At 43.8% G+C, this 72,089-nt stretch overlaps 1 protein-coding gene across 1 annotated transcript; it reads right to left on the bottom strand.

Annotated features, from left to right (window-relative positions):
- Positions 1-37,032: 37,032 nt before the first annotated feature.
- Positions 37,033-69,071, bottom strand: LOC308302733 (AMSH-like protease; the record flags this gene model as incomplete). The annotated part of the gene is made up of 11 exons (XM_080747019.1): positions 37,033-37,089; positions 37,414-37,513; positions 38,559-38,671; positions 44,846-44,983; positions 45,679-45,803; positions 47,575-47,728; positions 48,071-48,278; positions 50,270-50,367; positions 52,207-52,282; positions 58,879-59,096; positions 69,042-69,071. The coding sequence occupies 11 exons, from the start codon at positions 69,069-69,071 to the stop codon at positions 37,033-37,035; spliced, it is 1,317 nt and encodes a 438-aa protein (XP_080603145.1).
- Between the last annotated feature and the right edge of the window lie 3,018 nt (positions 69,072-72,089).

Here is a 72,089-nt window from a genome sequence, read left to right as displayed (position 1 = left end):
ATTGTGAAAATAGCCTATCGACGTACTCACAACGCCTCGCATTGCGAGGCGTTGTGAGCATGTAGATCTGCTATTTTCACAATAGAACGATGTTATACAAAATGTGATGCCTCAACTCTTAGTGCTCGTCAGGGTGGGGGGTCCCCAGTTAAAATATGATTATTTTGGGGGTCGTGGCCTAAAAAGGTTGAGAACCACTGGTAAAAGTCATCCTAACCTAAACAGTATATGATATTAAATGTACTCACCTTTCTCTTTATCTTTATGTGGATGCTCCTAAACAAACAACACACACAGAGAAAACAATATAAGATCTGAACAGAGGTGTATGAATCTTAATAGCCATGTTCACTGAAAAAGCCATGTTCAACGGTAAAACTGTTCAAAGATAGTGAAAATAGACGATCTATAACATAAGCTAACAATGTGTCTCGATAGTGTGTAGATCAACTATCTTCACTATTAGTATTATACATGACACTGTTGTGTGACAAAGTATAAAATATGGGTTAAGTGGTTAATCGACTAATTGATTATTCGATGAATGGGAAAAGTTAACAATAGAATAATCACTCAGGTATGTGGTATGTGTGTTTGTGTATACTGTGTTTATTTTGTATGTTTATGGCATGAGTACCTTCTTCGTGAATTGAGCCTTCTTTTTTGTCTCCAGCAGATTCTCCATTGCTTCTACAGACAGACAGGCAGAGGGAGGAGTTGTTACAGTTTTGTATGTTTTATTTGTTTTTGTAAATTTTGTATACCCGTTTAGTGTCATTTCATTTCGAGTGGGCGTTAGCTCGTTTTAGTGTTGTTTTTATCGTTTAAAAATAAATTATGTATACAGTATATCATTTCAAATATAGGGGTTATTATTCAGGATCAAGATTTAACATTTAACTTTCAATTTTTTGGGAGGTTAAGTTATATGTTAGTTGCATGTTTTTGATGACATCACAACTAATAGTAATACTGATAGTAATACAAGCGTGTGTGTGTGTGTGTGTGTGTGTGTGTGTGTGTGTGTGTGTGTGTGTGTGTGTGTGTGTGTGTGTGTGTGTGTGTGTGTGTGTGTGTGTGTGAGAGAGAGAGAGTGTGTTGGGGTGTGTGTGTGTGGGGGGGGGGGAGTACCTTGCAGTTCGCTGTCTGATTCTGACTCGTCAGATATTTCCTGTCCCACCTGTCTTCTCTTCTGGGGGTTTCTTTGGTTCCTGGCACAAAACATATGTTGTAGTCTTTATCGTTTACCAGCAGAGGTGCTGTAGTGTTATCATTTACCAATAGAGCTATGTAGTGTATGAAGGGTTGTTTACCTGGTAGAACCCCTCTGCTTGGCCCAGACGGGAGAACCTGGCACCATGACAACGTGATCTCCACTTTCATCACACTCCTCTTTAGAAACCACACAACTACTGTGTACTAAATCGAGATACACAGAGAGAAAGACTAATAACTATTACATAATGGATAGATATAATCTTCAATGACACAATTCAAATTGTCAATCGACAGTGAAATATATTAAAAACGTGTTATTCATAAAATGTTTTACTTACCGTCTTCTGGGGTGCCAAACAAGTCCACAGAGACCTGGCTGGAAAGCACATAGTCTGGGCTGGGGACATTGTGTGGATGACCCTCTTGTTCCTTTGCGCTGGCTGCTGCAACACTTGTGCCATTCTTTCCATGTTCATTTTGCTCCTCGGAATCTCCCTGACCCTGAACTTGGCCTGAAGATTCTTGCTCCGCGGCAGATAGGCGAGCAGCAGAGGTCAGAGCAAAAGTATGCAGGTTCTCTTTCCCTACACTAGAGTCCGATTCTGATGATGACTGCAGCCTATGAGCCCTTTTCTTTCTTGTACTGGTCTTGATGGGGGAATCACCGCTATGATTGCTATTTGCCTGGCTGATCTCTACTGCTTGGGGCGTCTTTTGAACAACTGGTGGCATCAGGTCATCAGGAGTCAAGGAGGTTTCTGTATTGGCCATGTGTTCGACTATGTCCTCTGTGCATGGTTTTATGGGGACGGAAACCGAGTCCGGCAAAATGCTGCATCTTACGTCCAACTGCTTGATTTCCCCCGTTCCCTGTAGAACACTGTCCAGTTGCTTTGAACACGCAGGGGTCTTGTTCATCGTAACTTTGTCAGACACACAAAGGGCTGGGAAGAGCAGTCCGGAATTGGCCGCTTGGTGGAGGACAGAAATATCTGGACTTTCTGTTGGATTTTTTGCCATGATATGAGGTGTGAGGGCGCTACCAATTGGATTTTGCACAGCCGTTTTGGCGGGACTCCTAGAATCTGGGACCATCGCCACAGAACAGGCGTCGCTGGCTTCGCGAGGACCTCCGCTATTTGGGACTTCGGCCACAGACTCTTTGACTGGGGTCACAGCTACTTCTGTTCTCAGATGGATAGACATGCTCTCGCTAGACTCCATTTTCTCTATCCCTCCAATGTCACTGTCTACAACACAACCGTTTCTTTGAGCCAACCACGCCACATTTCTACTTTGACAAGTTGTGTCATCAGATGTTGTACTCACACGTGCGTCCTCATATTGTTTCTCCATGTCCGTGCTGCTGGGCACATTGACTTTCGTGTTTTGGGGAGGACATGCTTTCTTGTGACTGCCTTGGACTTCTTCAATGAGGCCCTTTAATCTTTTACTTCTCCTGGTAGTCCTCATGAGTGGAGTTCCAGCAGGTTCCTCGCTGCTGGGGTAATTCGCAATCTCAACGTGTGTTTCTTCCGTTGCCGACGCCACCTTGGGTTTGTCTGTGGAGTTGCTTTCGCCCTTGCTGGCGCTGACCTTTACCAGGGGCTTTGGTACTTTGACCGGCTTGCCCTTATCTAGCTTAGTGTTTTTACCTCTCTTCCTCCCAGGAATCTTTTTCTCTGTGTTGCTGTCTGACGGCGCCTTGGTTTGTTCTTGTAGATCGCCGTCCACAGCTTGCCAGGTATTCATCTTCCTCTTCTTTGATGTTCTCTCTGGCTGACGCAACACGACTTCAAACGCATCACTGTCCTCTCCACCGTGGACGCCTTCATTATTGTTATTCTCTGGCAACTTACTCGGTTCTTCCTCCTCTTCAAGTCCCTTCCTGTCCGTGCCTTTAGAATCAGTCAAAGTATTTTCTTTTAAAATGGCATCTGCTGACAGGTCTGATATTCCCAGTTGGTCCTCCAAGATGCTTCTCTTCACAAAATCAGCAGGGGTGAGAATATTGCTCTTTCTCTTCTTGGGGACTTTTATCGGACTCTGTGTTCCTTCGGGTGCTGCGGGCGGGGGGGCGGGTGGGTCTACAAACACACTCGGTTGTGGATAGATGCTCCTGCTCCTTCTTCGCCCTCGACCATAGACCACCCCGAAGACCTGTTCCTCGAGGCGTTTGGCATGGTCCTCCCTCTGTGCGCTCACATCTGGCATGATTTGTGCTGCCAAGATGGCGGAAGAGTTTCCTCCTGGAGAACCAGGGCTCTCCGCGTGAACAGTGTCTTCTTCTTCAACCGTTTTCTCAACCTGGGAATTTGCTTCAGCGGGTGGCATTTTCAGGAGCCACTCCAGAGTTTGCTTCCTTTTCTGATCCACAATAACCTCAGGTTCCGGGTCTGTACCTAGGGGTGGGTCCGTACCTAGGGGTGGGTCTGCACCTAGGGGTGGGTCTGCACCTAGGGGTGGGCGATAAAAAAAATACAATATCACAATATTTTTCCAAGCAGTATCACAATACACAATCTTATCAAGATTCTTTTTCATGTTGTTTTTTATGTTTTTTTTAAGTTACTTAACAGTACAACCACCTACAAGGTAACAAAAACTAAAAGAAAAAGAAGTAACAGACCATTTACACTAGTGGTCCTCAAAGTGGGGTCCAGGAACTCTGGGTTCCTTTTGGGAGGTCTAAATGAACCCTTACAAGTATGTAACTCTGAGAGTATACCAAATGAAACCAAATAGACCAGGGGTGCCCACACCTTTTTGACATGAGAGCTACTTTTAAAATGACCAGCTCAACATGATCTACTCACTCAAAAAGTGTACCCGAGGGGGCTTTGGAATAGCAGCACTGGCGCTACATACTGTATAAGACAAACTCAATTGAAATGGGAAATAGTGGGGGAAAATGTCTTCATCCCATTCTGTAGGGATGTTTTAGGTTTTCAGGTTCTTTGTAATGCTATTGACTCTTGAAAACAAAGCATTGTTTTGCCTACTTTAGAAGCCATGAAGGGATCTGACACTTTGATTCTATAATTCAAGTTCATACATGTTCTTCTTTATATTTTAATTCTATATTTTTAGGGGCATGTCATGTGATCCACCTGCACAGCCTTTGTGATCTACTGGTAGATCACGATCTACATTTTGGGCACCCATGAAATAGACCCTTACGGGTCCATTTGGAACAAAATATAGACCCTTACTGGAACCAAATATAGACCCTTACAGGTCCATGTGGAACCAAATATAGACCCCGTCAGAGTTACAGGGAAAGCTTGACATTTTAAAGTTTGAGCACTACTGATTTAGACCAAAATGCAGTTTTAAATGAATTATGTAATGAATCTCTGTATTAACAATTCAACAGGATCAATTCAACCCCCCCCCCCTCGCCCCCCATCCGTACCTTTGCAGTTCCTTAGAGACCGCCTAACAGGCAGCTGCTGCTTCTCTTCTGGAATCAACACCAGATCAGACGAGGGATTCCCCAAGTGAGAGAGTCTCTTCTTTCCTCTGCTTCTGGGTCTCGCCGTGGTCTTCTCCACAATCTCCAACGTTTCCGTTTCCACCGCCGGCTCCAAGGCCTCTCTAGCAGGGCTGTTAGTTTGCATGACAATCTCTTTCTCCTGGTCTGAGGTTGGGTTAAACGGATTTGAGTCCCCAAGACCCTTGAGCCTTGCAAAATCATCCATTGCTGAGGAGGAAAAGAATAATAAAACAAGCGGTTAAGCGGTTAGAAACTGTTGCTTGTTTTCAGAACAAATACAGAGTATAGGGATGGGACGATAAGCGATATTATCATTTAACGAGATAAAAACAGGATAATCGTATTGTGGAGATTTCATTTATCGTGATATTGTTCTCCGTAATGCACAGGGATCAATTCACCTTTTATTTGAAGTTGGGTAATCACTAACAAATAATTGATAGTTTCAGCACTACTTCTATTTGTATTTATGTATTGTTTAATCAACTATTAATATTTTGGATTGGAGCTGTGAGGAGTTCTCACTTTGTGAGCTTGTAGATCTGCAATTTTCTTTTTAAGAATCTTGACAGATTAAATATTTCAAAAATATTCTAAATTCTTCAGGGAGCACCAAATGATCATTGTGTTTAAGAACATCAATCTTGTATGGGGGTCCCTGGCACCAGAATATGTTCAGATGGGAATCCGTGACCAAAAACATTTCAAATTTCAATTTGGTTTTGAGAGCCTCTGCCAACATCTGACTTACTTGATTGTTGTAGACACTATCATACAACGAACATACTTAAGTAGTTTAGATAAAACTTGAGTACAGAGCAGATCATTAGACTGCATACCTGCTACAGTGGAGATGGAGGTCGAAGGGACAATGTCTTCCTTGCCACCATCAGGGCCAGTGGCAGGACATGTTGGCATTCAAGTTAAATCTGCAGATTACAAAAGCAACATTATATAAACAGACATTATTATGCAAGACAATTCCAAAAATACAAATACTAGGGATGGTCCCATCAGGTTTTTTGGAACCGATTACCGATCACAAAAGTTTGATCACCCGATACCCATCAATCACCGATCCGATCAAGTTATTATTTATATATTATTTATATTTTCTAAATGTTAATGTTTTAACTTTAATTAATTAATTCACTCATGAATTCATTTATATATTTGCCTTATAGTTATTTACCAGCATTACTATGTATTTATTATCAGCAGTAACTAATTATTCCTTCAGCACTGTGGAAATCAATACCCCAAAATGAGCATACTGAACGGCTGGTTGATCGGATGCACCGATCGGATCGGATCGGTGAATTTACCTTTTGATCTAAACCACCGATTATCGCCGATCACACTTTGATCGGCCCGATCCGATCCATTGCCGATTGATCGGTAACATCTCTAACAAATACATTGCTAGTAATGACTGCCAGAATTTCTTTTGATGCTTTTGTGTGACACTATAGTATTAGCCTTACATTAATCCTCTCCTGTAGTAGCTTCTGCTTTGATGACGTCTATTGCTACAGGAGAGTCTTAACGCTTTGACAGACAGGTCGGGAGTATGGTCTGCAAAACTGCTACTGCGGCTCTACACATGCATACATGCGAGACATATCTTCCGTACAAGTTCTGCAAGGTGTATGCGACTTGTAAGGTAGCCTTGTTTAATGTATAAGTCCGTATTGTTAAATAAAATGAGTTTTTACCAAGTGTACAACTTTTCCAAATCGAGCAGCTCTGGTTTGGTTAAAGATGGCTGCACTTATCACGTGACTTTCATCCATTCCCCCATTCGCTCATACAAGGACATGACGTAAGTGTATACGGAAGAATGCACAATTATGCTTCCAGCCACCAACGGGCGCTGTTGCAGCTAACATTGTAGCAAACGAGGAAAAGTTGTACACTTGGTAAAAACTCATTTTATTTAACAATACGGACTTATACATTAAACAAGGCTACCTTACAAGTCGCATACACCTTGCAGAACTTGTACGGAAGATATGGCTCGCATGTATGCATGTGTAGAGCCGCAGTAGCAGTTTTGCAGACCATACTCCCGACCTGTCTGTCAAAGCGTTAAGACTCTCCTGTAGCAATAGACGTCATCAAAGCAGAAGCTACTACAGGAGAGAATTAATGTAAGGCTACTATAGTATGATCAAGTAGGGCAGGGGTCTTCAAGGTTTTCAGGCCAAGGACACCTAATAGTAAGGGAAAGTTAGCCGAGTGCTGGACCAATCTGGGAACTAAATAATTACCAATAGCTTTCTATAAAAATGTGTTCATAAAGGTGTCTAATAACACCTCTAAACTTTTTCAATCACAGCTCCTTGGGAAACTTTGTGGGAGCCAATCAAAGTTGGGGTATCGCGAGGGCCTGGCATTAAAGGGGGGAAAATACAAAAAATTGCCAATATGAGCCGTATGAGGTGTAATTAGGGTATTTTTGGGCTGCTGAGTCCATTCCAACCATTAGTTATCAGTAAAAATGACTCCTTGGCCATAAGATAGGCCTAATTGGCTAAGGCCTAGCCAATCATGTCATTTGAGTTCACCTCTGACCTGTTACCCATGTTTTAAACCCTGTGTTTGAGTCAGATTGTGACTCAGTGGCTCAGTAGCTTGATAAAACACAGTGGACCAACTCTACCAATACAATGCAATGCTGGTTTTGCCCGCACTGCGTTTTATCAAGTTCAGAGTCAACACAGCCATCTATCTGAAAGTTTTGGAGCACTTTGTGCTTCCGTAAGTTGACAAGCTTTATGGAGACGATGATTTCCTTTAGCCAGAAGAACGTGGCACCTGCCCACAGAGCCAAAACTACTAGTAACTGGTGTACTGACCATGGTATTACTGGACTTAACTGACCAGCAAACTGGCCTGACCTGATCCCCACAGAGAACCTGTGTTGTATTGTCAAGAGGAAGATGAGACACCAGACTCGACCACACAGATGAGCTGCATGCACAAAATCTCTAAAATATATGAAAGTTTAAAACAATGTAATATATTACAGAAGAAATGTTACCTTTACACAATATTCTAATTGTGTAAAGGTAGAAGGATCTGTATATGCTTTTGTGATGGTTCTTCTCCTATGTTACAGGCAACAATAAGAATTAATCAAAATTAAGGGAATTAATTTAATGTATTAATTAAAACGTTTCTGCGCCAGAGCCCCCCCCCCCCTGCCTACCACCTGGCCAAGCCTTTGTCCGGGCAGGAAACCCTGTACTGGTCTAGGTGCATACCACATAGGCATTGATGCCCAACGGCGTTGCCGGTCCGATGCCCATCTCTCCCCCCATTTCAGTCTACTGTCCTATCCAATAAAGGCATAAAAGACCCACAAAACGAATCTTTAAAACATGACATGTACTTGCCCAACAGGCAAGTGCCTCGGAGACCAAATGTCAACCGTCCCCTGTGCGACTGTTTATTCATTTGGCAGACAATATCTATACAATTAAATACAATAGCTCTTAACAGTCCAAGAGCGAGACCCCTCGTTTTTGGATATCGGTACCATTAGAGGAATAGTTCTACAAGCAGTTACTTTTTTTGATGCATAACATAAGTGGCTCTCAACCAGTGGACCGGGGAACACCAGAGGTCCTTAGGGGTTCCAGCCTCCAGGTGGTCCCCAGTCAAATGATGACGTTGGTAACCAAATGGACCCTTTGACTAGTTAAATTGTTTAACATCTGCATTAGGCCAACTCAATTTACAAGTCACTGAATGGAGAATAAGTTTGCAGAGTGCATCTTTCCATTACGACATGGCATCTCTCATACCATGGTACTAGCTCTATATCAAGACATCATGGAGTTGTGGACAAACAGTGTCCAACGATAAGAAAATATGATCAGTTCTCGGTTTGAGAGTGGAACACCCGAATAAACAATGGGCCTTCATATGAAAAGGGTTGAAAACCACTGTTATAGGGACGGTAACGGTAGCTTCTTTCGGAACTAAACAAACCTAGCGTGTTGGGGCGACCAACAATCGTGTCCCCCATTTGGTCGGTGAAATGAAATCCCGCTTTTTGTTTTGAGTTTGAGTTTAGGTAAGGTTTAGGCATAATTAACAATGTAAACCATTATGCCTAAACCTTATGCCTAGACCTGGTGAATTCACCAGCGTCAAAAGATACAGAGTCGCCCTAGTAGTCACTGGTCAGTGTTTCTCAAACCTTTACATTTCAAGGTCTGGTCTCTAACAGTGCACAAATGGAACAAAATGGACCCGTTACACTTGGTATTTCGACACAAAGGCATACTTATTTGCTATAAATCAATGAATAATAGTATTGTCGTCGTTGTTTTGTTTTGTTTTACCGAACTTACCCTTTCAAAAAATCCAAAATGTCGTGTCACGACGAGTCGCCGCCAGCAGGGTTAAGCAGCAGGTTACTCTGCACGTAACTGCGTAGGAAGTGTGGGCCGAATGATTGACAGGCGGATTAGCCTGTTAACAGGTAGAGGAGCGCAGTTAGATACGCCCCTGACGGCTGCAGCCGGTTGGTCGCAACTTGATTGGTTAGTCCGTCGCCTGGCAACCGGTCGTTTTAATTTAAATTTGTTTTATTTTGTTCAGATATCAGCAGAGGTATTAATATCCAGTGGTGGAAAAAGCACTCAAAATGTTTACTGATTAAGTAAAAGTATCTTGTATCTGCAATATAGGCCTAAAAGACTACTCTGTTACAGGTACAAGTCTTTATTAAAATGTATTTGAGTACAAGTACAATAGTATTGGCATCAAAATGCCCTTAAAGTAGGCCTACCAAGAGTAAAGTATGCAGAATGTCCCATTTCAAGTTTTTCATATGACATATTTGAAAACAGCAGATCTACTACAACATGTTGCTTTGCATTGTGAGCTTGTAGACCTGCTATTTTCAAATGGCAGAAATGTAGGCCTACAGATTTAGGGCTGAAGTGATTATTGTATTCTACAAAGCAATTAGTAGAGTAAAAATCAAATCTAGGTTCGAAGTGGAGCAGTGAATCTGAGCAGCTATACTGTGTGTGTGTGTGTGTGTGTGTGTGTGTGTGTGTGTGTGTGTGTGTGTGTGTGTGTGTGTGTGTGTGTGTGTGTGTGTGTGTGTGTGTGTGTGTGTGTGTTTCTGTGTTCTAGATCTATGTTTTTGGTTCTATGTGTTGTAGATCTATGTGTTCTAGATCTATGTTTTTGATTATATGTGTTCTAGATCTATGTTTTTGATTCTATGTGCTCCAGATCTAAGTTTTTGATTCTATATGTTCTAGATCTACTTTTTTGATTATGTGTTCTAGGTCTATGTTTTTGAAGCGGTGAAAACCGCTTCCAATGAGTGGCATTGTGTGTCCCACGCCCATATATGGTCATTTCAGTCCAGAATGAACAGGTTTTTTCAAAAACAGAATGTGTTTAACATGTCCATATATGGTCATTTCAGTCCAGAATGAACAGGCTTTTTCAAAAACAAAATGTCTGTCACCTCATGTGCGTGCGTGCGTGCGTGCGTACACACACACACACACACACACACACACGATATTGATACATACATGTTATTTATGTATGTAGGCCTATTTATAGTTGTGAACCTGTAGGTCTTATCCACCAGGTGGCGCTAATGCACCCTCCCTCAGCAGGCCAGTGTTTTGAATGATTGATTGAAGACTTTATTTAGAAGTTTGCATAGGAAAAGGTACAGTTTCATGATGGTACAGTTCACTGGTACAAGGTGAACTAAAAGGAGATCCTAAGCACTTGGCTTATTTGCACAGGAAACCATTAAAGTATCTCACATGTATGTGTGCGTGTGTGTGTGTGTGTGTGTGTGTGTGTGTGTGTGTGTGTGTGTGTGTGTGTGTGTGTGTGTGTGTGTGTGTGTGTATATATATATATTAATTACAAAGAAGGATCAGGGGGGAGCGTAAGACTGGGCTAGGTTTCCGAATGCAAGTGGTTTTTCAGGGTGATTTTAAAGGATGTTAGGAATCTACACTCCAAGGCCTTCGGTAAGGCGTTCCACATTTTGGTGGTATAGCAGGAGAATGAGTTTGACCCTTTGTTTGAACCGACTCTGGGTTGAACATGATCTGTGGCGTTGCCTCTGGTGTTGTAATTGTGGACATCCTTAAGGTTTTTAAAGTATTTTGTCAGGTACATGGGTATCTCAGTGGTGTAGTGTATCTTGTACACCAGGCCCATTGCAAGATGTTGTACTCTGTCATCTGAGCGGTGAGGTGATTCTGATGGCAAAGGTTAAGCAGGACCCCAATTAGATTAATTAAAAACACCCATTAGTTTCTTTCTGGTGACTCATACTCTGTGTTTTTTCAATCACTTTTTATTAAATTACGAACTGACTACGCCAACCTAAACAACTAATTAGACACAGCAAACAAAATAATCAAATCTTATAAATAAAGTAATAGAGTATTTAAATCAAATCATATTAAAGAATGGCCCAGTATGCACTTTGACAACACTACAATATGGCACATAGCACGACACATAATTTCATTAAAAACTAACATCATATGTGGCACGTGGGAAAAATGTGAAAAGTTGTTGTTCTCCTACAATATATACAGTAAATCTGGTCACCCCTCAATAGAGAAATTCATTAAATTATAGAAAATACACAGTATATGAAATACAAATTCCAAAACATACCTTGTCAATCTATCTACATACAGCTCTCACTGGATAAGCACAGCCACAGAAGTGGCTGTGGATCTGGTTAAACCAGGACCTGAAGGCTGTGTGAAGTACAGAGAATAATTAGGACAATAGTTGACCAACCTTTTCCCGATTTCAAAAACTCTTTGTTGACTCTGGCAATGTTCAGCTCCCCCTTAAAAAATATATATATATCCCCATATAATGAATTATCAAAGCCTCAACATTAACTGCAAGAGGTCTTACCAAATGCTAGGCTGCACTACTTGTGCCTCCAGGTCCTCGGGTCCTCACCAAACACTCTGGCTCAGGCTTCTGGCCAAACAGAAGGCCTCGAACCCTGGCCAGCCCTTATGCACGCTGCCCTTAAAGGGCCAGTGCTACAATTATAAGCGATTAATTAGCCCTATTCACGGCACACATACAGAAATAGCTGGATTTAAAGCCAACAAATCATTATTTCGAACGGTAAATTATAATGCTTTGTGCCTTTTACCATCTTGTATTCTTGATCATGCAAGCCGTATTTTATACTTTACTATTCGGAAATTGCATTACATTTTCTGTGTTAACTCTATGGGCTTTTAGTTGAGTTTTACCCTTCAAAACGTGACTTCAGCACCAGGGGTATGCTGAGTGGGCGGGCCGTGGATAGGGCTAATTGTCAAGGGTCATCACCATGCTGGCTTGTTGTAGACATGTTTTGCCACGGACATAGGGTCTACAAAATGAGTAGACAAACACACTTGGGTCTACAAAATGAGTAGACAAACACACTAGTAAGACACCTCATGCGACCTGAGGTCGCACCAATTCTTGGCCATCTGGCCAGTGATGTATATGGGACCAGTTACTCATTTATGGAGACCCCTGCACGATAGTCAACAAGGGCCTTGGAAAGTTAGGGCCTGGGTTTGATGCCTGGAGATCTACATATATGGGCATAAGGGGGTACCCTATGGACACAGGCAAACATGGTCAAAACGGGTCTTATGACAACAGGTATAATGGGGTTTGCATTAAAGGGTAGGGCATTCACAGAGATCTCCATATACTGTATGGGCATAAAATGGATGCCCATATGTGGAGCTGATCTCTGACATCAGCTCCACATCTGAGTTTTCCGGAACCGGCACTGTGTCTGCAGAGATCTCCATATATGGCATAAGTGGACACAGGCAAACAGACAGATAACTCCATATATGGGCATGAATAGACACAGGCAAACAGATAGTCAAAACGGATCCTATGACAACAGGTATAATGGGTTTGCATTAAAGGGCGGGACATTCATTCCCTATTTACATCGTTCCAGAGTTGGCCAGGTCACCGACTAGACACTCGGCCGCATATCTCCATATATGAGCATAAATGGACACAGGCAAACAGATGGTCAATACGGGTCATACAGAGATCTCCATATATGGGCATAAAATGGACGTAGACAGACAGATATCTCCATACATGGGCATACATGGACACACGCAAACAGATGGTCAAAACAGATCCTATGACAACAGGTATAATGCGGTTTGCATTAAAGGGCGGGGCATTCATTCCCTATTTACATTGTTCCCGAGTTGGCCAGGGCGCCAACTAGACTAGTTAATAATAATAATAATATGTATCCATATACATACAATATATTTTATGCCCATACATGGAGATCCCTATCTGAACCAGCCCCATGTGTGAAGTCCATTACAGACAGGGATGAGGTGAAGGCTAGAGAATCCTTTTCTTGTTGTACGTTAGATTTTGTTTTAATTATTAACTGCAAACTGCTTATTTTGATGTATTGATGTATTACCATTATAAATTGCTCGGGATTAAGAGCATCTGCCAAATGCCTAAATTATAAATTGTTTTTTCAGATGATTCATACAGATTCAGAAAAAGCAAGACCCGTCAACCACTACTCTGGACTGCATGTAAGGCTTGTCTTCTTTTTTTATTTTTAACCATCTTTCGATCTGTGTTAAAGTTCTTTCTGTTTCTTGTATAATTTTATGGTTGCATGTTGTTAGATAATGTCCTGGAAGGCAAAGCTTCCTCTACAGGCCATAAAGCGGCTGTTTCAAGTTCTGGTTCCTCAGGTGGAGAAAAAGATAATATAATTTTTAGATTATACTTAGATCAGGAGGAACAGATGATATTTTAGCTGTATGAAAAATGCAAGTGTCGATCGGGAGGCTTTTTGATTAGAGCATGGTATGTTTTCATTCTCAGGGACAGATGAGTCACAAATCCTGAAATCCTTCAGCACAACACAGTCATACTAGTGGGTCTCCTGCCAGCCAACCCATTCCATTTTCATCAGGACTTACCAGTCGAATGATGGCACAGCCAGTCAGCCATGTGGTTCTGTACCTACATGAGGGGAGTATCTAATACTGGTAAAGAAACAGTTGCAGTGAGATTAGGTGCGAAAATAAAAATGTAAAACAGCTTTTGGGTTTTTGGCGAAATACCTCTTTTAATGACAATCATAGGGCTTTCCATGTTTAAACTATGGCAATGCAAAAAATCACGTGTGGACCTGGATGTTGTCAACCTGGACACAACACTGTGAGCAGCATACCGCTGATGTCAGGAGGGAAACCTTGTAAGTCCACAACCTTGTTTTTTACTATTTAAAATAGTGAAAATAGCTGATCAGCTATTTTCACTACTTTTGTGTCACAGCATATGGTGATTGATGAAGTAGGACTATGGAGATACAAGTTTTCTGCCAGACGCCAATGATAAATACTGTACATAATTGTACCTGGGTGTGAGCTGACCAGTACAACCACCAGTCTTCTACTGTTGGTCACTGGGAGCCGACCAGTACAACCACAGTATTCTACTGTTGTACTGGGAGCAGACCAGTAGAACCACAAGACTTATACTGTTGGTCAATGGGAGTTGACCAGTACAACCAGTCTTATACTGTTGGTCAATGGGAGCTGACCAGTAAAACCAGTCTTCTACTGTTGGTCACTGGGAGCTGACCAGTACAACCAGTCTTAAGGCCCATTCCCACTGGGACAGATAACAGATACAAAAAATCTCTTTCTCCAGATATTTTTCCATTCAAAGTGGATGGTAGATACAGATTAAAAAAAATATCTGCCACAGATATTTATTTTATCTGTGGCAGATTTATCTGTATCTACCATCCACTTTGAATGGAAAAATATCTGGAGAAAGAGATTTTTTTTATCTGTTATCTGTCCCAGTGGGAATGGGCCTTTATACTATTGGTCAATGGGTGCTGACCAGTACAATCAGTCTTCTACTGTTGGTCACTGGGAGCTGACCAGTACAACCACCAGTCTATACTTTTGGTCACTGGGAGCAGTTGATGGTCAATGATTAGCTCTGTTGGAGCAGGTGGGGGGTTTAAGTCACTTAACATACTGCAATATTGTCTGGGGCAGTACATATGACTCATATCTTCATAGTATTTATTTACTTCAGAAAGGATTTGTCAGAACCGCTACTCATTCTAACCGACTTGACCACTCTAATCCACTTTTTAAAAAGCTAAAACTTTTCACTATCTTTCAGATCAACACCTATCAAATATGCACTTTTATTTATAAAATTAAGTATATCCCCAACTCCATTCCAATGCTTTTTAGTAATTACTTTCAAACAAATTCTCAGATACACGACTATAACACCAGACAGGCTACAGACCTTCACCCCCCTTTTTACCACACTACTCAAGGTCAATTTTCCATAAAATTCAGAGGTACTACCTTTTGGGACAAGTACTCTACGGGTATTCAACTCTCATCTTTGAATCTTTACAAGAACAAACTTAAGGATGTTCTGTTTAACCAGTAACCTTATGGATGTTCAGGTATTCTTTTCTATCAGGTTTTTAATTTTTTGGACTGCAAAGAGAAAAAAATACATTTGGTTTAATATACTGTATATACCGTATGCGTGTATGCATGTACGGTGTGTATGTATGTATTATGTATTAATGTATGATTGTTATTTCATTTGTTTTTTCGTACATAGGTAGAGGCCTCGTATAAGCCCTTTGGGCTTCTTGCCTCTTCCTGGCACTTTAATTGTTTTTTATTTTTGTGTATTATTGTATTGTATTGTTTTAAAGAAATGTGCTAAATAAAATAAAATCAAATAAAAAATCAAGTGCTAATTGGTCAAAGGCACCTCATCATCATCATTGCTGCGTTACTGCACAAGCTCACGTAGTCGCCTAGTCGGAGCTTGTAAAAGATCGGCTATTTTCACCCTTTGTCCTAGGAAGGGGGGGGGGGGGGGTCCCAGCCTTTGTCAGATTTAGTGGGGGGCTTTAGTAGGGGGCTCCAAGGAAAAGAGGATTGGGAACCACTACTGCTCTAACCCAGTGGTTCTCAGCCTTTTCTGGATCAGGGCAAATCTCTTAAAAAAAGTGTTTATCGGCTCTTAAAAGTGATTTATCGGTATCAAAATGAAAACCTTTTTTTATATTAATGTTATATTAATATATTGGGTGATTTGGCAATTATTTGGGGACCCCACTTGGCCATATGCTGTCGGGGAGAAACCTCTCATCTCCATCAGTGTGTTCTAGGGAGAGTGGCGTCACGCTTTGAACTCGCCGCAGACCGGAAGTGGCTTTGCATGGCGTCCTAGCGAGCCTCTGCCCCGTCCGCCCCCATTCTAGCCAAGTCATTAATTTGCTGGTAAGTAGACCAAATCACGTCTTTTTCACCATTTTAACGCATTCACAGGCCTCTCTAAGGTAGATAACATTATTAAGTGAGTGAAAAAGACGTGATTTAGTCTACTTACCAGCGAGTGAAAAATGAATGGGGGCGGACGGGGCAGAGGCTCGCTAAGAATGCGAACAGGCTCCAGTAAGCTAGGCTAAGTTAGCTTCCCACCATAGAGTAAATAGGCTTTCCACGCTTACTATGGGAGTCGACGCAAGTGACGTAACCCTCTCTATCAATGGGTCTGATCTCCATATTCTACCTTTTTTTTTATTTTTTTTATGCTCTACTTGATCATAACAGTGTCACACATAGGTGCATTTTGAGCTTGAATACTGAAAAGTAAACAGTTTTGGACGTACGAGGTTTCCATCCATCAATTCAAAACAAAAAGTTAGGAAACCAAAAAAAAAAAGGACTATTTACTCGCGGCCCACGAAAATGGGTCCACAACCCACAGTTTGAGAACCACTGCTCTATCCCATTAAAACCGGGAAAGCATCAGTGTCATCTTATATTATATATTTCTTGCGTTGGCTTTTCAAAAATAGCAGATGTACAAGCTCACAGCGCGTCACTTCATGCCGCGAGCTTGTACATCTGCTATTTTTGAACAGTTAAAAAAATAAAAATGGTTTAGAAGGCATTTGCAGAATCTGCCTCAGGTCTTAATAGGCAAGGCGGGGATGCAGCAGCGATCTCAGGCCCCACTTCCCTAGCTGCTGCAAGGAACTTTTAGAAGGAAGAGACACCAAGGTAATTCTCGCTATCTCACAATTCCTAGCGACAGATTTGTCGCACCGTGGGTGCGAAACTGCAGCCGGAAGTTCGGTAGAATGCACTGGAGTCAGTGGAAGCCTGTGGAGCAGCCTGGGAGCAGCTCATGAATAACCTTTATAACGATGTGCGCACTGTGTCATTTTATAGCAGTATCTAAAGAGCACAAAGTATGTTTCTAAACGTGCAAAGTATCGCAAGACTATCCACCGTTTCCTATCTGTGAACCAAATCTTGCGATACTTCCGAGACAGAAACGATTGTTAATTACTGTTATTATCATTTCATTATGTACTGTGGACATCGAAAAGCAAGGGATTGTAAACATTCCTGTGATATGTTTTCTTTTATGTTCCTGAACAGCTTAAATGACAAAGGTCTCAGTCGTTTATAAATGGTGTTTGTTCATGAGCTGGTCTAGCTCAGCTCCATTCACTGTCCTGTATTGTCACCCATGGTGAGCATGACGCATGCCCGGTGGTCACGTGTTCCCCATCCTCCTATCCTTGAGCTGCTGCAGGGGCTTAAATCAGAGGAGTCTCACTGCAGTCCAGACCACCGTCTCAGTACCTCACTAGGACATGTTTACATACCTGAGAGAGAGAGACAGAGACACAAACAGAGTCAGACAGAGAGACAGACAGACAGACAGACAGAGAGACGGAGACTAAATTAGAGGTGTGCCAGTACAATAAATAATTTAAATAAATATTTAACATCGTGAATATACAGTATAATGACATCCCCAAAATAGGGATGCCAAGTTTGAAGGTTGTTAACATTTTTAATAATTAAGAACGAACAATACTCACTCAAAAACAACACATATACGTGTTTATTTTGACCATACATTGACCCACCCAAAGCTCCTGCTGACCCACCCACACACACGTGTTAATACTCACAGAGAACAGGGGAGGTTCTTTAAAGTGTGGGTGAAACTCCTTCAGTCTGCAGCCAGACACCTCACACATACCTGCAGTGGTGAGTCTGAATACACCAGTACGGAGAGAGAGAGAGAGAGAGAGAATTTAACGTAGCAGAGTAATAAACTCCCCTTCGCGTTGTTTATTGTCTCCACCAGCCGAAGGCTGAGGGAGAGTATGTTTTCCCCTCCGTCCGTGTGTCCGTCCGTGCGTGCGTCCGTCCGTGCGTCCGTCCGTGCGTCCGTCCGTGCGTCCTCGCAGTTTGTGAGCGCCAAATCTCAGTCGCCGTTGGCCAGGTCGCTGCCAAAGTGAGCACACACATTCCCTGGATGCCAATCTAGAACCTCTGCCCTAAATTTTTCAAATGGGCCTTTTCTAGCGCCAACTAGTGGCCGATGTTTGCTAAACACATTTCTGTGCACTACTCTTACAGATTTTGTCCAAAAATCCTACAAATCGGTAGGCAATATCTCGACAGGATCGACACGGATCTGTCCGATTTTGCATATTCCATCCTGATTGGCTAAGATTGGCTTCCAAAGTTTGTGGGATTGAGCCGTTTTGAACAAAATGCCTCAAATCACAAACGCAAAGTGCAATTATCATGAAATCGCGCACACACGTTCCCACTAGGCCGAGGAAGAAATGCCACTTAATTTTTTTTTAAACAGCCTCATGGTGGCGCTATAACAGCCCGAACCACGCGTCCAAGATGCCCGTCAACCTGGGGCCCAGATGAGACCATGCACAACCTCAGGCGCACACACGCGATCACACACACACACACACACACACGCGCGCACACACGCACACACACACAAATGAGGGGAAAGAACATTACTGTAGCATAATACATAACTTTCCAATTATATTCCTAAATGTATCTTTTGTCTGACCTCATCGGTGTGTGTGGGGATGAATATCAACTGTAACTAGAAAAATATTGTTCCTTCGAAACAATTGTGGGCTCGCTTCAAGCCAGAAAACAATGGCTATAAAAGTACAAAATGTCAAGATCGCAGGCAGTGCTCTCTTTGACGTTACTGACGTCAAAGATTGGTCCATTTTGTTCCAAAAATGTGTTGTGCAAAAGTTGACCCGCTGGTGGCGCTATAACAGGCCAATGTAAGAAGGGTGGTATCTGCTCCTTGACCTATTGGGAATGTGCTTGCAAGATTTCACGCACATTGCAGGCTGTGTTCATGATTTGAGGTGTTTTTGGCTTTGGCCACTTTATCGCTGCTTGCAGCTATATTCATTATTATTATTTTTTTTGTGTGTGTGCACTTCATAGGCATATTAGATAAAGGTCCTTAGATTGTGTGTAGAATGTTTCATGCAAATTGCAAAAATAAATCCTAACGGGTTTAAGCGTTTCACAAACTGCTCAAAATGATATAGCGCCCCCCTTTGGCCAATTGGGGTAAGATTGGTTTTAGTGATATTTGGACTAACACTCTACATCTTTGCCAAATGCCATGAACATGTTACTTTGCATGTATGATTTAGAGGCAGAAGAATAATTTGCATAAAACTGCAATATTCATTGAATTTATTTTAAAAAGCATGTTTCAATTTTAAAGAAATCCGATCTGACAGATCTTTAGATATCGGTCCAAAGTTCACGTGAAAAAAGTTTTGTGCACGTGGAGTGAAAATTCCAGAATAAAAGCGGGTTTACGCGTTTTACAAACTGCTCAATATGGCGGAAAATCGGGGGGCGGAGCTTACTTAACAACGACACAGATGTCTTCCGCTCGAGTCAAAGCACGCGTGTAACAAGTTGCATGTCTTCAAACGAAACGAGTCATGACTTATGCCCGTTTGAAGTTTGAATTTTCAAACGCTTCGTATAGCGCCCCCCTTTGGCCGATTGGAATAAAATTGGTTTCAGTGATACTTTGACTAACCCTCCACATCTTTGCCAAATGCCATGAACGTGTAACTTTGCATGTATGATTTAGAGGCCGAAGAATAATTTGCATAAAACCGCAACATTGATTGAATTATTAATAAAATATATTTCACTTTAAAAGAAATCCGCCGAGACTAGTTTGACCGTATTGGTCCAAAGTTCATGTGAAAAAAGTTTCATGCGCGTATCGCAAAGATCCCAGGAGGAGATAGATTTTTACTGTTTTTCATATAATTCCAAATTGTGGGAGATCTAAAGGTCAAAGGTCAAAAGTCAGAGCGTAAAAGTTGTTCGGCATGAGGAGACGCATACGTGTATACAGGTTTCATGGCTTTACCTCAAACACAGCATGAGCTATACCTGTTCAAAGTTCGCACTTTCGAAGGCTTCCTACAGCGCCACCATTTGGCCGATTGCTGTAAAAAGTAATAGCACACGTCGCCACAGTAAGCTGAACACATTGATGTTTTTATTTTCATTTTCTCACTAAGTATGTAGGAGTAGAAAGGAACCGAAGTTTTTTGATACTTGCACTGACTGCCTGCCTAGTATAGAAACTAGAATTGACGGAGTCAATTTTGACAAGTGTGCCTGCAGCGCGCTAAATGCGCGACCTTGTGCGGCGGTTCGGACTGTGAGACCGTCTGCCGAGTCGTCCGTGTGTCGTTGTGAGAGGGTCGGTCCCCTCGAAAAACGCGTTCTGGCACGAAACGGTTACGTTTCGCGCGTTTGTGACGCCCCCTAGGGGTCGAAGTGGAAATGCTTTTGGGGATTCGTTGAGTATGCCACCCCCGACCTGTGGTTGAAATTCAGTGTTGACTCGACCTATTGTTTGTGATTTATGGCTGTTGTTTGTGAAACGTGCCCCTCCCGCTAACTTTGGAAGTGCGTTACGAACTAACGGTACGGACTATCGAAATATCCTTTGACTATGTGTCTCGCATGGCTTCAAAGATCATGTGTACCAGTTTTTAAGACATTTGAAGAAAGTATGTAGGAAAAGGAGCAAAAAGTGTGTTTTGGAGAAAATCCAAGATGGCGGAAAATCTACCCATACGCAAATGGGCGGGGCCTATATGGGGAGATGCGTCATGACCCAAGGAATCCAGGGAAAAATAATTTTAATTTTCCGAGCTACGGTTCAACAGTTACAGGCCAAAACGTAAACTGGGCTGTTATAGCGCCACCATGAGGCCAAATGACGCTATTATTTTTTATTTAATCCTTGCAATCATTATGAACCTCCTCTCCAAGTCTTGAAACTGTAGCCCCTATGGTTTGCGAGAGAAAATTATTGAATGCGATTCCCATTCTAAGTCAATGGGGAAAATTAATTCACTAATAAATTCATATCAATTAAACTATAGAACCTTTCTCTTAGCAAGTTAATAGCACACCATTCCCGAGTAAGCCGGTCGATTTGACATATGGCGCGAGTGTGTGGTGCAAAAACTGTGGGAGGAGTAGCGTGCCAAACTTTGGGGAAAAGTATGGACAGAAAGAAAGACCTAAATAAATATGAGCGAGAACAATAAGTGTCCCATGCTATGCATAGGCACACTTAATAATGACAATATCTAAAGTGTGCTCGCCTTATAGGCGAGCCCACAATAAGGACATGTGATGTGACAAAGCCTGATGTATTTGTATATAAGTCTGGATTTGAAAGGAGAACAGCCATTCTGTATTTTGTAAAGGACATTATTTTTTTACATTCTCAAGTATGCTTGATGAAAATAATAAAAATGAAAAGTAATACAATAAAAAACTATAAAATGTATTTTGCTAACTGCCTGCATTCATTTACATTATGGACGGGAACACATTTTTGTGCTTTTACCCCTCAGGCCAGGAACACAAGTCGCAGTTACTATCAAAACCTCCACCGGCTGTCAGTCAGTCAGTCAGTCAGTCAGTCAGTCAGTCAGTCAGTCAGTCCGTCAGACTTTGCACACACACTCCTTGGCTGGCAAACCACAACATACAGTTAATGAAATGTCAGTTATGTGATCTGACTCCTACTGACCTGCTCATTAACATTCATTAAATGCTATGACACACACTAACCTTTTCATCTCTACACCCTGTTTAATGAAGTGAAAACATTATTCTTAACTATATTGTATATATCAGGGGTAGGCAACCTTAGGCACGGATGCCAAGTTGCCAACATTGGCACAGGGGAGGGTGATCACCGGCACACTGGCAGAAGTATGAGAGAGAGGATTTTTATTTAAAAAACAAATCTTTTTTAAACGTGGTCAATTAAATAAAGTTAGCTAATTTATATCAAATTTCATCTGGCACAAAATTCTACATTCATTAAAACACTGACTGGGGAGGGAGTCGGTGAGGTGGATGAGTCTAATGATCGTTATATCAATGTCCTGCCAATTAAAATATGTAAAAATATATTAAAATGTATGTTGACATGGCACACTGACAAAATAAAAACATGGCACTTCATTTCAAAACGGTAGCTGACCCCTGGTATATATTGTTATTATTCAATTATTATTCCGTTTCTCACACGCACGCACCCGCACACACACACACAGTGTGTGATGAAAATGAAAAGTGAAACGTTGAGTGAAACTCCCATATTTCTCTTTCCCAGGATGCAACTGTGAGACAAATTGCGTTTTGTGCCACCTGTGTCACTTTGAAGGTACCAAACTAACCACTGCCAGCTATACTGCCAGTTTTTCCAAGTAGTCACAGAATATTGCCCTATTTTTCGATCGTTCCCCCGATTGATCTCTTCTTCCGTCAAAAAAGAAAACTTGTCTCATTTGAGCACTATGCAATCCATAGTTTTCGGCCATTGAAAAATCTGCTGTTTTGACAGAGAGCTAGAACAAGGAAGCAGAGAAAAAGCATGTTTCAGTGAAAAAAAGAAGAAAAAAAAAAGAATATACTGTATATAAACAGGGAGCAGCGGAGCACACCAGATGTGGCTGATCGCTATCTTGTGAGAAAAAAAAAAAAAAAAAAGACAATCGGACAAATCCGCCAATGGCACTCTCCTCTTCATAAAATTGTTCAAGACAAAAACATTTCGAGATATTTTTGGCCTTTATTGACAGTATATAGTAGAGCGAGAAAGGGAATGGCAGTCAGGATCAGGACTCGAACGTGCGACACGCATTACAGCCTACATGTGGTATGTGCCTGGACCACTAGGCCAGCGTTTCTGTCAATGACTCAGTGTCTCATTGGTGGTTTATGGACAGTTTCCAAATCTGACTACCAGTAACATCATCAATGGGGATTCCATGCTAAACTACAGCATTCCTCTTCATGGAAAGTTATTGCGACCGTTAGGTCGCAGTTACTATCAAAACCTCTACCGGCTGTCAGTCTGTCAGTCACACGTCACACTTTTGCCCTTCTCATATCTCCGGAACCGTTGCCCCGATCCATGCCAGATTTTGCACACACTCCATGCCTGCCAAACCACAAACCCCATCCACTAATTCTCACATGGCCCTCTTCTAGCGCCACCATGAGGCAGATTCTTGCAAAACACATTTTTGGACACATTTTTGCACCCAAATCACGCAAATCGGTACACACTTGGTCTACACTCATGTCTTCAACATGGATCAGTCCCATATAGGAGTGTGGGTCATGACCGAATATATAAGATTGCGTGTACAAACGGCCGAAATGAGTTTTCTCAGATGAGTGGCTGGTATCTCCCTTAGAGATAGGGTGAGAAGTTCAGTCACCCGAGAGAGACTTGGAGTAGAACTGCTTCTCCTACACATGGAAAAGAGTCAGCTTACAGTAGGTGGTTCAGACATCTAGTACGGAGGCCTCCCGAGTGCCTTCCTCGGAAGGTCGTCTGTGTACGTCTCACGAAGACCAGATGGAGGATATCTCCACACTGGCCTGGGAACGCATCGGTATACCCTCGGAGGGAGTAGAGGAAGTTGCTCAGGATAGGGAACTCTGGACGTCTCAGTTGGAACTGTTACCCCCGCGACCTGATTCCAGATACGTTTTTGAGCAATATTTGAGCAGGAGTATCTATATATCTGCAGTGGTGGACAAAGTACTTAAGTGCAGTACAAAGTGGTAGATGCACAGAAATATGCACGTCCAGTGTAGCGTGACTGTGTACATACATGTCTCTCATGTCTCTACATGACACAGCACATATGTCCATCTGTCCGTCTGCCCCTTTGTCTCAGAATAGCTGACATGATAGTGGTGTGTCACAGTGGTGTAGAATCACAGGCCATTAGATCTGTAAACAGCAGAGAGGAGACATACTGTTTTGAGTTGATCCCCCTCCATGTTCTGTGACACTATATGACCTCATATCATCACTGTCGGGTGGAAACCTTTTAGTCCAAAATTGTTCTTTTCAGGAAATGGAAAAAAGAAAAAACTATCCAATATAGTTATTTAGTCACCAGCAGAGGCGTCAATTGGGTATGGCAATTAAGGTATGGCACTTGCCATACCTTGGCTACAGGGGAAAAACATGAAATGTACTTCCTCATAAATAAATTCCTCATGCCTGTTACTAAGGTATGGCAACATGACTGGTGTCTTGCACGCGCTCGAAGATGACATACCTTAGCTTTTGCTGAACTGACGCCACTGGTCACCAGCTCTCTCAAAACTATAGACACTATAGTTAGTTTGCCCACTACTGTCGGTGTTGTGCCTCGGCCAATCCCTGTGTTGAAGTTTGGTTTCACCTGTGTCTAGTTAGTCTTGTGTATTTATACTCCCTGTCTGTTCAGTTCCTTTGTCAGATCGTTGTTGTATGTCACCGGTGTTTGTTCCAGCTCAGTTTGTTCCTGATTCCTGTGAGTTTTCGTAATAAACTCTGTTGCATTTGAGCTTTCCTGCCTCCACCTGTCTGTCTGCATTTGGGTCCTAAACCTCCTGCCTTCGCAATCGTGACACTGTTGCTGTTCTTGGTCATGGCTGCCAGTTCCCATCTGACGTCATGTGGGAGTCCCGACTGCTCCACACTGTACTGAATAACTGCTAGCTTGCATAATGACTTCAGACTAGGAATTAAGTCTAAGACGTGCAGCTCATGGGGTCTGGGGTCTCCTCCAAAGAGGGTGATACGATCTCCCACCATGCAACAGCAACCCCCATACATCCTGTCGGGGCCTTTTCCCTTGGGCTCAGCCTGCTTCCAGGAGAAGGTCTCTGGATTGAATTTCCACAGATCATTGAATCTCTTTCCCCGGCTCTCACCACCAAATATGTACAGCTCTTGATTGTAGGTAAAGGCTGAATGCCTAAAGCGTGGTTCTGGAAAGAGCTGTGCAGAAGGCACGCTCATCCAGCAGTTGGTCTCTGTGTCAAACACTCTGATGTTGTTGTTGAAGTGAAAGCCGCTCCAAACGCCTCCAAATACAAATATCTTTGTCCCGATGATGGTGTTAGAGTGCCAGTATGACACAGGTGGTGTAGTGCCTCTGGTGTTAATTAAAGTCCAGACCATTATTTTGGTGTCCAACTTGTAGATGTCATTAGTGTATTGGCCGGTCACTCCTCCATGGACATACATGAGCTTCCCAAAGCCACAGGCTGAGTGACCCGTCCTCCCCTTTGGAACAGTCCCTGACACCTTGGGCTTCAACCACCTGTGGGTGTCGACAACAAATGCATAAAGAATGTTGCATAAAGAATGTTTGGGGAAGCCCCCCCAGATGTAAATGATATCTTCTAACAGCACAGCTGTGTATCCCGAGCGCTGGAAGGGAACCTCAACAGGATGTTCTCCACTTCCAGTCGTCACTGGAGGCAACTTCCTCCAGCGCAAAGACACTATATTGAAGATATGGACGCCAATCTGATCGCTGTCATTTATACGCTCACTGTACCTTCCAAAGTAGTAAATCTTGGGTTCCATGGCAACAGCAGCATTACGCCAACGTGCTGGTCCTTCCTTCAGACATACGGTCCACCTCAACATTTCACAAAAAGACAATGATGAACAAAAGCAGCCTCTTCAAGTGTTGTTGAATACAGTATATTGTGTGTTCTGCCACTTGTATTGGTACAGTGGCCTCCAATTACTGATGTCATGTTGATGACATCAGTCTTGTCCAATTATGGTGGTGGACTTCCCCACATCCAAGAGAGTACCCCTGGTGCCAATCGTGTTATTAAAAAAGTCCTTGCATGCGGCCCATTGAATTGCTCTCTGCTGACGTTAGCTCCTCTCTCCTCGTTCTAGATCAGACCAGAGGAGGCTGCAGGGTCATCGTTAACATTACTAGCAGTGAAAAGTGAAGATGATGAAAAGAGAGAGACAGAGCCTCTGGCCAGCACCGCAACTGTACACATGAAAACACAAGCTGATGTGAAGGACTGTGGAACATCACAACCAACCAACGAGTGATGAGCAGCTCCTGTCTTCACACTGTTCTGATACTGATGATAGTGATGACTGGGGGAACATGGATGATGAGTCCGTTTTAAACACATTGAAATCACACAAGACGCAACATGTGTAAGGACAAAGATTGTCTTTTAGCAATAAACTGTCCCAGAGCCCGAAATCATTTTGACCAAAAGCCATACATTCATACCGGAGAAAGGCCCTTTGCTGGTGTTTTTAACAAAATCTTTAACTATAATCATAATCTGGAAAAAAAACACATGAGGATTCATACAAGCGAAACCTTTGCTTGTACAGTTTGTAACAAAATCTTTAACAAAAGTTTTAAGCAAATTCAAGGTCTGATGAACCACAAGGATTCATACAGGTGAAATGCCTTTTGTTTGTACAGTCTGTAACAAAGACTTTAAACAAAGTCAATCTCCGGAAAACCATATCGTCGTTGTCGGGTGAAAACCTTGTATGTCCAAAACTGTTCGTTTTGCATTTATCATTTAAAAAAAAATATTTAAAATAGTGAAAACAGCCAATCTACAAGCACACGCCGCCTCGCACCGCGAGGCGTTGTGTGCTTGTAGATCTGCTGTTTTCACTACTTTTGTGCGACGGCCTTGTATGATGAAGCAGGGCTTTACTTTGCGAAAGAACATACACATTTGAAACTCGGAGATACAAGTTTTCCGCCCAACAACGACGATATGAGGATTCGTAAAGACACAAAGCCTTTTGCTTGCACAGTCTGTAACAAAGGCTTTAAACAAAGTCAATCTCTGGAAAACCATATGAGGATTCATATAAGACACAAAGCCCTTTGCTTGTACAGTTTGTAATGAAGGTTTTAACTTTAATCATCAACTTAAAACACACATGAGGATTCATGAAGGCGAAACCTTTGCTTGTACAGTTTGTAACAAAAGCTTTAAACGAAAATGTTCTTTGAAGAGGTCATGAAGTGTGGGTCATAACCGAAAGTATAAGATCGCGGGTAGCCGGGTACAAACGGACGAAATGAGTTTTCTCAGATGGGTGGCTGGTATCTCCCTTAGAGATAGGGCTAGAAGTTCAGTCACCCGAGAGAGACTTGGAGTAGAACTGCTTCTCCTACACATGGAAAGGAGTCAGCTTACAGTAGGTGGTTCGGACATCTAGTACGGAGGCCTCCCGAGTGCCTTCCTAGGAAGGTCCTCTGTGTACGTCCCACTGGGAGGAGACCCTGTGGATGACCGAAGACCAGATGGATATCTCCACACTGGCCTGGGAACACATCGGTATACCCCCGGAGGGAGTGGAGGAAGTTGCTCAGGATAGGGAACTCTGGAGGTCTCAGTTGGAACTGTTACCCCCGTGACCTGATTCCGGATAAGCAGTTGAAGATGGATGGATGGATGAATCTGAGCTATTCTTTATTTTTTTAGCAATATTTGAGCAGGAGTATCTATATATCTGCAGTGGTGGACAAAGTCCTCAAGTGCAATACAAATAAGTGGTAGATGCACAAATATGCACGTCCAGTGTAGCGTGACTGTGTACATACATGTCTCTCATGTCTCTACATGACACAGCACATATGTCCATCTGTCCGTCTGCCCCTTTGTCTCAGAATAGCTGACATGATGGTGGTGTGCCACAGTGGTGTGGAATCACAGGCCATTAGATCTGTACACAGCAGAGAGCAGACACGCTGCTTTGAGTTGATCCCCCTCCATGTTCTGTGACACTATACGACCTCATATCATCACTGTCGGGTGGAAACCTTTTAGTCCAAAATGGTTCTTTTCAGGAAATGGAAAAAAGAAAAAACTATCCAATGTAGTTATTTAGTCACCAGCAGAGGCGTCAATTGGGTATGGCAATTAAGGTATGGCACCTGCCATACCTTGGCTACAGGGGAAAAACATGAAATGTACTTAAAATAAATTCCTCATGCCTGTTACTAAGGTATGGCAACATGACTGGTGTCTTGCACGTGCGCGAAGGTGACATACCTTAGCTTTTGCTGAACTGACGCCACTGGTCACCAGCTCTCTCAAAACTATAGACACTAGTTAGTTTGCCCACTACTGTCGGTGTTGTGCCCCGGCCAATCCCTGTGTTGATTGTAAGTTTGGTTTCACCTGTGTATAGTTAGTCTTGTGTATTTATACTCCCCTGTTTGTTCAGTTCCTTTGTCAGATCGTTGTTGTATGTCACCGGTGTTTGTTCCAGCTCAGTTTGTTCCTGATTCCTGTGATATGAGTTTTCGTAATAAACTCTGTTGCATTTGAGCTTTCCTGCCTCCGCCTGTCTGTCTGCATTTGGGTCCTAAACCTCCTGCCTTCGCAATCGTGACACTGTTGCTGTTCTTGGTCATGGCTGCCAGTTCCCATCTGACGTCATGTGGGAGTCCCGACTGCTCCACACTGTACTGAATAACTGCTAGCTTGCATAATGACTTCAGACTAGGAATTAAGTCTAAGACGTGCAGCTCATGGGGTCTGGGGTCTCCTCCAAAGAGGGTGATACGATCTCCCACCATGCAACAGCAACCCCCATACATCCTGTCGGGGCCTTTTCCCCTGGGCTCAACCTGCTTCCAGGAGAAGGTCTCTGGATTGAATTTCCACAGATCATTGAATCTCTTTCCCCGGCTCTCACCACCAAATATGTACAGCTCTTCATTGTAGGTAAAGGCTGAATGCCTAAAGCGTGGTTCTGGAAAGAGCTGTGCAGAAGGCACGCTCATCCAGCAGTTGGTCTCTGTGTCAAACACTCTGATGTTGTTGTTGAAGAGAAAGCCGGTCCAAACGCCTCCAAATACAAATATCTTTGTCCCGATGATGGTGTTAGAGTGACAGTATGACACAGGTGGTGTAGTGCCTCTGGTGTTAATTAAAGTCCAGGCCATTATTTTGGTGTCCAACTTGTAGATGTCATTAGTGTATTGGTCGGTCGCTCCTCCATGGACATACATGAGCTTCCCAAAGCCACAGGCTGAGTGACCCGTCCTCCCCTCTGGAACAGTCCCTGACACCTTGGGCTTCAACCACCTGTGGGTGTCGACAACAAATGCATAAAGAATGTTGCATGAATAACATTTGGGGAAGCCCCCCCAGATGTAAATGATATCTTCTAACAGCACAGCTGTGTGTCCCGAGCGCTGGAAGGGAACCTCAACAGGACGTTCTCCACTTCCAGTCGTCACTGGAGGCAACTTCCTCCAGCGCAAAGACACTATATTGAAGATATGGACGCCAATCTGATCGCTGTCATTTATACGCTCACTGTACCTTCCAAAGTAGTAAATCTTGGGTTCCACGGCAACAGCAGCATTAAGCCAACGTGCTGGTCCTTCCTTCAGACATACGGTCCACCTCAACATTTCACAAACAGACACGGATGAACAAAAGCAGCCTCTTCAAGTGTTGTTGAATACAGCTATATTGTGTGTTCTGCCACTTGTATTGGTACAGTGGCCTCCAATTACTGATGTCATGTTCATGACATCAGTCTTGTCCAATTATGGTGGTGGACTTCCCCACATCCAAGAGAGTACCCCTGGTGCCAAGCAACATAAATGGAGGGAGCCCACAATAATACACATCTACAAAGTAACTTATAGTAAAACATATTCACCTCTGAGATCAGAATCAGCTTTATTGTCACATCAGATATACAGGTGTAGAAAAGTGGTTGAATTGTATTTTTGTGCAAGCTGAAAATAGCTGATCTGCAAGCTTACAATGCATCATCACAACACTATGCATTGTGAGCTTGTATCTACTATTTTAGCTGTGCGACACTTCAATGACTAAGTGGGGAGCTAATTTAGAGAGATAAAATGTAATAATCTTGTGATCTGAAGGTTTCTGCCTAATAGCAACGGTACAGTATGTAGGTTTGACTGAGGATCTTTTCACAACAGATATAAGTTGGTAGGATTTGTCTGGATACAGAGAGCACAACAGTGTGTAAGCAGACTGTGGCAGTATGGTGTGTGGGTGTGTGTGTGTGTGTGTGTGTGTGTGTGTGTGTGTGTGTGTGTGTGTGTGTGTGTGTGTGTGTGTGTGTGTGTGTGTGTGTGTGTGTGACATACACACACATATACTGTATAAAGCAGATGCCTACAGGTGATGTTCATGTCAGCACCACATCCATTCCTCCGACTTGGCAGCACAGAGTCCTGACCATCCAATGGCTCCTCCCACCCACCTTCGGGAGGACAACCACTGATACAGGCAGTAAGACACAGACACGCACACACACACACACACACAGACAGACACGCGCACACACACACACACACACACACACACACACACACACACACAGAGGCCAAGGAAGAATCTCCACCACAATTACGTATTTTCGAATCGGCGCGTTATAGCACATTCTTTGTTACTACTCCTACAGATTTTCTCCAAACACACCTGTCCTTGGTTCTGATGACTCATACTGCCAATACATGAGGAGGCCATGTTGTTTCAATTCCTTTTTTTCATTCATTTTATAAATATTTTTCTATTATTATTATAATATATATATATCTTTTTATATATTTTTTTAAATACATGAAAAAAGTAAATGAAAAAACACGACCCTTCACGTATTAGGACAGTATGAGTCACCAGAACCAGGGACAAGTGTTTTCGATGAATCTATCATGGTTAAAAGTGAGTGGAGTTTGAAGTTTGAATGGGATTGGATAGGAAGGACTCTGATAACATTTATATCAAATATATAAATGCTGAATCAAGCAACTTAAAAACTGTCTGGGGAGCTCCCAAAAGCCTGAGTAGACGATAAAATGACCCAACTCTTTCCTGAAAGTGAAAAGTCCCTTTAAGGACTGTACTCAAGTAAACATACTTACTGTCTGCCACTGCTGAAGGACACCATTAGAGGGAAGAACTATGATCTTGTTCTGGTTCTGCTGTCGGTCAGCAACGTTTTACATCGCGGTAAATGCAACTCCGCGAGGGTACAGATTTAACCACATGGATCCGGACCCGGAGTAAACAAAACACACGTACACACCCGCTCATATATTGAACATAATTCCCAAGTAATAAACCAGTAAGACTCCCTAATCGGGAGATAAGCGACCGTCAGGTCGCAGCGTGATTTTAGGGCAAAATGTGTAGGAGCAGTGTCCAAAAATGTGGTTCAAAAAATCGGCCTGATGGTGGCGCTATATGGGACATCCATATTGATGAGATGAGTGTAGACATACTGTGTACCGATTTGCGTGATTTTAGGGCAAAATCTGTAGGAGCAGTGTCCAAAAATGTGTTTGAAAAAATCGGCCTGATGGTGGCGCTATATGGGACAGATCCATGTTGATGACATGAGTGTAGACATAGTGTGTACCGATTTGTGTGATTTTAGGGCAAAATCTGTAGGAGCAGTGTCCAAAAATGTGTTTTGCAAGAATCGGCCTCATGGTGGCGCTAGAAGAGGGCCATGTGAGAAATGAGGGGTGGGGTCTCCGCGTTGCCTTGGCGGACGAATAGGTACCGGCCCCGGCTCTCCCGGACGCTCCTAGCCCGAGTTACGGCATTTTATGTGAGCTGCAGTGGAGGGGGTCCTCCACTGGGGGCGCCACCACTTTGGCATCCGTTCTGGAGCACCAGGAGTCGGTGGTCCCCGGGAATTCCCCGTGAGCAGCCCCGTTGGGGTGGTCATTTGGTCATTTTTGCACATTTGGTCATTTTTTACATCTGGGGGTCCCCCAGGGACCTGGGGGTCCCTGGAGCTCCGGGGGTCCTTGGAGGTTGTAGTTTCGCAGGCAAGGAGTGTGTGTGCAAAATTTGGCATGGATCGGGGCAACGGTTGCGGAGATATGAGCAGGGCAATAGTGTGACGTGTGAGATGTGACAGACAGACTGACGGACGGACGGACGGACGGACTGACTGACTGACTGACTCACAGTTTGTGGAGGTTTTGATAGTAAGTGCGACCTGACGGTCGCAATGAGCCGCTGAGCTAAATCAGCTCTTGTGTGCCTCTAGTCTGGGATCACTTCACTTTTCGGGCTTGTAACCGGTCTGGAGCTGAAACCACAAAACGTCATGTACTCAAAGGACTACAATTTGTCCGGAACTATCCACCGGAAACAGTTTCAACCCAAAATATTCCCCTGCGCTCAAGGACATACTTTTAGGGCCTACCTAATAAACTCGTGGATGCAGAGTAGTTTTGCTTTTGAAAAAATTGTTTGGTATATGCATCTTTCAGTCCAACTCGTAGCGACTGGAAAGACTACACTAGGCTACTACTCGAGCATTTTAATAGGGATTGGGGAAACAAACGGAGGGAAACAAATCAAAGCAACGCCGCTTCTTCTAGTGGTTTCCGCGTTGGGCGCAAGGTTGGGCGGAAACCAAACGGCCTGTTGTGAACGAATACCAGGCTTTCCCCCAGAAAGCCTGGTAGGCAAGGTTAGTGTGCCTCTGTCCCTGAGTGCACCTGTCTCGCTGTTGGAGGAGAGGCGGTGTGAGAGTGTGTGCGCGCGCGCGTGTGTGTGAGGAGTCGAGGCGTCCTCTTCATGTGGTTGCAATGACGTTACTTTTTTCCATTTCTTGATAAAATATATTTCTTATTGAGACCCATGGTTTGAGAACCGCTGTCATAGAGCAGAGGAAAAGTGTTTACGATGGTGAAGGATTCTTGCCTCTTACTCCCCAAATCCTGGTCAGAAAATTACTTCCTACCCCTCTACGGATTCGTATCGGTCGCGGTGGGTCCCGCGGTGGTTTGCGGCCCCGCTCCGGTGGTCCGTCGTGACACCGGGCGAAAAAAGCAATACCGCTACTGACCACTAGTTTAGCAACTTACACAGTATAGCTTTAAGTATTCAATCAATCAAACTTCCATAACTGCTGGCAATCTTCTGTTTTGAACAAATAAACCAGGACACGCCTAGTTGTGTGGCAGGTGTGAGATTAGGTGCCGAAAATAAAAATGGAAAACAGCTTTTGGGTTTTTGGTGAAATACCTCTTTTAATGACAATCATAGGGCTTTCCATGTTTAAACTATGGCACTGCAAAAAATCACAACAACTTTAAAAACATGAACATTTTATAACAAGTCTACAAAGCAGCGCAAATACTGAGAGTGGACCTGGATGTTGTCAACCTGGACACAACACTGTGAGCAGCATACCGCTGATGTCAGGAGGGAAACCTTGTAAGTCCACAACCTTGTTTTTTACTTTTTAAAATAGTGAAAATAGCTGATCAACTATTTTCACTACTTTTGTGCCACAGCATATGGTGATTGATGAAGTAGGACTATGGAGATACAAGGTTTCTGCCAGACGCCAATGATAAATACTGTACATAATTCTGGGTGTGAGCTGACCAGTACAACCACCAGTCTTCTACTGTTGGTCACTGGGAGCCGAACAGTACAACCACAGTATTCTACTGTTGTACTGGGAGCAGACCAGTAGAACCATCAGTCCTATACTGTTGGTCAATTGGAGCTGACCAGTAAAACCAGTTTTCTACTGTTGGTCAATGGGAGCTGACCAGCAAAACCTGTCTTCTACTGTTGGTCACTGGGAGCTGTCCAGTACAACCAGTCTTATACTGTTGGTCACTGGGAGCTGTCCAGTACAACCAGTCTTCTACTGTTGGTCACTGGGAGCTGACCAGTACAACCACCAGTCTATACTTTTTGTCACTGGGAGCAGTTGATGGTCAATGATTAGCTCTGTTGGAGCAGGTGGGGGGTTTAAGTGCTAATTGGTCAAAGGCACCTCATCATCATCAGTAATTATTGAGGGAGGTCATATTCTCCTGGCTGGTGTTGGGGGACTCCAACCCAGTGGTTCCCAACCTGCAGTGTGGGGGACGCCAAATCTCAAAACGCCAAAACACAAAAAAGGCCTAGAATTATTGAATGCTTTAGCTATTGAAAAATAGCAGATATACAAGCTCGCAGCGCGGCACTCGGATCTGCTATTTTTGAAAAAGTTGTGAAAATGTGTGCAAATCTTTGAATATATCTATTTTTAAAGCGAACGTTTGTAACTCAAATTTTGCTTCTGGGGGGTCCCTGGAACTAGATATTTTGAGATGGGGGGTCCGTGGCCAAATAAATATCATTTTGGGGGTCCTTGACATGAAAAGGTTTGAGAACCACTGACAGATGGCAGACTAACTGAGCTCCATTTAAGTGAAAAGGACCTTTTCTTTGACGATGGCTGGCCAGATTGCTGACATAAAAACATAGGTTTTTCCAAAAAACCTTAGAAGGATTCAAAAGACACTTATAGAATCGGGTCAAAATTCAAATTTTTCACAATTTTTCAAAAATAGCAGATGTACAAGCTCGCAGCGCGGCACTCGGTGCCGCGTTGTGAGCTTGTATATCTGCTATTTATTTTTCACAATTTTTCAAAAATAGCAGATGTACAAGCTCGCAGCGCGGCACTCGGTGCCGCGTTGTGAGCTTGTATATCTGCTATTTTTCAATAGTTAAAGCATAAAATAATGATACACAATAATGTATCATTTTTATAGGAAAGGGGGGGGGGGCGCAAAATAGCTGATCTACAAGCTCAGTGTGAGCATTGCTGCATTACTGCACAAGCTCACGTAGTCGGAGTTTGTAAAAGATCGGCTATTTTCCATTCGTCCTATGAAAAGGGGGGGGGGGGGGGGTCTCAGTTTTGTCAGATTTAGTGGGGGGCTTTAGTAGGGGGCTCCAAGGAAAAGACGATTGGGAACCACTGCTCTAACCCAGTGGTTCTCAGCCTTTTCTGGATCAGGGCAAATCTCTTAAAAAAAGTGTTTATCGGCTCTTAAAAGTGATTTATCGGTATCAAAATGAAAACCTTTTTTTATATTAATGTTATATTAATATATTGGGTGATTTGGCAATTATTTGGGGACCCCACTTGGCCATATACGTAGTTGCTGTCGGGGCGAAACCTCTCATCTCCATATTTTACCTTTTTTTATTTTTATGCTCTACTTGATCATACCGGTAACAGTGTCACACAAAGGTGCGTTTTGAGCTTGAATACTGAAAAGTAAACAGTTTTGGACGTACGAGGTTTCCATCCGTCAATTCAAAACAAAATGTTAGAAAAAAAAAGAAAAAAAAGGACTACCCACGAAAATGGGTCCACAACCCACAGTTTGAGAACCACTGCTCTATCCCATTAAAACCGGGAAAGCATCAGTGTCATCTTATATATATTTCTTGCGTTGGCTTTTCAAAAATAACAGATGTACAAGCTCACAGTGCGTCACTTCATGCCGCGAGCTTGTACATCTGCTATTTTCGAACAGTTAAAAAAAGAAATCTGGTTTAGAAGGCATTTGCAGAATCTGCCTCAGGTCTTAATAGGAAAGGCGGGGATGCAGCAGCGATCTCAGGCCCCACTTCCCTAGCTGCCGCAAGGAACTTTTAGAAGGAAGAGACACCAACGTAATTTTCGCTATCTCACAATTCCTAGCGACAGATTTGTCGCACCGTGGGTGTGAAACTGCAGCCGGAAGTTCGGTAGAATGCACTGGAGTCAGTGGAAGCCTGTGGAGCAGCCTGGGAGCAGCTCATGAATAAACACTTTTTCTGAACAATAGAGACCTTAACCCATTCCCTGCAAACTTAAAATATGGATGTGCGCTAAAACTGCCGGGAAATAGCTATATTTTATTAACATGATAGGGTATAATTTCATTGTTTTCAAAGCTATGATGATAAACCACCACCAAAAAGACCACTAGAGCGCGCCATCGTAACACTAAAACTTTCAGAATAATCCATGTTTGAAGGATGGGTAATTGACGTCTCTCAATGTATTCACAATGGGAGACACGGCTATAATCAACGGCGCGCCATATGTGCTCATTACTGCTCAATTCGTGCTTGATCGTCTAAACCACCATCGGCCTGGGCAACGGATCGTATACAGACGCCACACACAAAATCTCCGAATCAAAATCCGACCTTGTGAAGCTGCGTAATGGACGATGGTTTGTATTGAGCTAACCGGCTAGCAGACGCTATTGTAAACAGACGAGGCCTGGTTTAGCGCTGACGTCATCATTGTATCCTTTTTTTCACAGTCTCTCGTTATAACCAGCTGAAGGCAAGGGAACCCATTTGCTCTGTCAAAATACCCAAATAAATGCTTAAAAATGCTTTTATATAAAAGTCGATCCAAAGTCGATCGGCAGAGCCACTCCTAATGAGAAAGTCGTTCTCAAAGTCGACTCGCAGGCAAGACGTTTTTAATAACATACTCTGCTGTGTTGATTTTCGATCTGTGCACTGTGTCATTTTATAGCAGTATCTAAAGAGCACAAAGTGTGTTTCTGAACGTGCCAAGTATCGCAAGACTATCCACCGTTTCCTATCTGTGAACCAAATCTCGCAATACTTCCGAGACAGAAACGATTGTTAATTACTGTTATTATTATTTCATTATGTACTGTGGACATCGAAAAGCAAGGGATTGTAAACATTCCAGTGATATGTTTTCTTTTATATTCCTGAACAGATTATATGACAAAGGTCTCAGTCGTTTATAAATGGTGTTTGTTCATGAGCTGGTCTAATGAACAAACAAACTGGTCTAGCTCAGCTCCATTCACTGTCCTGTATTGTATTTCATCGCACTTCCGGTGGGAGTTTTGTCACTCATGGTGAGCATGACACATGCCCGGTCGTCACGTGTCTCCCATCCTCCTATCCTTGAGCTTAAAGAAGAGGAGTCCCACTGCAGTCCAGACCACCGTCTCAGTGCCTCACTGGAGCCCCCTTGCATTACTGAAACCTCCTTTCACAGCTTCTTTTGTTCGGAAAAAAATAAATAAATACAAAAAGAACGTTTTCTATTTTCAGGTAAACAAAGCTTGTATAAATAGTGGTTGCGGTGTGGTGGTGTGTTTTCAGTGGTGAAAGAGTAGTGCCCTCTGCTGGTCACCTGAGGTCGAGCACACTGATTTTTGAGTCCCTCACTAGGACATGTTTACATACCTGAGAGAGAGAGAGAGAGACAGAGAGACAGAGAGACAGACAGACACAGACAGAGTCAGACAGAGTCAGACAGACAGAGAGACGGAGACTAAATTAGAGGTGAGCCACCTGTGTGGAAGTACAATAAATAAATATTTAACATCGTGAATATACAGTATAATGACATGCCCAAAATAGGGATGCCAAGTTTGAAGGTTGTTAAAAATTTTAATAATTAATAACGAACGAGACTCACTCAAAAACAACACATATACGTGTTTATTTTGACCATACAGCGACCCACCCAAAGCCCCTGCTGACCCCCACACACGTGTTAATACTCACAGAGAACAGGGGAGGTTCTTTAGAGTGTGGGTGAAACCCCTTCAGTCTGCAGCCAGAGACCTCACACATACCTGCAGTGGTGAGTCTGAATACACCAGTACTGAGAGAGAGAGAGAGAGAGAGAGAGAGAGAGAGAGAGAGAGAGAGAGAGAGAGAGAGAGAGAGAGAGAGAGAGAATTTAACGTTATTGTTCACTCCCCTTTGCGTTGTTTATTACTTGAGGCAAACATCTGAGAAATAGACGTTGTGAGGAAAATGTTCCTGGTCCTCACAATAGAAATCCTTAACCTGACTACCGCCAGATAGGTGGCAGCAGTGCGTACCGCCCTACTTTACCGGGTGGTACGCACTGCTGCCACCTATCTGGCGGTAGTCAGGTTAAGAAATCCTTGTTTTACGGTTAAAACTGTTCATTTCTTCTTCTTTTTTATCCCATTTAGGCCTAGAATTATTGACTGCTTTAACTGTTGAAAAATAGCAGATATACAAGCTGACAGTGCCGCGCTGCGAGCTTGTAGATCTGCTATTTTTGAAAAAGTTGTGAAAATGTCACATGAAGAGGTTGAGAACCACTGACATAGTAGTCTCTCAAGAACAGACTAACTGAGCTGTTAAGTGAAAAGGATCTTTTCTTTGACGATGGCTGGCCAGATTGCTGACATTATAGAAACACAGGGTTTTAAAAAAAACCTTAGAAGGATTCAAAAGACACTTAGACACGGGTAAAAATTATAATTTTCACGATTGTATATCTGCTATTTTTCAATAGTTAGGATATATTTACAATTAGGAAAGAAAATAGATCGGGGTTTACGTTTACGTTGAGACATTTAGAGATAAGAGTTATGCCTGATTTACACTTAGTTGCACGCTCATGTCGTGCACCGAAAAATAGCCGATCTGAGTTTGTAGATCTGTTATTTCTTGCTTTAGTGCTCACGGTTAAACATGAAAATAAACAAGACATGGCATTCATAAAATCACTTGCCTTAAAATGTTGATTTCCAAATAAGTATAGTATAGTGTGTGTGTGTGTGTGTGTGTGTGTGTGTGTGTGTGTGTGTGTGTGTGTGTGTGTGTGTGTGTGTGTGTGTGTGTGTGTGTGTGTGTGTGTGTGTGTGTGTGTGTGTGTGTGCTACACCTACTCATTGTGTTTGGGGGCACAGACGATAGCGATAGCTTCAGGTAGCATGAGCTGGTAAGAGCAGTGTGTATGGAGGTCTACACTGGACAGGAACGCTGTCTGTGTAGGATGAGTCTGGAGAGAGAGAGAGAGAGAGAGAGAGAGAGAGAGAGAGAGAGAGAGAGAGAGAGAGAGAGAGAAATATATATATGTATCACTTATTAACATAACCCAGGGGCCTTCAATGTTTTCAGTCCAAGGACCCCTTAGAGAGAGATGAAGCAGGGACCCCCGTAACCTTACCGTAGATTCCATATATATAGTTTCATCGTTTGACAGCACAATCATCAAGTGTATTTTGGATTCACGTCAATTAATGTTTTCAGATATTTAACCACTTGAACCGTCAATACTTAATAAAGTTGTAGTACTCTGTAGGCCTACTGCTCTTTTTCCCTTCAACACCAAACCTCTTTGCCAAAAATAGCCGATCTACAAGCTCACATTTTTTGGCTAAAGTTCTCAGAGTATGGATGCTAGGGTTCAAGTGGTTAATATAAAAGAGGAGAACCCATGTAGAAACTCTGAGGACCCCCCTAGAGGTCCCGGACCCCCTGTTGAAGACCCCTGACATAAACTATATGTGTAGGATGGATCTGCAGAGAAAGAGACATGTATCACTCCCTCTGCCAACCTGAGGAGAGCAACAAACTGACCTCATTAATACCTCCAAGTACAAAATGTTTGAAAATGTGTAGATCGGCTATTTTCAAATAGCCAAGGTATAAAATTCCCATCTGAAAACCCTTTGTTCTTCTCTCTCTCTCTCTCTCTCTCTCTCTCTCTCTCTCTCCACCCCCCCCCCCCCCCCCCCCCCTTCTCTCTCTCTCTCTCTCTCTCTGATCAATTAAAATGTGATGAGCTTTATTGGCAGACAACATTGCCAAAGCAATTAGGTATAAGTAGTGGCCATATTGAACAATCTAATAATAAAAACATAATCAAAATGATTCCAGCGAGGTGATGAGACGTGAAGGAGAAAAACAGAAGGACAGATGGTTGACTGTTCTGTTTCCAGGGCGATGGACGCAAGGTTTTATCTCCCAGGAGGTTGGATTCCCTTTTGATTTGGTCTGAGGGTGTTTCACATCCTTCACATTTTAAATCATTTCAATAAAATCATGCAAGTATAGTAGTGACTAATAGGGCATTCGCGAATAGTGATTTCTAGTATTCGAATTATTCAACAGGATTATTCCAATATTCGACAGGACTGGCCAAACTCCCAAATATTAAGTAAGCAAGAGGCAAACATTGTGAAAATAGCCGATCTACATGCTCATAACGCCTCGCAACGCCTCAACTGCTATTTTCACAATATTTATCTGTGGAACCGAGTCACATTAATACCTACAATTCCAAGTGCTTGTCAGGGTGGGGGTCCCCGGTTAAAATATGTTTATTGTGGGGGTCACGGCCTAAAAAGGTTTGAGAAGCCCTGGTATAGAGCTTTAACAAATTCATCCACCAGGGGCATTGACAACTCATTCTTATGACTTCCTATCTAGCCAAGCTTTATAAACTATATATACTAGCCCTTACCCGTTCAAAGATATGAGCTCCGAAATGATGTGCAGTGTGTGGGTTATGGGATGCGTGCACTGTGCACACTGTATATGAGGGATGGAAAGTAACTTTAACTGGTGTTTGCATGATAATATGTAGGAGCATCAATGTAAGAAATACCCGTTTCGTTTAATGGCTACAGAGATACTGTGTGTGTGTCCCCCCCCCCCGCCCGCCCGCCCACCCGCCTGCACACACACCCGCCTGCCTACACACACACACACACACACACACACACACACACACACACACACACACACACACACACACACACACACACACACACACACACACACACACACACACACACACACACACACACACACACACACACACACACACAGCTGGTTAAACATGTTGCCTCATGCTAGATGCAGAATAGATATGCCTCATGCTAGATGCAGAATAGATAGTAGATACACCATAAAAATGCTAATATACAGCATATGATTTGTGAAAGTGACAAACAGGCTTCACAGTTATGTTAGGTGTGTTCATATGCTAATGGTGATGCGATTTCAGATCAATTGCTCCAGCCACTGAGGAGAAACGCTGTTTCAGACAGACAGACACTCAGACATTCGGAAAATTATATGTTTGATATATTTTTTTAAAGAGAAAACAATAAAATAACAAACGTTGAATAGTGACTTTGATATTCGAATATTCAAATATTTGGTGAATGCCCTAGTGACTAATGATTTTTTTCTAGTGAAGTCTGTCCCCTATTTAGCCCAGAGACCGAGGCTAAAGACGCCTGAAAGTTGTAAGTGAAAAACTTCAATTCGTAAATCTTTATTTATATATTTGTATATTCTATATACAGAGGCAATAAAGTATCATTCTCTCGAGACTGTAGCTAGCTCAAAGGAAGAGGGACAAACCGAGTGGGCGTTCCCTTTTCTTTGACGATGGCTAGCCAGATTGATAATGTATCGATGTAACAGGATGTAACAGGGCTAAATGGATTTAAGACAAATAAAAAACTGTGATCAACAAATTGCTTTCATTATAATACCAGTAAGACTCCCTAAGCCAGGGTTCCCCAATAGGCGGGCCATTTGCGGCCCGCGGGGGGCTACTGTCAGGCCCCCACCAACCCCAGTAATAATGGTGGTATAAGAGCAGCAACAACACTAGTATATCGTCGTTGTCAGGTGTAAACCTCGTATCTCCAAATCTTTACGTTCTTTGGCAAAGTAAAGCCCTGCTTCATCATTCAACGCCGTCTCACAAAAGTAGTGAAAACAGCAGATCTACAAGCACACAACGCCTCGCGGTGCGAGGTGTTGTGTGCTTGTAGATCGGCTGTTTTCACTAGTTTAAATCATTTTTAAAATGATAAGCGCAAAACGAACGGTTTTGGACATACAAGATTTTCACCGGACAACGACGATATCTGAACTGCCGCTGGAGTAGCGGGAACGCCACCGTCGTCCCCTGCAATGCTGTGGCCCTCGGCTTGGTACCCTAGACGAGATTCGGCCCTTGGGGAAAACTAATTGGAGAACCCTGCCCTAAGCACATGTTGATAGTGAAAGTGGTGACAGTAAGTGTGTCCGTGGGTTTTATACAGTACATACTGAACCACTGAAAAATACCAGTAAGACTCCCTAATCGAGAGATAACCGACCGCCACGTCGCATACACAAACTTTAGAAGGCAATCGTAGCCAATCAGGAGGGAATATGGGAAATGATCCATGCTGATGACATGACTTTAGGGATACTGTGTACCCAGTAGCGGCTCTTGGTGATTTTGGGTGGTAGGGCTAATGTAACGCCCGGGATTCGAACTCGGGTATCCCGCGTGTGGAAGTCCAATATCTTAACCATTGATCCAAAGGGATATCCCTATGGACTGAGGGAAATACTAGACTTTTGAGGCTATCAGGCTGAGGCAGTGAGCCACTCTGCTACATCAATAAATCCATCACACTATATACTATTACTAGCCATAGTTCACTCTGCAGCAACAGCATCATATTATACTATATGCTAGCCATAGTTCACCCTGCAGCAACATCACATTCCAGATGCCAAGTTACAGCAATGACACTACTGTAGGCTACTTTGTTATAGCAAGAGATGCACATGAACAGAAGTGCCCACAACAAACAGGGGTTCCACTGCTCCAGTGAACATTATGTTTGTATGTGCAGATAACTATCATCATTATTGGTGGAGTTGACAATACTCATCATTTTAAGCATAGGAATAACACAATCCTAAATTAAGGGTCACACAAGAACATCATGTACTTTTTAAACAAAATATAAGACCAGAACCAGACAACTAATGAAAAGGTTTGATTATTACAGCTTGAGGTGGACCTCTCTCTCTCTCTCTCTCTCTCTCTCTCTCTCTCTCTCTCTCTCTCTCTCTCCACCGTGCCACGCCACTGACACAAACCGAAGCACCAAAACACACGCACGAATGCGCGCAATACCGACGCGAACCCACGCGGTACAGACACGAATCAAAACAAACAGACACACACACACTGTGTGACAAACTAACGCGCGTGCGAGCGGTACCAACGCAAACGCACGCGGTACAGACACGAATCAAAACAAGCACACACACACACACACACACACACACACACACACACAGGCACGCAGTCACGTTGACAACAGCATCTAAAGACAGGCAGCTTAATCCACAGCACATTTCCAATGTTATTAAAGCAGCGACCATTCTTAACTTTGTCAGATAAATGAAAACGATACCTTTAGAATGACTGGGTCCACTGTGCACTCTCCTCCAAAAGGCAAGCATTTCACACCAAATGTATGATTTTGTGGTCTTTCCTTTTGTATTTGCACCACCAGTCTCTTGACTTCTATTTTTTCTCCCACGAACATGACAGAAAATCGATTAAAAAGTAAATAATAAGTCCATTTGAATTGTCCCGCGACATTGTATTTCTCTTCCTCAAACACAGACATCAGACATTGGTTAAAAGCCAGTCACATGGTGGAACTGCAGTGGGCACGTCCTACGGGCTGAATGAAATTAGCCCAAACTGGCAAGTGGGTTTGGCTGCAGACCACAGCAGATTAGGGGCGGATTGTGTGAGGGATGCTATTGGATTGTATGTTAGGGGGCGGATTGTGTGAGGGATGCTATTGGATAGTATGAGAATGACTCAATCCGCCCCCTGGAATCTCAATCCACCCCCTATGACCACCTTTTGCATCCCAAACCCGAGTAGAGACACCCATCTGGGCCACTTTCCGCCCAGCACCAGCATACTCGACCACCTCCGGAGCTCCAGGGCCGGGGGGGCAGCGCCGTCGCCGGCCTGCCCCACCGAGAGTGCCCCCCAGGTCGGCCTCGAGCGGCGAGGGGCCGGACCCTGGGCTCTGGAGCTCCGAGCTCCAGGCTCCCTGGCTCTCTCCCCCCCTCCCTCCTTTGAAAAACTCTCCAGAGCAAAGTGGGAACTTCCTCCATCAGGAGGGTGCCCCGTCCGTGCAACGTCATAGGGGGTGGATTGAGATTCCAGGGGGCGGATTGAGTCATTCTCATACTATCCAATAGCATCCCTCACACAATCCGCCCCCCTAACATGTCTCCAAACAGGGACTAAATGAAGCAGGCGTGGCATGCCAGCTGTCAATCACCCAGCTCAACGATAATCACACAGTGATGTCACAGAACTGGGCGTGTTCTTTGGGCTGACAGAAACTAGCCCCACAATGTTAAGAATATGAAGCAGGCGTGGCATGTAAGCTCACTAAGCTGTCAATCATTCTTCAATGATAGTCAATGAAAGCTGGCTTGGGCTAAAAGAACTCAGCCCATTTGGACATATTTGGTGTTTTTTTTGTAACTTTTTGATACTGTTACTGCTTTAGGTTCCACCAGCATATAAAAATAATATTTCTTCTAAAAAAAAAAAAGAAAAAAAAAAAACTTTTTATTTTTGATTTTTTTAAGGGATATTTCCCCCATAAGATAGGAGGGGCTTAGCCCCTCTAGCCCATATAGAGGAGCCGCCCCTGTGTGTACCGCTTTGCGTGATTTTAGGCCAAAATCTGTAGGAGCAGTGGCCAAAAATGTTTTTTTCCCAAAAATCGGCCCGATGGTGGCGCTAGAGGAGGGCCATGTGAGAAATCAGGGGCGGAGGTTGTGAGCTGCCATCCAAGGAGTGTGTGAGCAAAGTTTGGCATCGATAGGGCCAACGGTGGCGGCGATAAGAGTAGGGTAAAAGTGTGACGTGATGTGACAGACGGACAGACAGACAGCCGGTGGAGCTTTTAATAGTTACGCGCACACGCACGCACACACACACACACACACACACACACACACACACACACACACACACACACACACACACACACACACACACACACACACACACACACACACACACACACACACACACACACACACACACACACACACACACACACACACACACACACACACACACACACGCACACACACACACACACACACTCTGTGTGTCTTTCCCTCCTCTACGTTGCACGGGGGAACTAAAACCTGATACTCTGGTTATGTTACCATGGTGATATTGATGAATTATGATTATGCAAAATGAAGAGGGGCAGAAAGCGACAACAGACATCACTCTGTGCGTAGCGTAGCGTGCAGGGGCGTCACAAAGGAGAAGGGGGGGGGGGGAGTGGGACTGTGGCGTGGCGTGCGTTCTTACATGTATCCAGCCCAGTGTTAACAGGTTGTGTTGGTCCTGGAAGCTGAAGAGTTCCTCAACATTCTCCATGTCACAGAAATCAGGACCAGAACTTTGCTTTGGCACCACCACATGACTGAGGATCAACTCATTATGGGTCTGCAGACAGACAGACAGACAGACAGGGACAGAGAGAGACAGAGACAGACAGAAAGTCAGTCAGTCTGTTATTACAGACTGACCACTGCCTGGGGACCCCCAGGCAGTGGTCCTTGAACAGGTTCCCCAGCTACCGGTAGTCACAGTGTTAATCACAATAGGTTTAACCACTTATTTAATACTTTTTGGCTGTTCAAAAGTAGCTCATCTAGAAGCTTGTAGATCATGTTTCTTATTTTAATGTTCCAGCAGCATGTTGTCTTATTGTAATGTGGTCCTGTAGTTCAGTGGTTCTCAACCTTTTCAGGCCACGACCCCCAAAATAATCATATTTTAACTGGGGACCCCCCCACCCTGACGAGCATTAAGAGTTGAGGAATTGCATTTTAGTAAAACACTGTTCTGTTGCGAGGCGTTGTGAGAAAGTAGATCGGCTATTTTCACAATTTCTGCCTCTATTGTCCAATATATAATTTGGACAATGTTCAACTTCATTTTAGGGGTATTAAAAAGTCCTTAAATCGTTACTTTAGAAATGTGCAGATACCTTCTATGCAGTTAAACTTTATGTTGGTCTGTTTACTGTTGAGTGAGAGTGTTGCACATTAAGTGAATCATCTGGGGACCCCACCCAAAATAATTTGCACAGGTTGAGGACCACTGCTGTAGTTGCAGTAATAAGAGGATCATCTCACCAGTCTTCCACAGAGGATTCCACACGTCTCCAGTCCTCTGGTCGTGTTGGAGTCGGCTAGCAGCAGGAAACGATACGTCAAATCTCTGGGGATGATCACCCTCCTGAGACCCTCGGTACGAGGAGCTGCACAGCACACACACACACACACACGCACGCGCACACACAGGACAGCAACAGCAGATTTAAGGCCATGATTAAACGGGAACGTTTCCATTATTGTTTAGGTGTCTTTACCTAGACGTCTATCGCGTTTACACCTCGTATTGGTCATGAATTCACGCAAAAATGCTGTAGTGTCATGTTCCTGGCCTACATATACTGTATATAAATTGTTTTTAATGAGACATGCGTCGTAATTACGCTCCCAAACTCCATATTATCATCTGTTTTTGTACAGTATATTGAATGAGTCCCACTCCCGCAGCGCAGCCAAGTATCTCAAGCCAACCCGAAGCGCTGCACTGCAGAGGCGTCAGTGGCAAGGTATGGCAGCATTGGCAGCTACCTTGTTATTTACACAGCTGCTAATACAATACGGAAACACACTTATCCACTTGCAGAGTTGTTTTAAAAAAATATCTCTGTGTGTCAATATGGTCGTATCAGCAGTCCCCAAATGATCGCCCTACTTGAACATCCTACACTACAGCCAGCGTCACAAAAAAGCATCAAAAGTAGCAAATCCACAAGCTGCGTTTTGAGCTTGTAGGGCTGCTACGTTTGCCGTTTTTTAATTTGAATCCTGAAAAGTATCAGTTTTGGACACGTGGTTTCCACTCAACAGAGACGAAAAAATAATCTCACGACTGAGGTTTTTTGTTAGCCCAGCCTGTGATTTGTCCTTGTCCTGCACACTAGCGCAGTGATTCCTAAACAAATTAGCACAATATTTAGAATGATGTTTCGGCATTATTACAGTATCATTCTTAAAACCTATGATTGCTACACATGCAACCAACCACGAATGAAATGTCAGAGACCATTAGGGTTCAATGTAGGAATGCTTGGGAATCAAAATTACAATTGAAGTAATAGAACATATTTTGCTAGAGAATACTCGTTAATAATCTTGTTAAAATAATTTCTTAAATCAGTCATGGCATGACAGAGAACTTGAAACCATATCCTTTTCATAATAGAAAGATGCCGATGGAGGTGGTTTTGGGGGCATCTGGTGGCCTCCCCAGGGAGGTGTTCCGGGCTGGCACGCCCTGCTGGGAGGAGACCACGGGGAAGACTGGGGACCAGGTGGATGGGTGGATGGATGGATGGGGGGGATTATATCTCCACACTGGCCTGGGGATGCCCTCGGGATTCCCCAGGCAGAGCTGGCTAATGTGTCACAGGGAAAAGGGAAGTATGGGATGGGATTCTCTGCTGTCCAAAACCATTCGTTTTGTGTTCATCATTTTGAAAATGATTTAAAATAATGAAAATAGATGCCTCGCACCGTGAGGCGTTTTATGCTTGTAGATCTGCTATTTCTATATCAATTCTACTTACTTTACTTTATTTGTTTATTTAGACGGAAGAATAATGCTAAATTTCATCCGTAGTCCCCACACAAAACAACACAAAACATACCAACAACAGTAACCTTACATCAAGGGAAGGCATTTAGAACACCTACATACAAGTACTATACTATTCCACCTGTATTAGTAAAAGGATAATTAAAAACTATACTATACATACATGTGCTATACTATTAAGACTATTAAAACAATACATGGTCACACGTTTGATTGTCAAGTAAACATTTCTTTGGTTATACTTGAACAATGGAAATGACAAACAGTCTCTTATTGTTAGAGGTAGGTCATTCCAGATTGAACAGCACTGGACTGAAAGGGTGTTATTTCCAAAAGCAGTTGCCCGGAGTGTGTTCACTCACTCTGTACTCCAGTGAGTGTGGGGGTGGGTCTGTTGAGAGGGCGAGGCGGAGGCTTATTCCTGTTAGGGTCCGCCCCCGGGGTGCGTACGTGATTTCTGATTGGCTGCTGGGACAGACAAGAGCCGTCCGTCACCTCAGGCACTTTGGCTTCCACCTGAGAAAAGAGGTAGGAAGGAGTATACACGTTACAGTTTGTTTAACCTTGTAGATCGGCTATTTTCACAATTTCTGCCTCTAATATTTGACAATTTGGCCAATGTTTAATTTGTCATTGCGACCGTAGGTCGCATTTACTACCAAAACCTCCCCGGGCTGTCTGTCAGTCAGTGAGTGAGTGAGTGAGTCAGTGAGTCACACTTTTGCCCTGCTCATATCTCCACAACCGTTGCCTCCATCCATGCCAAATTTTGCACACACACTCCTTGACTGGCAAACTAATTTGGGGACCCCGCTGGGGGTCCCGACCCCCAGGTTGAGAACCGCTGCTTTAACACACCTTTTGCCCCGCCTCCTCGTCTCTCCTATTGGCCAGCTCCTGGCGCCGCAACTGGTCCTCGAAGTAGCGGAACTGTTCCGATTCGATTTGCGCCCGCCGCAGAGACGCCACCCTCTGCCTCTCCTCCTCCAATAGGGAGAGACGCCGTCTCTCCGCCTCCAATAGGGAGAGACGCTGTCTGTCCTCGTCCAATGGCGAGGCACGCTGTCTGTCCTCGTCCAATAGGGAGAGATGCTGGAGCTGTTGGCCACACCCATCCACCAACCCTGAATGGCTCTGTGCAGAAACGGAACACACGCGTCAATCAACAGAGCCTCTAATCCAGGGGTCTTCAACAGGGGGTCCAGGACCCCTAGGGGGTCCTCAGAGTTACTACAGGGGGTCCTCCAAATCTTTGTGTGACAGAAACTTTTTTTCTCCTTTTTTTATATTAACCACTTGAACCCTAGCGTCCAAATTCTGAGAACTTTAGCCAAAAATAGCCGATCTACAAGCTCACAACGCCTCTAGCATACTGTAAAGCAAGACCATTGTTCAAACTTGTGTTTATATTTTATTTTGTCATTTTACATGTCTTGCTGTTGTTCTGTGTGTTTGTGACAAACAATAACATTTTTATAAAATACTGTAAAGATAGAATACAGAAACCAATCTTTACCCTCTTGGTCACTCACTACAACTACCGTAAATATTACCCAATCGCCGCCGCACAATCCATTCCATAGTATATATACAGTACTAGTAAACCCGCCTCAGGGCGACATGCGACCTAAGGGCGAGGTTGCGCCATGTCTTGGCCATCTGGCCAGTGATGTTTATCGGACCAGTTAACCATATATGGAGATCCCTGGTACCCATATATGGAGATCCATGTATATGCAGATATGCTGTGAGAGCCCAAACATGCTTACTCAGTTATTCGTTATGTGAAAGTCCTATGACGTCTATGACATCTTTTTTTTTTTTTTTTATATATAATTTTCATCCCACGGTTTTGCAACCCATTTTCTCACCCAGTGCCAACTACCTAACCTGTAGTCCTGGTTTCCGCTCTCCCCCTGCCATGCCAGGGGAATTGGGGAGCACCTGGCTGGCTAGGGGGAGGTAGTATAGAAACCAGGACTACTGCATGTTTTTGTGAGGGCATCTACCCTAGGAGACATGGGGAGAACATGCAAACTCCACACAGAAAGGCCCTATCGCCAACCCCACCTAGTGTGTAGGTGCTGATGATGCGGAGGGAGGAACACACCCCCAGCGCCCACAGCATCCCCTGGCGGGAATTGAACCCAGGACCTTCTAGCTGTGAGGCGAAACGCTAACCACGCCCCGTGACGTCTATGACATCTGACATCATGACCGAATATAGCAACGTATAGGACGTATAGGACGTTCACGAGATCTGCCATCAGATCTGGGGGGGACCTGGGCCCACCCCCCAGGTCCCAGGGTGGAAAGCTGGACGTCCAAAACTGTTAGCTCACAACGCGCTGTGAGCTTGCAGATTTGCTATTTTTGGCTAAAGTTCTCTGAATATGGACGCTAGAGTTCAAGGGGTTCATATAAAAAAGGAGAAAAAAAGGTTTCCATCACACCAAGATTTGGAGGACCCCCTGTAGTAACTCTGAGGATCCTCTAGGGCAGGAGTTTTCAAAGTAGGTGACGGGGCACCCTGGGGTGCCGCGACGGCAGTCCAGGGATGCCGTGAGATCATTTGATAATATTTGGGATTTATTGGGATTTATTTGTGCTTGTAGATCTGCTGTTTTCACTAGTTCAGTACATTGTATAGATGATAAATACAAAACGGTTTTGGATATACAAGGTTTCCACCCGACAATGATGATATGCTATAAATATAAGGTGCTGGGAGTGAAAATTATAATGTAGGGGTGCCTCGGATTAAAGCAATATTTATGGGGTGCCCTGAGACAAAAAGTTTGGGAACCCCTGCTCTAGGGGTCCCGGGCCCCCTGTTGTAATGGGAATGGGGTAGGGGAAGAAACGGGGGGTTGTGTGCAGGTCCCACACCCCCTGGGGTCAATAGTACTTCCCGCAGATATGCGCGAGCACACACACACACACACACACACACACACACACACACACACACACACACACACACACACACACACACACACACACACACACACACACACACACACACACACACACACACACACACACACACACACACACACCTGAGCTCTGAGGTATTCTGTGTGTTCCCTGTTATATTTCTCCTGCAGCAGCCTTTTCAGTTCCTCCTTACGAGGAAACGCCACCTCTTGAAGTTTCTGAAGAGCGAGAGAGAGAGAGAGAGAGAGGGGCAGAGAAACAGAGTGATATAGAGAAACAGAGAGAAAGCGACAGAGAATGAAGGCGAGAGCGAGACAGAAAGTGACAGAGAAAGCAATAGAGATAAAGAGATAGACGGAGGCAAAAGGCGTTAGTTCAAGTTCCACGCGGAACTTCTCCAGGTAGGCCACCTGACCCGCCCGGAAGAACATCTTGGTACGACCAAACTTGTAAACTTTCAAACTTGGCGTGTGAAAGACAAAAATAAAATACATGTTATTTTGGTGAGGATCAACGTGTCCCATGTCTTCTTCACTGAAGCATACATTTAGGCTTCGGGGTTTTGGTGGCGAACTTCTTTCATGCGGGAAATTAAATGTGATTGTGTTGCTTTAATAACATCACTAATGACTTGTGTGCAAAGGCTGTTATTAAAACACTGTTGGTAAAAAAAAGTGTTTGGTGAAACAGAGTTGAGTGGAAGGATGAGCTATTTGATTTGAGTTGAGATTATGTTATGTAAGGAAACTTGATTTTGGTCCATTATAAATCCCCTTTAATAATACGAATTTGTATTGTGTTTTATATCATTTTCATCATTGATTAGTCACCTTTACAACAAGGTACAGGTTGTAAGCATCAGGCATTCGAGGCATGAGCTACACAGCCAAACGTGTGGGTAGCGCTGACCAAAGATTTACCAAAAATGGCCTGCAATACTGTTCTGCAGGCATTCACTCTCGTTTTGGGCTTCCCTGAAACTGAGCTTAAAATGAACAAAGTGTAAAAATGGCCAATATGTGTTGTTTTTTCTTTTCCTTATTACTGTGGGAGAGTGCAATCATTCAATGCACCAAGCAACTAAGGTGAATACAAACAGAACACTATTGCAGGCCTGCCAGGCCATTTTGACGGTGTTTGGCTGTGCTGCTCATTCCACGAATGCCAAATTCTTACAAGCTGTACCTCGTTGTGAAGGTGACTAATCAACGATAAAAATTATATAAAACTCTATGCCAATTGGTATTATTAAAGGGGAGATATAATGGAACGAATCAAGTTTCCTTACTTTTTGTGCTTAGTTTTTATATATACGCATCGCTTCGTGCCACGTTTCGCACCACGTTTCGAGCTTATAGATCTGCGACTTTTGATGCTTTTGTGTGACGCTGTAGTATGATCAAGTAGGACATGTATTTACAAATAAACACAAAAGGTTAAACTATGGAGATAGGAGGTTTCTTTCTGACAGCAACAATATACTAGGTTTGAACAGTGACTGAACAGTAGGGCATTCACTAATAGTGATTTTTAGTATTCGGATTATTCGACCTCAAAGTATTCGAATAGTCGAATATTCGACAGGACTGGCCAAACTGTCAAATATTAAGTAAGCAAGAGGCGAACATTGTGAAAATAGCCAATCTGTGAGCATGTAGATCTGCTATTTTCACAATATTTATCTGTGGAACCGAGTCACATTAAATGTAATACCTAAAGTTCCAAGTGCTTTTCAGGGTGGGGGTCCCCAGTTCAAATATGTTTATTTTGGGGGTCACGGCCTAAAATGTTTTGAGAACCCCAGGTATAAAGCATTAAAAAATGAATCCACCAGGGGCATTGACAACTCATTCTTATGACTTCCTATCTAGCCAAGCTTTATAAACTATATATTTTTTAAAGAGAAATCAATAAAAAAATAAAAAAATAAGCGAATATTCGACATCGGTGAACAACGTCGAATAGTGACTTTGATATTCGAATATTTGGTGAATGCCCTACTGTACAGTATGTACCTTCATGATGATATACTAGGTTTGAACAGTGACTGTACGTACCTTCATGATGAGCTGCTTCTCTGGAACATTACACTGCTGGTAGTCTCTGTGTCGAGGCAACTTCTCTACGAACAGACTGCTCGCACACATGCACAGGCACAAACACACACACACACACACACACACACACACACACACACACACACACACACACACACACACACACACACACACACAGAGAGAGAGTTAGCAGACAAAATCTGTCAGATAATGTAATAATGCACAGCGACTATTACCAATTATAAACCTATTGTAGAGAGAGAGGAGACAGATAAGAATAGAGTAGACAGACAGATGATATCAAATAGAGCAGGCAGATGAGCAGAGCGGGCAGACAGACATACAGCACAGAGCAGACAGACATACAGCACAGAGCAGACAGACACAGGTAGAGCAGACAGACATACAGATTACACAGACAGACACACAGATCAGACAGGGTAGAGGACAGGGTAGAGCAACTTTCAACGGGCCTTACCGTAGCACTCGCCTACCCTCAAAGACCATACATGAAAGCTAGATGGCATTTTTAGGTTTTATATAAAGTGCTTTACTGATTAGGTGCTTGGTCTGCCTACGTTACAATAATAATTATTATTATTATTTTCCATGCATTTGATGTATTGATGTTGATGTGTTGATGTCTTGCTTATTGTATTGATGTATTACCTTGCTTATTCTAAGTCGCTCTGGATTAAGAGAGTCTGCTAAATGCCTAAATTGTAAATTGCCTGTTCTACCACTTTCTGTGGTCACATGTTCAGATACTGGATTGGCTTAAAACAGTGGTAAATCAGTCAACAACCTTGAGTTGGCTCATGGGTTGTTTGGCATGGGTTGTTTGGCACTCGGCTTCGCCTCGTGCCACAACCCTGAAACAGTGGTAAATCAGCCAACAACCCACTCCCTCTCGTGGTAAATGGCTTACGTCTTCAATTTACTCCCATGTACCAGGCAAACGATTTCAATAACGTGAGACTGCACCCCCAAAGACACACCACCAGAGGGAGCTCCGCTGGTCTCCCCCCCCCCCCCCCCTCAAATGTTATGCCACCAGAATGTGGAATGTTCTGCCATCACCCAAGGGTGTCACAAGGGGGGGGAAAAGTGGGACTGAGTTACGAGGGCCCAAGGTGGAGGGGCCTTAACCCATTTAGAATGGGTACACATTATTCTGTATCATTATTTTATGCTTTAACTATTGAAAAATAGCAGATATACAAGCTCACAGCGCGGCACCAAGTGCCGCGCTGCGAGCTTGTAGATCTGGAGTGCCGCGCTGCAAGCTTGTAGATCTGCTATTTTTGAAAAATTGTGAAAATTAGAATTTTGAGCCGATTCTGTCTTCTGTCTTTTTGAATCCTTCTAAGGTTTTTTGTAAAACCTATGTTTCTATGTCAACAATCTGGCCAGCCATCGTCAAAGAAAAGGAGACTACTATGTCAGTGGTTCTCTAACATTTTCATGTGAAGGACCCCCAAACTGAAATGTATTTGTCCACGGACCCCCATCTCAAAATATTTAGTTCCAGGGACCACCCAGAAGCAAAATTTTAGTTACAAACGTTTGCTTAAGAAAATACATATATTCGAAGATTTGCACACATTTTCACAACTTAAAAAAAAGAAAAAAAATAGCAGATCTACAAGCTCGCAGCGCGGCACTCTGTGAGCTTGTATATCTGCTATTTTCAATAATTCTAAGCCTAAATGGGTTAATTGTTTTATACTTTAGCTATTGAGAAATAGCAGATATACAAGCTCATAGCGCGGCACTCGAGCAGTAGATCTGCTATTTTTGAAAAGTCCTGAAAATGTGTGCAAATCTTAATATACTTTTAAGCAAACGTTTGTAACTCAAATTTTGCTTCTGTAGGGGCTCCCTGGAACAAAATATTTCAATTTTCAGCTCAATACATATTGGGGCCGGGGGTACTTCACATGAAAAGGTTTGAGCACAACTGACATAGGAACATAGGTTTTTCAAAAAACCTTAGAAGGATTTGAAATATTCAAAGACTTGCACAGATCTACATGATTTTTCAAAAATAGCAGATCTGCAATCAGATTGCAGTGCGGCACCGAGTGCCATGTTGTGAAATTGTATATCTGCTATTTTTCAATAGTTAAAGCACAAAATGTGAGTGGATCCTTGTACCAAGGGCCCAGAATTTGGTGCGAAACCCCTGCCACCATGCAGCCATCAAAAAGTGTGACTCCCTACAAGTCACTATATCCTAGCCTAGTAAACTGACTCCTCCCATCTTCTGTTCGAATCTGAGGGAAGAGTCTGGTTTACGAGGCTAACTATACCCCCCTTCAAAAACACAAAAAAGAGGACCTGCCTGCAATTTGCAACTGCTCCTAGTCAACTCTTCTAAGCCACCAGAAATGACCCAATGTTTTCTGTACATATACTTGTATTGCTCCTAGTACTGATGACTTCTTGTATGTTATTTATTGTATGTCTTTAAATGTCTTGATGAATTGAATACTAATAATAGGAGTTGGGACCACAATGGAAACAAGCCCTTATATGGCTCCTTTTAGCACCATTGTATGATCGTACTGCAGGACCTTTTGCAAACCGAGCAGAGAACCAATCAAAGTGTGTCAGAGTTAGGGCATTCACGAATAGAGCGTCGCAGCGGAAGTTGATTCCTGGGGTCACTTAATATTCCCCATTCATTTTCGCCATAGACTTTTACAAAAATATTTATAACAATTATGTTAACACATCTGTTGCCATGGCTTATTTCTGTCTGTACTGTGCTCTTGCCATGTTTTTGACCAACTTCGAAGACAGCCTCAGCATTCAGTTTTATCGTGACAAAATCACACAACACACCGAATGAAAGAGGAGATTCTCTAGTTTCACCCGGTCCAAGAACCATGTTTCTACGATGTTCGCTTCTGTATTTATAGGCCAGACAAAAAAAAAAAAGCGGACAAAAATGACCCCTTTTTAGACCTTGTTTTGAGAAAAACAGCTTTTAGTGAATGATACTGTATCAGGCTGAAAACTCACTTGATCTTTTTAGCTTTGACTTCAATGACTTCAATATTGTATTTACAGTATTTTTCCTTCAAAGAAATACAAAAGAATAAGACAAATAAGTGTTTTTTATTTTGTTTCTTTACCGTTTTCAATCAAGTGTATTCTTGCTAGTTCAGTGTTTCTCTGGCTTGTTCACATTGTTTCTCACATTGTGCGTGTGCGCACGTGCATGCGTGCGCCTGTATGTGTGCACGTTCACAGTTCAGAGTCTGCATGCGTGCTCGTGTGCATGTTCACAGTTCAGAGGCTGCGTGCGTGTTCACAGTTCAGAGGCTGCGTGCGTGTTCACAGTTCAGAGGCTGCGTGCGTGTGCATGTTCACAGTTCAGAGGCTGCGTGCGTGCACGTGTGAGTTGAGATGAGGCCGGTCAGAAACAGCGGGCAAGGAAGTTTTCAGTTCTCCAAAGGGAAGTCAGTAGGCTCCTCTGCACGAACCACTACCTATAAATATAGAAAAATAAAATCCATTTACAATACAATGTGTCTCACACGCACACACACACACACACACACACACACACACACACACACACACACACACACACACACACACACACACACACACACACACACACACACACACACACACACACACACACACACACACACACACACACACACACACACACACTTTCTTTCTATCCCTCCCTCCCTCTCTCTCCTTCATTTCTCTCCTCCCTCCCTCTTTCTCTCTCCCTATCCCTCCCGCCCTCTCTCTCTTTCACACACACACACACACACACACACACACACACACACACACACACACACACACACACACACACACACACACACACACACACACACACACACACACACACACACACACAATACATTTTCTTTCTATCCCTCCCTCCCTCTCTCTCTCTCTCCTTCATTTCTCTCCTCCCTCCCTCTTTCTCTCTCTCTCACACACACACACACACACACACACACACACACACACACACACACACACACACACACACACACACACACACACACACACACACACACAATACATTTTCTTTCTATCCCTCCCTCCCTCTCTCTCTCTCTCCTTCATTTCTCTCCTCCCTCCCTCTTTCTCTCTCTCTCTCTCTCTCTCTCTCACACACACACACAAACCACAATAACCGTTTACTAAACAATAATCTTACCTTCAGGGGCATCACGTGACACATGATGGTCATCATCATTATCTCCAACAGTATCGTCTGATTCTGAGTCTAAATAAATAACAGATGGGAGGGGGAAAAAAGCACAAATCAATTTACACCTTTAACCTAAAAGTTTTAGGGGTTTAGAAGACACATTTATCCTACCCAGAGCAACTTAGATTATAAAACATACATTGATTCATCTGACGATTATATATAGGCTATATATATATATATATATATATATATATATATATATATATATATATATATATATATATATATATTCTGAGAGCTGAATGGACTCTCCGACATCTGTGAATGATTGAATAGATACATTCTAAATGTAAATGTAATCGTGGATCACTACTATACCGGCAGTTCGCGATACAAATACAACTTCAGAAACAGAAGGGGGGGGGGGGGGGGGAGAAAGAAAGAAACATTTACCTAACGAGCTGCTGGTTTGGCACGTTCACGACGGGGCCTGTGTGTGGGCTGCGGGGACGGTCCAGCTGGGGAGAAGCGACCGGGTCCGCCTCTGGTGGTTCTGGCTCCGGTTCTGGCTCACAGAAACCGCCGACTCAGTGTCAGGCCTCGGAGCAGAATGCTGTATTGGCTGTATAGGGCTCGATCATCATGTCCACTCGTCCAGGGCTCAGTGGGTCAACCCGCGGTCGCGGTGTTGCGCTGAGTCGGATTACCTCCGTATTTGAAGTTGGAACCAGACTTCTGTGACAAATGTCCGACTACAACTCGCTCAAACAGGTATGTTTTAGACTCCATTATATAGGTTCAGGCGATGGATTCTTCCTTTGATCGTGGCTGTTTGTTTTGTATTCCAGGGTCGAAGGAACGCAAAAGTAGATTGTCTAGCTGCTGCTGTAGCGCCACCGTCTTTTGACATTGTTGTGATGACTGATGAAGTAGAAAATGTTTGTCACAGTGACCCACTAATGCCAGGACATTCACAGCAGCCCGTGATAGCACTAGAGTTAGTTGTGATGACGATGATGAAGAATATGTTGTTTGTCACCGCTACCGACTAATTCCAGCTGCACAGCAGCCCGTGATAGACTAGAGTTATTTGTGATGATGATGATGATCAGTAAAATAGATAGTCCAGGCGTCGCCATCTTTGATAGGTGACGTTGTGATGAAGCCGAAATTACAGCGACCCACTATAGTTTGATGTGATGATGATGAAGCTGCAGAATATTGTAACGATAGGCAGGGGCTGAGTTTGCGGTGGATCATCATCCACCGTGGATGATGAACACAAGTAGTTGTTTTGACCTGGGGGAAACACACCATGGCTTCATTCCATTGGTTTCACACAACAGGGCGTCCACTAATCTGACAATGGCGCCATCGTGTGTAATAAAGGTGTAATTGTCTAGCCTGACGCTCTGAAAGGCATTTCTGGTTTAGAGCGAGTAATGAATTTTGATATATGAGCCATTTGAGCCATATATAGCAATATTGTGGTTCATGGGAAGCATTTGTCTTTGTTTTTGGTCACATCACTTGTTGAATATGTGATTTCTGACTTATTTTTTATCACAGAAGCACCAAAATTTGTCATGAGATGGGGGAGAGTGTAATTAACCTAATTAAGTAATTAAACCCAAACTCGGGAAACTCGGGGTTGGCACAGCGGTCTATTTGAAATCAAACTCGGGAAACTCGGGGTTGGCACCATATGTGTTAAGCCTCGAACCAAGCCATCCAGGATGGAGGTGAATCATGACCATATAACCTTTGATCCTATGTGAAAACATATTTTAATATTACATTATTTGATATACTACATTTAATAACTACCCTTTGTTTAGCGCTTTTCAAAATGTTCTTTTCATAGGAAAAAAAGGTTATATGGTCATGATTCACCTCCATCCTGGATGGCTTGGTTCGAGGCTTAACATAATTGTTATAAATATTTTTGTAAAAGTCTATGGCGAAAATGAATGGGGAATATTAAGTGACCCCAGGAATCCACTTCCGCTGCGATGCTCTATAGTGATTTTTAGTATCCAAATTATTCGACCTCAAAGTATTCAAATAGTCGAATATTCGACAGGACTGGCTAAACTGTCAAATATTAAGTAAGCAAAAGGCAAACATTGTGAAAATAGCCGATCTACACAACTCACAACGCCTCGCAACGTGAGCATGTAGATCTGCTATGTTCACAATATTTATCTGTGGAACCGAGTCACATTAAATGTAATACCTACAATTCCTTGTGCTTGTCAGGGTGGGGGTCCCCAGTTCAAATATGTCTATTTTGGATGTCACAGGCAGAGCCTAAAAAGGTTTGAGAACCCCTGGTATAGAGCATTAACAAATTCATCAACCAGGGGCAATGAAAAAGAAAAAAAAAAACGAATATTCGACTTCGATGAACAGCGTCGAATAGTGACTTTGATATTGGAATATTTAGTGAATGCCCTAGTCAGAGTGTGTGTTCTTCTCACGTGATGAACTTGTTGTAGAGGACGAAGGCGTTCTCCAGGCTGCCCTCCTCCAGGTAGACGGCGGCCATCCTCTCCATCTCCACCCCGGAGCGGAAGTAGCGACGCGGCGTGACGTCCTCGTTGATGTCCACGCTGCACGCCATCTTCCCCAGCGCGCGCACGCGCTCCACCACCGACACGGACACGTCCGTGTACTCCGGTTCCGCTGCCAGCTTCTTCTGTGGGGGAGCAGGGGACGGGGGACGATATGAAAATGTCATATCATTATTATCGTGACAAAAGAAATTGTGATTTTTTTTACACGATATTATCGCGGGGAAAAAGAGCAGACTAAGTACAGAGTGAAAGGTCAAGTTTATTAAGTATTGACGGTTCAAGTGGTTAAAGGAGGACTTCACCACTTTTCAACCTGTCTTCATATAATTGGTCCTCACTAAAAAATAGTTTTTTATAGTAGTTTTTTGTGGGCTGTGGGCAGTTCAGAAACCCATCGTCTTGTGATATCATCGATTGAGAACCAAGCTAATAGAAAATGCAGGCTTTCTATTCCTGAAAAGTTGTGATGTTAAAGTGGAAGCCATTGTTCTCGTGATAATAAAAATCTAAATATTCTTTTCAAAAATATAGATTTTTATTTATTTTGGAAAATGATGATGTCACAAGACTATGGATTTCTGAACTTCCCACAGCTCTCCTAAGAGACTTGGAGTAGAAAAAAATTGTGCTATTTTATTATGAACATTAGTGAGGACCTATTATATGAAGATAGGTTGAAAAGTGGCAAAGTCCTCCTTTAAATATCTGAAAACATAAATTGACATGAATCCAAAATACACTGATGGTTCATCATCTGTTTTAAGTCCGCTTTCCAGGCACCGCTGGGTTGGACTGGCTTCTCGATATGGCTCTCCTCCACCGGGAACGGTCCATGGCCACCTCATGGTCGATGCCGAGTGCCTTCATGTCAGCCACCACGGTCGTCTGCCAGGTCTTCTTAGGCCGGCCACTGGGTCTTGTCCCCTCTACGTTAAACGACATCACTTTCTTCACCCAATCATTTTCTTCCTTCCTTACAACGTGTCCGTACCATCGCAGTCTGCCTCTCCTCACCACATCCGCAATAGCCTCCACTCCCATCTTCTGTCTCAGCTCTGCACTGCTCTTTCTGTCCCTGAGTGACACGCCACACATCCATCTAATCATCCTCATCTCTGCTCTGTTCAGCTTGTCTTCATGCTCCACCTTCAGGGCCCATGTCTCGCTTCCGTACGTCATGCCACTTCTGACGCAGGCTGAGTACACTTGCCCTTTCATCTTCAGGGATGGGGCCTTGGATGTTAAAAATGGCATGAGTTCCCTGAACTTCTTCCACCCACTTCTCACCCTTGTGGTCACCGCTAGGTCCACCCCCCCATCAGCGTTCAGCATGTCTCCCAGGTAGCAGAAACTGTCCACCACCGCATACGTCTCCCCGTCCACTTCAAGCCCCTCTTGCTCGGCTGCATCTGGTTGTGGGACTTCTCCCCTGCACCGCTTGCACTGGAATGTTGCAATTGCAGCTTTCAGGCTGCCTTTTACACCACTGCATCTTCGATGGACCCATTTCTGACAGCCCCCGCACAGTTTGCTTGAACTCCCTTCCCACAGACTCCACATGGCCATGCTCCTGACTGCGGTATAACTCCCAGGCCAGCACCACCAACCATGACCTTTGACTTATCCGCATTCACCTTCATCCCTTTCACTTCCAGGCATGTCCTCCAGGCCGCAAGCCTCTCTGCTAGGTCTTCTCTGGTGTGGGCCATCAGTACCAGGTCATCTGCATAGAGAAGCTCCCATGGTAGTCCACCCCTCACTTCCCTCGATACCACATCCATCACAATAGCGAACAGCAATGGGCTGAGCACTGATCCCTGATGGACACCCACCCTCACTTCGAACCCATCACTGTCTCCTGTTCCCGTTCGAACTACTGTGCGTGCTCTGCTGTAAAGAGCCATAACCACCTTGACCAGTCCCTCCTCCACTCCAGACTTCCTTAGGGCCCACCTCACTACCTCTCTTGCAATGCTTTTTCCAGGTCGACAAAAGCAAAGTACAACCTCTTCCTCTTCTCCTGATGTTTCTCCTGCATCTGTCGGGTGACAAAGATTGCATCTGTTGTACCTTTACCGGGCATGAAGCCAAACTGCATCTCATCCACCTCTGCCTGTGTCCTCACCCTCCTTTCCAACACCCTCTCTAGCACTTTCATTCCATGCTCCAGCAGCTTAATTGCCCTATATGACCCGCATGCTAGTGGGTCACCCTTCCCCTTGAATAGTGGCACCAGGATGCTTTTTGTCCAGTCTTCTGGAATGTGCCCTTCAGCCACGACACTGTTACACAGGTCAGTCATCCACTGCACACCGACATCCCCTGCCACCTTTAGCATCTCTGCCACCACTCCAGATGGTCCAGCCGCCTTTCCCTCTTTCATGGCTTTCAGGGCTTTCACCACTTCTGTTGGCATGATTGGGCAGCATTCACCCTCCACTATGTCACATCCCACCTCTCCATCCCAGTCATTCTCCACATTCAGCAGCCTCTCCATGTACTTTCGCCATACTTCCTTCACTCCTCTGCTGTCTGTCACAATGTTACCATCCTCATCCTTCACACAGCTTGCACCGGTTACATCCCGCCTATCCTTCACCATCTGCTTTGCTATCTTGAAGAAGCTCTTTTGCCCTCTCTCACTTTCCAGCTCACTTGCAAATTCTTTCCTTTTCATCTCTTGAGCCTCCCATACTGCTGTCCATGACACCCTCTTTGCTTCTACATAGCGTACTCTGTCTGCCTCATCTCTAGATCTCTTCCATACTTTATGGCAACGCCTCTTCTCATTCACTGCTCTTTCAACGGTGTCATTCCACCACCACGTCTCTCTTTGTCTCGCCTCACCCCTTGACCACCCACACACCTCCTCTGTTGCTTCCAGCAGAGCCTTCTTCATTGCCTGCCACTTGCCGTCCACGTCTCCTGACTCCATCGCTTCCTCCACTTCCACTGCTCTTTGCTCAATCTTCTCCTGAAACTCCTTTTGACTTTCTACCTTCTGTAGTTTCCACACCTTCAACTTGGGCAGATGCTTTTTCGCCCCCACCTTCTTAACTCGCAGAGCTAGATCTCCGATGACTAGGCGGTGCTGAGACACACACTCTTCTCCAGGAATAGCCTTGACATTCCTGACCAGGACGCGGTCCTCCTTTCTGACCATGATGTAATCTATCGTGCTCTTGCAGCCGCCCGAACTGTATGTTACTAGTTTGGTTTCATCCTTCTTGAAAAACGTGTTGCACACCACCAGCTCCAGTGCATCTCCAAACTCCAGAATCCTCTCTCCCTCTGGATTCCGTGTGCCATAACCCTGTCCACCATGGACTCCATCGAAGCCACCTGACTCCCTCCCCACGTGTCCATTCAGGTCACCCCCAAGGATAATAGCCTCATCCTGGGGGATCCCGGCTAACACCATGATGGCCTTGTCCCAGAACGCATCCTTCTCGTCTGCACATCTGCCAACTTGGGGGGCATAGATTGAGATAAAATGTGTCAGGCGCTTCCCAATAATCATCTTCACAAAGAGGATCCGCTCATTAACCCTACTGACACTTAACACTTGATCTATCCACTTTTCAGCGATAAGTACTCCAACACCACCTGTCCCTTCATTGCAGCCTTGCCAAAAGAACTTGTACCTTCTACCGATCAGGCCAAGCATCCTTGCACTTCCACCCTTCCATCTTGACTCCTGAACACAGCAGATATCCACCCTTCTCCTGTGTAGAGCCTCTACCACCTCCCCTGACCGACGCGACATGCTACCGATGTTCCATGTAGCCACTCTGACACACACCTCCTGCTCCTCTCTGTTCCGCTTCCGACCACCCCGCAGTCCATCGGGCCGATGGCCGGCATCTCCTGGATGTAATCCACCTGCGGTGTGGCCTCCTTCTTCATCATTCTTTTTGTCGTAGGCTGATGAAAATGCCCACGGGGTACTTAAGGCTGTACCCCGCCTCTTTTGTGTTTGTCCAGCCATATCAAGAATATTTGGAGCAAATTTTTTTGCAGCCGGATGCCCTTCCTGACGCCAACCCAAAGGGGATTGATTTTTCTGTAGGGGTTGACTCCCTTAGCTTCCTCTCCCGGGGGCCCACTAGGCAGTGGTGCTATTTAACCCATAGTTGGGGCAGTGGTTGGCAAGGCGCTAGGGCATGTCCACACGCCGGTGGGCCTGCGCACCTCACCTATGGGGCCCACTGCTGCTCCCCGATCCCCTACAGTTTAGCCTGGGACCACGAGGTCCCAGTATCCGTGTGTAGCCACGAGGAGGCACTGCAAGAGTCTTGGCGGTGGAGAGGCTGTGTACCGGCAAGAGGAGACTTACTCACTCGGCTCCTCTGTTCACCCCCCGCAAGGAGGGCTAGCCGGCGGCAGTAGCTGAAAGCAAAAGTAGCAAGCAGGGGCAGCATGCAGCATGCACTAAACTACAAGCACTTCTACCCAGTACTACTGCACTGACGCATCACACACACCCTGTGTGCAAGCACACATACACGTGTGCTTGCACCATCTTGACAAACAATGAAACTACAGTATATGGAATCTATGAACAGGTTGTGGGGGTCCCTGCTTCAACTCTCTCTCTCAACTAAGGGGTCCTTGTCCTGAAAACATTGAAGACCCCTGGTATGGACTGTAGCTTTATCTTGAACATCTCTCTCTCCCTCTCCCTGTAGGAGTTCATCTGTACATCTGCCCTCAGAGGGAGATAAGTGCTCCTCTATTCGCTATTCACTGGGGTGTGTGTGTGTGTGTGTGTGTGTGTGTGTGTGTGTGTGTGTGTGTGTGTGTGTGTGTGTGTGTGTGTGTGTGTGTGTGTGTGTGTGTGTGTGTGTGTGCGTGCGTGCGTGCGTGTGCGTGTGCGTGTGTGTGTGTCCTCCTCTATTCAGCAAAAAGAGGAGAAGACATCCGCTCCCTCCTCCTCTGAGGAAAGAGGGGATGTGATGAATGGATAGAGGAGTGGATGAATGGATGGATGGATGAGGAAGGTGGAGCGATGGTTGAAAGACGATCATGATGGAGGGCAAGAGAGAGGAGAGAGAGAGAGGGGGTGAAGGGGAAAATGAACAGAAGCAGGCACGTGCACACATAGACATCAAAGGGGGCTTGAGACCCTGCCCCTTTATCGGTCTGTTAAAAGTGCCCTCTCCAGACTAATGAATGCAGTTTTTACTTTGGTGAAAGAAATGAAAACGCCCTCTTTCCATGCCATACCTGAAGGCAGCATTCAAGAGAATTGCCTTGTATTGTCCAAACTCTCCTGAACCTTTTTTTTTTTAAATATTTTTTAGGGCTTTTTCTGCCTTCATTGATAGTTATAAAGTAGGCTGACAGGAAACGGGGAGAGAGATGGGGGGGGTGACACGCAGCAAAGGTCGTCAGGATCAGGACTCGAACCAGCGACGCTGCAAGGCTGGTCTGGATTACCAGCCTAGGTGCCTGGACCACTACCCTGTGGCCCAGGCCCAAACTCTCCTGAACTTGAATGAAGCATCTCATGTTGAAAAGAATTGCCCTCTCTGTGTAGAAATCCATGCCGTTACGCCACATCTCCAGCATTCACTTGATTATGCTTGGTTCGGTGTGGTATCAAGCCCCGAAAATAGCCAACCTCCAAGCGATGCGACGCGTTGTGAGCTTGGAGGTATGCCATTTTCGATATTTTCACCAAAAGGCCCTTTTAGAAATGTCAGCCCCTGCCTCCCTAACATTCTCTGCACGTCCCTGAACAGAAGAGAGGAGTAGAGTATACTGTATGACATTGTGTTATTGAATATTTATTATGGGTTTAACCTACTCTTTCCCAAACAGTGGGTTGGGAGTCTTGGGACCTAAATGTGGGTCGCAAACAAATATGCCTTTAGTTTTTGTTTCCTACGTTTGTTTTAAATTAATATTTCAAAGGTTTTTCAGAATATTACAGATTGGTATCCATTAATTAAGAGGTGAAACAAATACTTGTAATAAAAGGTAGTGAAAATAGCAGATCTACAAGCCCCACGACACATCGCATTGCAACATTGTTGTGAGCTTGTAGATCGGCTATAGTTAGTGGTAATGAGTCATTACCATGACTCATGTTCAGATTGTAAATGACCGGGTTGTCAGATACAGCATATAGTTGCCGGTAGGACGTAGCATGCAGAAGGAACACGTTATTCCATTCCGCTCCATCAGGCACCCCGGCTAACCAGGGGGAGGCAGTAGAGAGACCAGGAGGGTACCTGCTCTAGGGCAGTGGTTCTCAACCTGTGTGTCGGGATCCCCAAATTATTTGGGAGGGTCCCCAGATGATTAGCTTAATGTGCAACATTGTTTTCTCAACAGTAAACAAACCAGTTTGTAGTGTATAGAGGGTATCTGCACATTTCTAAAGTGACAATTTAAGGACTTTTTGATACCTCTAAAATGACAAATGAATCATTGGTCAATTATTAGAAATTGTGAAAAATAGCCGATCTACATGCTCACAATGACTCACAATGTGGGGCGTTGTGAGCATGTAGATCTGCTATTTTCACAATAGAACCGTGTTAATCAAAATGTAATCCCTCAACTCTTAATGTTCGTCAGGGTGGGGGGGGGGGGTCGCGGCCTGAAAAGGTTGAGAACCACTGCTCTAGGAGACACGGGGAGAACATGCAAACTCCACACAGACTGAGAGGCCCTTTCAAACCGGCATCATCGTCATTACAGGCGACAGTGTGCAAACCCGTCACTTGGTGTCACGCTGTGAGCTTGTACACATCTGCTATTTCTGAACATTTTTTGGAAAGAATCTTGAAAGCAGTACTGGATAACACTAATGGATTAAGTGGTATCCTCTCTGAACTGAAGTCTCTGATCACAGTGTAGTTTTATTGGCTCCATTAGTATTCTCTTAGCTCTCTCTCTCTCTCTCTCTCTCTCTCTCAGCCTCGCCCTCTCTCTCTCTCTCTCTCTCTCTCAGCTCTAGTTCCCCCAACATTCATTTAACCCTTTCATTTACTTCATCCTTCCTTAAATCTCCTCTCTCTGGACTCAGATGATCTTTTTATCCACTGTTCATACATGGCTGGGCAATATATGGAATATTTACCTATATCGAGGTACAGTATCAACATATGAGGTATACTGTACGTATCGACGAAGACGGCTTGAAATGAGCCATTGGTTTATGTGACAAATTAATTAACAGACACACTATGCATGCACATAGCACATGCATGCAAAAGAGCAGTCCGCCTGTAACCAGGTGTGGTCATTTCAATACAACCATTGTTGGGAAATTGAAATAAGGCATTTCATTTCTTTATTCTATGCGTACTGTGCAATGTGGATTCATTATTTGGGTTAGGCACGCAGTGGACCTAAAGCAGAAAAACATTAAAAACGATATAATGCAATAGTTTTTACTAATATTGTGAGTAATATCGATATGGAGGTATTCAACAAAGTTATCGAATATCGAAGGTTTTCCTATGTATTCCTCTATCCAGCCATCCACATTTCACTTAGTTCCAACCTTTAATGCATCAGGGCCCACTTGAAAACCTTGAAAGCATTGGCTCATTGGGCTGTGTGCATTTTCAGAGCGTGTTCATTTTAATGATCAGTCAAATCGATTGTTTTTCTCCTCAAGTCAATGGAACTAACATAGTACATTTTAAGTCCTAATTTATTGGCATCACTGTGAAAACACATTTTCAAGGTTTTAAAGAGAAAAATACCATAAATTATTTTCTTAATGTTATAATTTCATAAAAATCGTATAAAATCGTAGTCTTTTCGGCTTTGTCGAGCGTTTTTGCGAACACAATTGACCTGTATTCATGGGAGAGGGCGAGGAGGGTTGCACATAATCCTAGGGCAGGGGTCTTTCGTTTTCAGGACGAAGGACCCCTTAGCTGAGAGAGATGAAGCAGGGACCCCCACAACCTGTTCATAGATTCCATATAGTTTCATCGTTTGACAGCACAATCATCAGTGTATTTTGGATTCATGTCAATTCGTGTTTGCAGATATTTAACCACTTGAACCGTCAATACTTAATAAACTTGACCTTTCACTCTGTACTTAGTCTGCTCCATTTCCCCTCTACACCAAGCTCTTTGCCAAAAATAGCCGATCTGCTACTTTTGGCTAAAGTTCTCAGAATTCGGACACTAGGGTTCAAGTGGTTATTATAAAAAGGAAAAAAAAGTTTGAGTGCTCGTCAGGGTGGGTGGGGATTATTTGATATTTGAGGGGTTGCGGCCTGAAAAGGTTGAGAACCACTGTTTTATAACATGGCCATGTGTCATGATGGACTTGTCATGGACATGGAGGACACATTGTGGGACAGTGGAGGGTGTGAGAACGGCATAGAGCTGAATGCCAATGCTGGCGTGCAGATCCAGCAGCAGCAGTACGGTGGTGGGCTGAGGACAGATCAGCTGGCAGGAGAGCTGCTCCATCTGTAGCCTGCTGCTAGAAGCAGGTTCACTGGACTGAACCACCACTTATATAGCCTTGCAGTGCAGTTATAGCACACCGTCGCTGTCGGGGGAAAGAAGCCTCTTATCTCCAAATTTGAACCTTTTGTGTTTTCTTTTCGTACTTGATCATACAAACAATGTCACACAAAACCATAAAACGTAGCAGAAACGTAGGGTTTCAACTTCTACAATACCATACATTTACATTAGATCCACTGATACATTTTTCATGTAGCAATAATTGGATTACTAGGCCAATACCGTCTCTGGGAACGATGTCCATTGGGAACTCGTGGACCTCTGGTTATGAAATACACATGGTACCCGGTGGCATACAGTATACCCATTGGGTAACCGGTCTTCTCGCCAAAAATCCAACTCGCCAAATTGTCCACACTCATTGGGCAGGCTTGTCAATGCTCCTGGATTTGCCAGGATGATTGGCAATTACAGCTAGATGAGAAGTCATTATTAAGGATGTCTTACTTTGCTTCAGTCATCAAATCTGTACACCTACATTTGGCATTTTAAGGCTGAAATTGTACCCATGCTAGTAAAGCAAGCCTGATAAAAGTATCAAACATGCACAAAATTCAACAGAACACAGGAAAATATATCTGTTAAGAAGTTTTGGGGGAAGGACCACTAGACCCCTGTTGGGGAGTTCCGTGCACCCCCTAAAAAATACATCTCCTGGATTCTCCTGGACTGACAGTCCAATGTTGACAACCCTGCTCATTGGCGAGGTGTCCTAGCGAGTTGATTTGGCGAGTTGGAAATTTGGCGAGTGGACCTGTATTCTACCCATAGAGGGTATGCGCGTGACATCACTGTTGCTGGAAGTTGTGTGGGAACACGCCTACTGAGTGGCAAAACACTAATTTCTGCCATTGACAGCCCATACATCCAAACAGAAAGGTCCTATCTGATTGTATTAATCAAAGTTAACTCACCAACATTGCGGCTGTACTGAAAGCTTGAATTATCCTCTTTCTATCTGCAACGTTTTTGTTTCATAAAAATCCACCATAGGCATGTTATGAGCTACTTTCTGTAAAGACATTCTGTGTGTTCCAAGTGTCAGAGTTTGGAAGCACTCGTTTTCTACAACACAACATCCTGCTGCCTCCTGCATTATGTGCAAATTAGAAACAGGTGGTATGCAGGACCGTTGAGTGATTTGCAACTAGCACTTCCAAACTCCAATGCTCCAAGCTGCTCAATGTTTTGCCACTCAGTCTAGATTAGGGGGGGCGGGTCCCAGTGGACGTGCATACCCTCTATACCCATTGTAGCCATCTGTCTGTATGCGTGCCTTTTATGCCCAGTGTTACGCACCGGACTATGGGAACCTTAAGGCGCAACACAAAAAGTGGGACTCCCCTCTTTCCAGTTCCCAAGTATTTTAAAGTATTAATTTTAACCAATACATCCATAAATCAATGATAAACATGGCCAGCGACATTAACGTTTTCTGGCTTGTATTTCCATATATGTTGGCTCAGGAACTTCACTGTCTGTGTGTGCGTGTGTGTGTGTGTATACAGTACACGCACACACGCATGTGCGCGCACACAAACGCAAGCACATGTTACTCACCAGTGTGTTGAAGCTGAAGCCTTGTTCCATGGCGTATCACACGTGTGTGTGTGTGTGTGTGTGTGTGTGTGTCACAGCCGGTGGGCCCATCTGCCACCTCCCATGATGCCTTGCTGCAGGGGAGACAAACAAAAAACAAAACAAGGAATCAATAGACAGACAGACAGACAGACAGACAGACAGTCTGTCTGAAAGTTAGACAGACAGATGTACCTGACAAAGACGTTTTTGGTCAAAATGTTGTACAATACATTTTAGCGTTGGAAGCAATTAAAACAGGGTGCAGAATGATATTCTATCTTTTTCTTCTTCATTGTTTGCTTGCACCTGTCAAACATTTTCTGGGGGATGCGTGTGATTTTCCCTGCATCTGTAGACCTACTGATCAGCTCCCAATGACCAGTATAAGAATGTGCTTGTACCGGTCAGCTCCCAGTGGGAAGTATAAGAATGTGATTGTACCGGTCAGCTACCAGTGGGAAGTATAAGAATGTGATTGTACAGGGCATTCTCCTAGTGACAAACTAACTGTTCCACTGTTGCTATAACAACAGGTAACTACATAAGAAGCAGGCCTCAACTAGTGATTCATATCCATTTAACACAGAGAGAGAGGGGGGGGGGGGGGGGGGTGGCGTTGCGAGAGGGAGACATGGATGAAGAGAGAGACAGAGAAAGATAGACAGATATATCCTGTCTAGTCAGGGGTGTCGCACCACATTCTGGGCCCTGGGTACAAGGATTCACTGCGGCCCCCCATGAATGTTCTTCATAGGGGGAGGGGGTTTAACCCATTTAGACTGGGAACTAGACTGATTTATTACGCATTATTTTGTGCTTTAACTATTGAAAAATAGCAGCTATACAAGCTCACAGCGCGTGAGAGTGCCGCGCTGCGAGCTTGTAGCTCTGCTATTTTTGAAAAATCTTGAAAATCTTTGAATATTTCAAATACCTCTAAGTTTTAAACATGAAGAACCCCCAAAATGATATGTATTTGGCACACGGATCCCCATCTCAAAAGATTTAGTTCCAGCAGGGAGCCCCCCAGAAGCTAAATTTGAGTTACAAATGTTTAAAAAAATACATATAATAAAAATATACAGTATATTCAAAGAATTGCACACAATTTCACTTTTAAAAAATAGCAGATCTACAAGATCTACAAGCCCGCAATAGCAGATCTACAAGCTCGAGCTTGTATATCTGCTATTTTTCAATAGCTAAAGTATATAAAATAATCAAGGCGCCTCCACCTTGGGCCCTGGTAACTCAGTCCCACTCCCCCCCTTGTGACGCCCCTGTGTCTAGTAGATCTCCACTAATCCTGTTATCATAGATGCCAACCCAGCCGTACTGAATGGCATCCGGATGTTTTATCCTCCATGTATTGTACACTGCAGTCAAATCACACACTCAATGTAAACTCTGAGTGTGTTCCTTTTGAGTGCATAATATCGTTGCTTTCGGGCAGAAACCTCTTACTGCATCTCCATATTTTTACTTTTTTGTGTAAATGAACGCTCTACTTGATCATACTACAGCAGGAGTCTTCATTGTTTTCAGGCCAAGGACCCCTTTAGCTAAAAGAGAGAGAGATGAAGCAGGGACCCCCAGATTCCATATAGTTTCATTGTTTGACAGCACAATCATCAGTGTATTTTGGATTCATGTCAATTTGTGTTATCAGATATGTAACCACCTGAACAGTCAATACTTAATAAACTTGACCTTTCACTCTGTACTTAGTGTGGTCTTTTTTTCCCTCTACACCAAACCTCTTGGTTCAAGTGGCTAATATAAAAAAGGAGAACAAAAGTTTCTATCAAACAAAGATTTGAAGGACCCCCTGTTGAAGACCTCTGTACTACAGCATACATCACATAAAGGTAGCCAAAGATTTCCACAGTTTTTCGAAACCCACAAGCTCGTTTTGAGCTTGTACATCTGCTACTTTTGCTACTTTTGAGTCTGAAGCCTGAAAAAAAGGGGGAAAAAGGGTTTTTGGTTTACACCCGACAAGAGACGATATGTACAAACAGAGCCATAAAAGGGTCCGTTCTTCGGTTCAGCATCTGTACACTGTGGTGTTCAGAGTTCGCCTATACATAGGCACGGACAAATGCCATTACTGCATCCGTCTGTGTGTTTGTATTGTGCGTCATAGGATGCTACTTAACGGACTACTGTAATTCACCTTTCACCTGCCTCAGTAAAACCACCATGGACCGCCTCCAACTAATTCAAAATGCTGCCACAAGATTGTTAACTAGGTCCAGCAGAAGCTGCCATATCAGTCCAGTCCTGGGCTGGCCTCCTTGCACTGGCTTCTTGTTAAATTCAAGCACGGTCAGACTCAGAGTTACTTAACTGACTTGGTCCCTGCTGAACAGGGTCTACACCATGTGTATTGTGTAGCCTCTGTGGATATTTTTATCTGGTGGAAACCAGATCTTTAAAGAGATGAGTTTTTGGCAAGACATTCAGGCGACATTCAGGCGACCTATTTGCCGATTGGCTGTCCATGTCACATGGTAACCGAGCTAGTTTCATGATTGGGAGCGGCCCTCCAGACGATGGGGGGACATAACTGCATTAGGGCCAATAGCAGGGGTGTTTACTGCTCCTCCAGACTATGGGATCCTGGACTGGTGTAATGAAATATTTTGTCCAGCAGGGAGCACCATTCCTTCACACTGAGGCGGTGCCTGGCTTATACAGAGAGAATCATACACCTTCATTGAAACAGCAGGCCTGCAGCTGGCTAGCCCGCTTGTGATAAATAAAACAGAACAACGTGAAGCCATGTGACTTTTTTTTTTTAACTTGTAACCGTATTTCTCTATTGCAGTATTGATACTTGTAGTGGCCAGCCTGCTTGTGATAAATGAAACAGAAGAAAAGAGAGGCCTATACTTGAGTAAAAGTACAGATTAACATTAAATGTTAACAGTACCATAACCATACACATTAACTCTCCCCACGCTTTGAACGTTAACGTTCGCCCCATTTTTTGCAGAACCTCGATGCCAATACGGCGCTCGTTCG

The sequence above is a fragment of the Nannobrachium achirus genome, assembly GCF_963921795.1.
Source record: "Nannobrachium achirus genome assembly, chromosome: 18".
NCBI classification, from domain to species: domain Eukaryota; kingdom Metazoa; phylum Chordata; class Actinopteri; order Myctophiformes; family Myctophidae; genus Nannobrachium; species Nannobrachium achirus.
Note: the sequence above shows the minus strand (reverse complement) of the source record. Positions and strands in the feature narration are given on the sequence as shown.